The 72,089-nt window shown below is 37.3% G+C and overlaps 3 protein-coding genes, 1 long non-coding RNA gene and 1 pseudogene across 7 annotated transcripts; 4 read left to right on the plus strand and 1 right to left on the minus strand.

The window, feature by feature from the left end:
• The first annotated feature begins 33,402 nt into the window (after positions 1-33,402).
• Positions 33,403-35,460, plus strand: LOC145127187 (leucine-rich repeat receptor-like serine/threonine/tyrosine-protein kinase SOBIR1 pseudogene; annotated as a pseudogene).
• Positions 35,461-41,366: 5,906 nt separating this feature from the next.
• Positions 41,367-42,242, plus strand: LOC145113841 (putative ABC transporter B family member 8). The gene is made up of 3 exons (XM_079049891.1): positions 41,367-41,702; positions 41,783-41,837; positions 42,046-42,242. Exons 1-3 carry the CDS (start codon positions 41,442-41,444, stop codon positions 42,240-42,242), a joined length of 513 nt encoding a protein of 170 aa, XP_078906017.1. The 5' UTR covers positions 41,367-41,441.
• Positions 42,243-42,376: 134 nt separating this feature from the next.
• Positions 42,377-45,826, plus strand: LOC145127242 (putative multidrug resistance protein). The gene is made up of 3 exons (XM_079062485.1): positions 42,377-42,819; positions 42,897-43,437; positions 43,535-45,826. The coding sequence occupies exons 1-3, from the start codon at positions 42,389-42,391 to the stop codon at positions 45,746-45,748; spliced, it is 3,186 nt and encodes a 1,061-aa protein (XP_078918611.1). The 5' UTR covers positions 42,377-42,388; the 3' UTR covers positions 45,749-45,826.
• A 33-nt stretch (positions 45,827-45,859) lies between these two features.
• On the minus strand, positions 45,860-48,219 carry LOC145127303 (autophagy-related protein 16-like). The gene is made up of 5 exons (XM_079062543.1): positions 48,083-48,219; positions 47,806-47,932; positions 47,318-47,499; positions 47,058-47,253; positions 45,860-46,973 (listed from the first exon to the last, which is right to left on the minus strand). Coding segments are annotated over exons 1-5 (1,530 nt in total). The 5' UTR covers positions 48,085-48,219; the 3' UTR covers positions 45,860-45,950.
• Positions 48,220-48,987: 768 nt separating this feature from the next.
• LOC145104686 (uncharacterized) lies at positions 48,988-51,250 on the plus strand. Of its 4 annotated transcripts, none has more exons than XR_013707146.1 (5): positions 48,988-49,730; positions 49,860-49,890; positions 50,080-50,150; positions 50,244-50,848; positions 50,946-51,250. It is a non-coding gene; the product is annotated as an uncharacterized LOC145104686 (long non-coding RNA). The 4 variants fall into 4 exon arrangements; XR_013707144.1 differs by having other exon boundaries at positions 50,244-50,353; positions 50,628-51,250; XR_013707145.1 differs by having other exon boundaries at positions 48,988-49,537; positions 49,627-49,730; positions 50,244-51,250.
• Positions 51,251-72,089: the final 20,839 nt, after the last annotated feature.

Here is a 72,089-nt window from a genome sequence, read left to right on the forward strand (position 1 = left end):
TACCTAGATGAGCATTAGAGAAGCCTACTGAGGGAGTAGTTAGATACCTGCGAAAGGTAGGGTTGCTTGAGTTCGCTGATACCTTTTGAGTGTGAGTAGAGCAAATAGAGTTGTAACCTAGAGTGGTTTTACATGCTGGTGGAGATTATTCGATGCCCGAATGTTGCTTGCTTCGTTCTTTGTGGAACTCCTGATGATAGGAGTCAGCTACTAAGTGAATATGATGATATTCAGGAGGTAGATGGTTGGCATCATAAGGAGTTATTCAGTAGATGATGGCAGAGAAGTTTGAGAACCTAGGAAGATCGTAGGGAGTGATTTAGTCAGATGAGTACGCTGATAGAGGAGAGTATTCGCTGGGGAGCGACCAGGTTTATCAGGATTGGTGATCGAGAAGGTTGAGCAGCTACTTAGGAAATCCGGGACAATCAGTGTGGAAAGTATGGGTAGATGTGGCAGGTAGTATGGGCCCGTACTACTAAAAGCAGAGGACCCGTACTCGAAACAGGGAGAATTTTAGAGGTTCTAAGTAGCAGATGGAGAGGAGATAATATAGTTCGGGTACCATGATTCGTAGCAGATTGAGAGGAGATAACATGGTTCGGGTACCATGATTCGTAGCACATTGAGAGGAGATAACATGGTTCGGGTACCATGATTCGTAGCAGATTGAGAGGAGATAACATGGTTCTGATGGTTTTAGGTAAAACAAATAAACCAGAAAACAATTCCTAAGTTCACATGCAACCTACTTTGGATCTATGTTTTAACTATTGAACATACAACTTTGAATTGCAAAAACAAGAACCCTAGAGGAGAAAGGCTATTTTCGAAAATAACTAACTAGGGTTTAAGAGTTACATACCTTTCAATTGTTATAGCAAACAATTGATAATCCTCTTGATCTTGATCTTGATCTTCTTGGAAGCTTAGCACCACAAATGTAATGCCTAATGGTATCACACCCAAGTACTAGCAAGAAGGAAACTAGAAGGAGAGAGGGTAGAGAGAGTATGCAATTTCGGCCCTAGGGTTTCTTCAAAGAAGGAGTGACCGATTTTGAGAGCTGGGAGGCTCCTTATATAGCTGAGGGATCTAGGGTTTAGGGAAAAACCCTAATGCTCCTTTGCTTAGGGCCTAAGCAAACCCAAGGGCCTTATCCAAAGCCCCCTTGGACGAAATCCTTAGGGTTTCCCCTATATATTTCGTCCACCTCCTTCCAAGGAGGTTCTGGAGCCTTCCACTCAACTATCTGATAATTGCAAACTAGTCCCTGCACTTTATAATTAATACTTTTAACCCCAAAATTAATTCTGATTAATTTCTGGCTAACTATTAATTAAACATAATGATTTCTAATTAATATATTAATCTTTTAACATATTAATAAATCATTTATATTGATTTATTAATCTTATAAATTAATATCTCTCCTTTCATAATTTCCTTGTCCAGTTGCTAGGTTGAGGGCAACCCAAAAGGACTGTGCTGCTATCAATTCAAGTACATACCAATTATAGTTATGGGCTTAGACACCTAATCCAACAGTCTCCCACTTGGATAAGTCTGTAACTATAATTGCTAGTATACCTTCTAAATTTGACCAGCAAATTATAGCTTCCAAAAGCTGCTGCCGAACTCTGACCCAGTCAGTTACATGTCCCAAGATAAGTGATCATATAATCCTTCGTTCTGTAAGATATCCCCAGACATAAGACATGGAATGAAATCAATCTCTTTGTCCAGAATCTATGTTTCCCGATTTCTGATTTGTGATGATGTAGGACTTCTAATTGAACACATCAATTTAGTCATAGCTGGGCCCAGCACATAAGTCAACACCAAATCATCGAGGGGCCCACAGATATCGCTTTTCCGGTTAGGCCAAAAGGAACGAATAAACGTTGACTCATATGCTTGTATCTTTTACTTATCAAATTATACATGAAAATACGTTTTATAACACCAATTTACTGATGCGTTTTCGTATCACCAATGCATGACCGACTTGTAAATTACAACTCATATTTCTCTGCTTCAAGATTATAAGATATTATCGTCTCAGTATTACTCGTGATGAATTCCATGAAGTGATACTCTGAGCGAGGGTTTATCCAATACTCAAATCTCAATTTCTGAGTACTCATGAACATTGTAGCAATTCTATTGCCATGTCTATCCTTAGACAATCTACAATCCAGTTCATGACAGTCTTAATTCACTACTTACTTCCAAAAGTACGAGCGACCGTGGAGTTTGAATAATCTTATTATTCGGGAAGTAAAACATGCAAAATATGAAACACAATAATAACCAATCGACAAAAGGTAGTAACTAAACTTATAAATAATACTTTATTATTTAATCACCAAAAGTCAATTACATTTACTTTGTTACAAGTTTCAGAACAAAACTAATCTAACTACTAAAACTAATATCATCTTTCAATCCTATGCTCCGAGCATGCTGAATATGCTTAGCCCTACTCAGACCCTTTGTGAGGGGGTCTGTTGGGTTATCTTCAGATGACACCCTCTTTACTACAAGATGGCCTTCTTCTACTCTATGTCTGATAAAATGGTACTTTCTGTCGATATGTCTGGTTTTACCATGATCTCTTGGTTCCTTTGTCAAGGTAACCGCTCCTTCATTATCGCAGAACAGTTCCATAGGCTCCTGGATGGTTGGAACAACTCCGAGATCTCCGATGAAGTTCCTCAACCAAGCTGCTTCTTTCGACGCTTCACTCGCTGCTATGTACTCTGATTCACAAGTAGAATCAGCCACCGTATCTTGCTTGGAACTTTTCCAAGTAACTGCTCCTCCATTCAGTAAAAATACCCAGCCTGATTGAGAACGGAAGTTATCTCTATCCGTTTGAAAGTTGGCATCACTATAACCATCTACTCTCAAAGTATCATTGCCACCAAGCACAAGGACCCAGTCCTTTGTCCTTCGCAAATACTTGAGTATATTCTTAACGGCTATCAATTGAGCTCTACCCGGGTTTCCCTGATAGCGACTGACCATGCTCAAAGCAAATGCCACATCAGGACGAGTACATGTCATAGCGTACATGATCGATCCGACAGCGGAAGCATAAGGTACACGACTCATGTCATCTATTTCAACATCTGTACTCGGGCATTGAGTCTTACTCAATTTGGTATTGCTCTGGATAGGTAGCTCTCCCTTCTTGGAATTTTCCATACTAAACCTCTTTAGTACCTTATCCAAGTATGTGTTCTGACTAAGTCCAATTAGTCTCTTCTTTCTATCTCTCAATATTCTAATCCCAAGAATATAGGCAGCTTCTCCAAGGTCTTTCATGGCAAAACACTTTCCAAGCCAAAACTTAACATCTCTCAAGGTTGGAACGTCGTTACCAATGAGTAATATGTCATCGACATATAACACCAGAAAAGTTACTATACTCCCACTAGCCTTGATATATACACAAAATTCATCTTCACTTCTAGAAAAACCAAACTCTTTGACTTTCTCATGGAAGCAAAGATTCCAGCTGCGAGATGCTTGTTTCAATCCATAAATGGATTTCTCAAGCTTGCACACTCTATTGGGAAACTTTGCATCAACAAAACCCTCTGGCTGATTCATGTAAACATCCTCAGCCAACTTCCATTAAGGAAAGCAGTCTTGACATCCATCTGCCAGATTTCATAGTCATGAAAGGCAGCTATGGCGAGCAATATCTTAATAGATTTAATCTTAGCTACTGGCGAGAAGGTCTCATCATAGTCAACCCCTGGGGTTTGAGTGAAACCTTTTGCAACCAGTCGAGCCTTGAATGTGTGCACATTTCCATCCATGTCTGTCTTCTTCTTGAAGATCCATTTGCACCCAACTGTCTTACGCCCTGGTGCACTATCAACCAAATTCCAAACTTGGTTGTCATACATGGACCTAATCTCGCTGTCAATTGCCTCTTTCCACTTGGAAGCCTCTGGGCCTGCCATTGCTTCCTTATAAGTGACTGGTTCATCTAAATTTACCAGTGTCCTATCACTTATGAATGTGTCACCTTCTGAAGTAATATGAAAACCATACAACTCAGGTGGCACACTCACCCTAGTGGACCTTCGAAGAGGTAATGAGTTATCAACTGGTTCAACAGGAACTGTTTCCTCTGGTTGAGTGCTAGTGTCATCTAAGGTTCCTTCATTGGCTAACTCTTGAATTTCTTCAAGTTCAATGGTGCTCCCACTGTCCTCTTTGAATATGAGCTCTCTTTCTAGAAAGACTCCTCTTCGTGCTACAAAGACCACGTTTTCACTAGGTCTGTAGAACAAATATCCAAAAGACTGCTTTGGGTAACCAATGAAAACACATTTCTCACTTCTAGCTGCTAGCTTGTCGTGAGTCTCTCGTCTTACGAAAGCTTCACAACCCCAAACTTTAATATGTGCTAACGAGGGAACTTTCCCCGTCCACATTTCGTGAGGTGTTTTGGCAACCTTCTTTGTAGGGACAAGATTGAGGATGTGGGCGGTTGTCTCTAAGGCATACCCCCAGAAGTGAATAGGAAGCGAAGCACGACTCATCATAGAACGAACCATGTCTAACAAGGTTCGATTATGCCTCTCAGCTACACCATTTAACTGTGGTGTCCTAGGAGGAGTTAATTGTGAGACTATCCCACATTCTTTCAGATAGTCGTTGAACTCGATACTAAGATACTCCCCGCCTCTATCGGATCTAAGTATCTTTATCTTCCTGCCCAATTGATTTTCGACCTCATGCTTAAACTCTTTGAACTTTTCAAAGGCTTCTGACTTATGTTTGATTAAGTAGATATAACCATATCTGCTATAATCGTCAGTGAAAGTCACATAGAATCGATTAGCATCCCTTGTAGTTGATCTGAAGGGCCCACACACATCTGTGTGTATGAGATCCAACAGACCTTCACCTCTTTCACAAGACCCTGTGAATGGTGATTTTGTCATCTTTCCCAAAAGATAAGATTCACACATATCATCTGATTTTAGGTCAAATGATTCCAACACTCCATCCTTTTGGAGTTGGGCTATGCGTTTCTTGTTAATGTGTCCAAGACGACAATGCCACAAGCATGCCTTGTCTACACTATTAGACAAGTCAATATTAAATACACTATTTCCTAAGCTATCAACACAAGTCACTGTTTCATACACACCATCACAAGGCAAAGCTTCAAACACAAAAACACCATTCTTATAAACAGAAATTGAACCATTCAAATCATTAAAAGAATATTTAAAACCTTGTCTGAACAATGCATGAAATGAAATAATGTTTCTCGTCATCTCAGATGAATAGCAACAATTTAATAAATCTAATCTAACATCATTACTAAGCAAAAGTTGATAAACTCCGATCTTGGTCACTGGTGAAGACTTTCTGTTTCCCATGATCAAGTTTATCCTTCCTCGCTCTATCTCCTCACTTTCCTTTAGCCCCTGCAAATCAGAACAGATGTGAAAACCACATCCTGTATCAAGGACCCATGAACGAGAAGATAATGAGTTATTAGAAGAAATAGTGTAAATACCTGCCGAAGATGGCTTTACTTTGCCATCTTTGATATCTTGCAGATATTGTGGGCAAGATCTCTTCCAATGCCCCTTTGATTGCAATAAAAGCAAACAGCTTCTTTTGGATCAGAAACATGGGGAGTGGTAGCATTAGGCTTAGCCTTTGGGCCATTACTAGATGACCCAACTTGAGCCTTGCTCTTCCAGTTTTGCTTAGGAGGACCTTTCCTCTTTTTCTCCTTTCCCTGTCCAATAGCCAAGACATGGGCACTTGCAGGTGTGGAGGCTATACTTTTACCCTTCATCCCTGCTTCAGTTGTCTGCAACAAGTTGTGCAATTGGGCCAGAGTCTGCTCAGTGTTGTTCAAATGGTAAGTTAGAATAAACTAATCTAACATCATTACTAAGCAAAAGTTGATAAACTCCGATCTTGGTCACTGGTGAAGACTTTCTGTTTCCCATGATCAAGTTTATCCTTCCTCGCTCTATCTCCTCACTTTCCTTTAGCCCCTGCAAATCAGAACAGATGTGAAAACCACATCCTGTATCAAGGACCCATGAACGAGAAGATAATGAGTTATTAGAAGAAATAGTGTAAATACCTGCCGAAGATGGCTTTACTTTGCCATCTTTGATATCTTGCAGATATTGTGGGCAAGATCTCTTCCAATGCCCCTTTTGATTGCAATAAAAGCAAACGGCCTCTTTTGGATCAGAAACATGGGGAGTGGTAGCATTGGGCTTAGCCTTTGGGCCATTACTAGATGACCCAACTTGAGCCTTGCTCTTCCAGTTTTGCTTAGGAGGACCTTTCCTCTTTTTCCCCTTTCCCTGTCCAATAGCCAAGACATGGGCACTTGCAGGTGTGGAGGCTATACTTTTACCCTTCATCCCTGCTTCAGCTGTCTGCAACAAGTTGTGCAATTGGGCCAGAGTCTGCTCAGTGTTGTTCAAATGGTAAGTTAGAATAAACTGACCATAACAATCAGGCAGTGAGTTCAAGACCATATCAATGGCCAATTCCTCATCAAAGTGAATGTTGAGCTTGACCAAACGCTCTATGTAGCGTTGCATTCTTTGCACATGAGACACAACCGACTCCCCTTCTTTCATCTTGCAAGGCATGAGTGACTTGACTACTTCAAACTTTTCTTGACGAGCTCGCTTATGGTACTTTTCCATAAGGTCCTTGTTCATCTCAAAAGGCCAGTAGTCCTCATAGTACCTCTGCAGTTCTGGGGACATGGTTGCCACCATGATGCATGCCACTTTGGTAGCATCATCGTAATGTTTCTTGTGGGCAACATATTCTTCAGGAGTAGCTTTTGACTCATCAAGTTCTTTGAGCTCCTTTTCAAGGACATATTCTTTGTCCTCAAATCAAAGCGCCATCTTGATGTTTCGCATCCAATCGTTATAGTTAGAGCCATCCATAACGACTTTGGAGCAAATGTTGAGCAAAGAGAAGTTGTGGTTGGAGGAGGATGAAGCAGAAGTGTTTCCAGGAGTAGACATCTGAAAAGAAAGAAAGTTTTAGTTAGATTTCAAGATACCTCAATATAATAACCCAAAGATATAATATCAAGGTTAGGATCCAACTATGAAGATTCACAACTTAGAAATGGGATGCCGAGATCCAAGTGTAAATTTCATAAAGGTAGGTGAATGACGATTCACCAATTCCACCATTAGACGAGATAAATGAAGTGAAATTCCTAATTCTTTTGAGATACATTGAAACTATTCAATGGCATGTTTTAATCTCAGATTATGCTCTTCTATTTGTGACTGGGATGCCGAGGATCACAAACAAGATGTGAATAACCATGCAAATGTGCTTGGTAACCTCATTGTCTTTATCATTAACTATTGATGTGCTGGTAAACCACACACGCTCCATCAAAATGACAATTATGAGATACCCATTACTACTCTTTATCAGTACCTTTTAGTGTGTTGGTTAACCACACACGCTCCACTAACGACTAATAAAGCATAATGTGCAATTTCATGGATTAGCATACTTTTCACATTTTTCCTAAAGTAACTAGAGTTGGGATTTTGAAAAATAATGTTCTAGTACTTTCTTTAATAACATTATACTTTTAATGAGAAGTAGTTGTCCTATCAAACCCGTTCTGCTAACGACCCTCCACTAATCAAGGAAGCGGTGGGTGAGAGTGGACACCCATTCAACTACCATTTTATAGGCAGTTTCCTTATACCCCCCTTATAGACTAGCTTCGTGAATGAGGCATACTAACGATTTGACTGACCATATTCTTATACATATATAATATTTAACTTTTAATTATAATACATATATAAGGTGTGTTTTAAACTTTTTAAAACTTTAAGGTTTATATAAATTTCGAAATTTAAACTATTAATTTAAATTTAAATAAACCAAATAACTAGATTTAATATTTATCTATTAATTAACTTTTAATTAATTTATTAAATCTTGTAAGGATTATCTAATTAAATTAAACAATTAATTTAATCCTAATCCATATCCCTTCTAGATTTCGAAAATATGGGGATAGGATAATTTCCTTATTTATCTCAATTATCCAATAAGGCAACTATTATCCAAAACAAGGAAACCCAAAAAAAAAAACTAGCATATTTCGAAATTTAAGGGGAGGAGGCTAGGGTTTCCAAAACCCTAACCCTAATTTCGATTAGGGTTCTTGGAGGTTAGGGTTTTCGAAAACCCTTTGATCCAAAACCCTAAAATCGAAAATTTTGGCCTTTAGGGTTTAATGGCTATAAACCCTAATTTGCAATTCAACAATTATAGCAATTCAATTTAAAACAAACAATGGCTCTGATACCACTGATGGGTTTTAGGTAAAACAAATAAACCAGAAAACAATTCCTAAGTTCACATGCAACCTACTTTGGATCTATGTTTTAACTATTGAACATACAACTTTGAATTGCAAAAACAAGAACCCTAGAGGAGAAAGGCTATTTTCGAAAATAACTAACTAGGGCTTAAGAGTTACATACCTTTCAATTGTTATAGCAAACAATTGATAATCCTCTTGATCTTGATCTTGATCTTCTTGGAAGCTTAGCACTACAAATGTAATGCCTCTAATGGAATCACACCCAAGTACTAGCAAGAAGGAAACTAGAAGGAGAGAGGGTAGAGAGAGTATGCAATTTCGGCCCTAGGGTTTCTTCAAAGAAGGAGTGACCGATTTTGAGAGATGGGAGGCTCCTTATATAGCTGAGGGATCTAGGGTTTAGGGAAAAACCCTAATGCTCCTTTGCTTAGGGCCTAAGCAAACCCAAGGGCCTTATCCAAAGCCCCCTTGGACGAAATCCTTAGGGTTTCCCCTATAGATTTCGTCCACCTCCTTCCAAGGAGGTTCTGGAGCCTTCTACTCAACTATCTGATAATTGCAAACTAGTCCCTACACTTTATAATTAATACTTTTAACCCCAAAATTAATTCTGATTAATTTCTGGCTAACTATTAATTAAACATAATGATTTCTAATTAATATATTAATCTTTTAACATATTAATAAATCATTTATATTAATTTATTAATCTTATAAATTAATATCTCTCCTTTCATAATTTCCTTGTCCAGTTGCTAGGTTGAGGGCAACCCAAAAGGACTGTGCTGCTATCAATTCAAGTATATACCAATTATAGTTATGGGCTTAGACACCTAATCCAACAGGTTCGGGTAGCATGATTCGCAGCAGATCGAGAGGTGATCACATGGTTCGAGTACCATGATTTGTAGCGGTTAGTGCTTCTAGTTTTACCATTTATTCCGTTGTGATTGATTAGACTGGGATCAGATGTGATAGAGTGTGGGGACTGAGGGCCATGTTGAGCGAGTCTCAATAGAGCATACCTTGAGGGGGAAATCGAGTTAGTTTCCGAGAGATTTTTTGGTGAGATGCCAGTTGGAGTCGCAAGACTCAGGGTGAGTAGAGATGATGCTTATTGGAGGATCGTGGTCTGAGTTGAGCAATCGACTGAAAGATGAGGTGTCATCTTCTGTGGCAAGAGTTGCGTTGTCCACGTTTCCTGGGAGAAGCAAAAGAGATGACGAGCTTCCGGTTTTCAGAGTATAAGGATAAACCCCGTGGGGTAGCATAGGGTTGCAACCTTTTCACCAGAGTATTTGGGGCAGTATGTTTGTTGCAAGGTATTTCTTATACCATGAGAAAGTCATTTGTGGGTCTATGATGGAAGAGAATAGGGAGGTGCCTTTTTGGGAGGCATACTTTTAGCGGCAGTTTTAGGTGGTTAAGGGGAGTATATCGGGGCGGTGGCCCTCGTTATCTTCGTTGAGTATCGACTGTGAGAGTAGGGTCTCTTGCTTTTATGATGATTCCCGTGATGATAAACTGGTCGAGGAGTCAGAAGTGAAGTGTGTGATAGTGCATTATTTCCGGACCGAGAATCAGGACTAATTCAGAACAGTTGGGGTATCCGGCGGTATATCGGTGTGAGGCTTCGAGATGACTAGAGTCAGTCACGTTGGGAGGATTCTGAGATTCTTGTCTGAGTTACGGGATATTTGGAGTTGCTTGGTTCCAGCGGGAAGATCATTGAAGTGATTATATGGTACGTTCCAAGAGTCAAGTGTGATATACCTGGTGAAACATTCTATGGAGTAGATTGTTGGTAAGCCAATTGGTGATGGTTCGAACCCCGAGTGGGGGAGAACTGAGTATTCTATTGAGAGGATCAGCGATCCATTCAAAGTGTGGTTAGAGAACTAGTTATGGAGATCCGAGTGCAGACACATGAGACCTGGGTTATTGGTGGATAAGGCGAGGTGCAAGGTGGGATGATGTATGGGTATATGCTTAAGGAAGGATGAGTGAATCCACGGTAGGTGGCCGTTGGTCAGAGAATTTATTATCGCTAAGGATTTTTTTCGGGTTTGCAATTGTTGAGTTCGAAGCGGTTGGGTCGCTGAGTTCAGGGTGCAATAGCTGAGATTTGTGGGTATAGGTATAGATTGTGATCTATACTCCAGGAGGGGCAGCAGTTGATTTGTCAACCAATTTCAGAGTCAATGTGAGTAGTTCATACGGGCAGTGATCAGTAGAGGGTGGAACTTCGGATTTCGTTAACGTGTTTTCAGTCATTGGCGATTCCTCTGTGTTTCAATTTGTGATATGCGATATTCCGAAGTTACAAGTTGTGTGAGAGGAAGATTGGTTATGAGATTCTGAGAGGGTGCATTGCGGTATCTGAGTATGATGTCGTGATTATGAGATCAGTGGTTGAGGCAAGACATCGTGAGGGTCTGTGATGGTGTACCAAGGTATCCGAGTATGATGTTCTAAATTTCGGATTATTTTGAGTCTTGAGTTATGAGATGGCAAGTGGTGTATCAAGTATCTATGGTTCCAGTGGGAGCCCTTCGGCTAATTGACATCAAGCGAGATTATCTAAGAATGCGGATTGCAGCGAGAAAAGGAGTGTTGTCATGGCGGTTGCTGTCAGGAGTAGTGATGCTTATTTTGGATGGGTGGGTGCACCTATCTATGTTGGACCGCGGAGCATGAGTTAGTGAACGCAGTGTGGTGTCGACTCGAGGATGAGATCGTGGGGTGATAAGAGAAAGTGCTGGGAGACTACGGGGAGTTGTAGCATCCATGAGTTAGTGCGAGAGAGTGTGGTGATACTGCGGGGGGTCGTAGTATTCACCGGTCAGCGAGAGGGTGTGGTGATACTGCGGGGAGCCGTAGTATCCACCAAGCAACGAGTGAGCGTTGTGAAACTGCGGGGAGTCGTAGCTTTCACTAGTCAGAAGAAGAGCGTTGTGAAACTACGGGGAGCCGTAGCTTTCACTGGTCAGAGGGAGAGCGTTGTGAAACTACGGGGAGTCGTAGTTTTCACTGGTCAGCGGAAGAGTATTGTGGAACTGCGGGGGAGCCGTAGCTTTCACTAGCCAGCGAACAAGAGAGAAACGTTGTGAATCTACGGGGAGCTGTAGTATTCACTAAGTCAGAGTATGACACAGAGGAGTTCTTAGGCTTGGGTAGCCTTACCACTTGAGTGTTCTGGAACCTGGTTGCAGAACCAGGGGCGAGACTGGGGTCTCTGTGTCGGTCGAGGATTGTTGTATCCCGGGTTGAGGAGGGATTATCGTAATCAAAAGGAATTGGAGAGATGATGTGTGCAAATTCGCGAATCGCGGGTACGGGTTGAGTATCAGATTGGAGATGAGTGGTTCCAATTCTGCTGTGAAATCAGACTCTCGAGTTGAATTTGGGACAATTCGTGTATTGAGTAGGCGAGATGAGGTTCCGGATTCGCAGATGGGTTCCATTTTGAGGGGTATTGTGTGTCATCTGATGTCTTAGACCTGAGTGGGTCAGTTCGTTTGTATGGGAAGGACCGTGAGACGTATGGAACTAATAAGTAGTAGAAAACAGAGGTCGAGGGTAAGACGATTTCAGTTGGGGTTGTAGTATTCGCTTGGGGTAAAGCGAACCTCGTGACTTATGTGTCACACTGGGCCGAGATAGTTAATGTGAAAAGGAAGTCGGTGAGACGTTTTAGGGTATGCAATGGGTAACCTTTGGAGGTTCAACTGTTGGGTCGGGAGTTAACCTGGTGCTCAGTGTTGAAAGGGATATTTGAGAAGGGAGCTGGGGATTATGATTGTTAGATGTCAGAGGATACTTATGAGCAAGCATGATCATTTTCTTGTGTCTGAGGACAGGGTGTTGAGAGTTCATTGTTCAGATGGGTTTTGATTGCGGTACAGTGGATGGGTCCCTGGTGTGATGTGACCCTTTCGTTCCTTGGAGTATGATCTGGATCGTTTAGTATGTCTGGTATGAGTGATCGGTAGCCAATTTCTGGGCATTGACTTGTTTTTATCAGACACAACAAGAGAATAAGAGGGGCAGTAAGTTATCAGGGTCTGTTATTCGAGGGACAAATAACATGGTGATATGTTGAGAGGGCGATCTGGCAGTGAGGCAGGCCACTCGAGTCTCCAGGTTCTGGAGAGTCAGATCGGGTATCGTAGCGACATAGGGGTTTATCCTTTTCCGGGTTTGGGAGTTCCTGTTTGGATTTAGGTGTCCATGGAGGAAGATAGTTGTGTGGTATGAGATCCTTTCGATGGTGCTTTTTGGGTTATTGGGTTCGATCTGTGTGTTGTTGAGGAGCGATTTCGAGGGCGAAATCTAATTCAAGTGGAGGAGAATTGTAACATCCGGACTCCCAGGTATATTATTGTGTGTTTAATTTTTTGAGATTTATGGAGTGACTCGACGAGTTGTGAGTCCAACTCGTCGAGTAGAGTCGAGTTGACCGCGTGGGATTAATGAATGGACTCGACGAGTCAAAGAGCCGACTCGCCGAGTTGGTGCTGCGTTGTGAAACCCTAATTTCCCGGGGTTGGGGCCTATATAAGGGAACTTATTCCCCATTTCTGCCTCACCAGCTGCCTAACCTTCCAGTGTAAAACCCTAAATGTGTGTAGTGAGCTAAGAGAGTCTTAGAAGCTAAACTTGGAGTAACCTAGTGCATCTTTTGAGGAGAAGGGGAGATTATCAAACAAGGAAGCAAGAGAATCAGTTGGATCTAGAGTATCTTCATGCTAGGGCTTCAGTGGGAGGTAAAATCTTGCACCTTTCTCATTTATTTGCCTGGATCTCATTATTATGGAAGATTAGGGTTTCTTCCACCTTTTGTTGGGACTTCGAGCATATAGAGTTATCATAGGGTTTAAACCTCAGATCTGGACCTTATGGGGTCCCTAGAGTCCAAAGGTCCCAACTTTATTCATCCACATGAGGGTTATTGTGCATAAAACCTTGTGAGAGCATGTTTTGGTATTTTGGAGCAAAATTACCATACATGAACGTAAAGATCAAAGCTTTACGTGACAACTGAGTCTTGAGATGCTATATCTAGTATTTAGAGTGGTAGATCTGCCTTGAATCGTCTAAATAAGGAATGAGTTTGAATGGACTCGCCGAGTCGATGAGCCGACTCGACGAGTCGGTGAGGGTTTGTCCCGATGAGCTTGATCATGCGATAACTCGGCGAGTTGGGGGTCAACTCGACGAGCTGAGCTGGACCTTCATGAGAGTTTTGAGGAAACGAGTGGACTCGACGAGTCACATGGGTGCACTCGACGAGTCGGTTCAAACATGGACTGTTGACTCGATTTTTACTTATGTTGACTTTAGGGTTGGGTCAAACATGAGTAATGGAGACCATGGAGGGGTAAAATGGCCTTTTATCCACTTCAAGAGTTAGAGAGAGAAAGAATAGCCTTCGGGTATTAGAGTCGTGAAAAGAGTATTAATTAGAGATATTCATCCTTGTGTTAGGCGGAGGTTAGTTCGAGATTCGAGTACGAGGTTATTTGCTTGCTTGCTTGCGAGGTGAGTCTTTTCACTATACTTACCATGAGTGGTATCTTTGTGTGATTGAGATGTCTTATGTGCTTATATTGTGTATTGTGATATCCTATATTATTTCTTTGTGATTTATGTTGTGTATTATTCAGAGCTTGCAGAGTTAGGACCGGAGGGTCCATCAGAGTTGTGGGACCGGAGGGTCCCACTGAGACACATTGACCGGAGTGTCTTACTGTGTTATAGCCTCGAGTGGCTAATGAGATGTGTGTGGTATTTTGGGGAACTCACTAAGCTTCGTGCTTATCGTGTTATGTGTCATGTGTTTCAGGTTTTTCTCAGGATCACGGGAAGGAACCGGCTTGATTGTACACACCAGTGAAAGAGTCATGTTTTGAGGATCTTGGATTTTAATCAAACAATTATGGAGTTGCGATTTGTTGAATATATATTAACTTAGACTTGACTGGTCTATCCAGGCTTGACTAGAACATTTATTAGCAAGCAGACATTGATCTTAAGCATTCACTCAAAGTTTGAGTTTTCAAACCTTGTCCCTGCGCATCAGATCTATTTTGTTCTCTCAATTGGTATCAGAGCTTGAGTGGTTGTCCTTTGAATCCATAAGATCATATTATAGTTGGTTTGAAATTACCTTGGTATTTCAACCATTTTTGTGTTAAGGATAAAAGTTCTTCTATATACCACTTTTGCTTGAAGATATCTTAACTTCAATGGCTGCTTCTAATCCTCAGCAAATGATTTCAATGCAAATCGCAAATAGTGTGGGTGGCCCTACACGTGCCCCATTACTAGTTGTGGAAGAATATGATCACTGGAAAGTTAGAATGGAAAGATTTTTACTGGCCAAAGATAAAGGTGAAGAAATTTGGTGATCCGTCAAAAAAGGTGCTCATGTTCCTGTAAGAATAATTGTGAGAGATGTTGCTGCTCAGCTTATGGGTCAAGATGAAGCTCGTCCAGCTCCTCTAACTGCAGATTATATTGAGAAGCTGCATGCTGATCAAGTTGCTTTCTCAGAAAGGGTGTTTGGTGTTCCTCCTTCACTCTTTGAGCACATCAAGTTGTGCAAATCAGCCTAAGAGATTTGGGACACTCTTCAGGACCTGATTGAAGGTTCGGAAAATATGAAAGACAAGCGCCTCACCTCAGTTTTCAACGACTTCGATACCTTCACTACCACTCCTGGTGAATCAGTGGCCTCAGCCTCCAATCGTTTCCGAATCATGGTCAACAACATGACTGCTCATGGGATTGTCCGAACTCCTTTGGAGTACAATCTCAAATTCATAAACAGTCTCGGCAAAGGATGGGGCAATGTGAAATCTTGTCTCCAAAGTAATGGTTCTTTGAAAAAGTTAAAGCTCTATCAACTTTTTGATGAACTTCAAGGACACGAGTCTAATGTTGCTCAAACCATAAGGGAACTCTCTGGAGGCCCTCTTGCCCTTGTCAATTCTTTCGAACCAACCATTCCGAACTTGTCTACTTCGGACCCTTTCAAACCCATTGTTCTATCTGTTCAATCCTCCGCACCCATCTTACCCGCACAAAACTATCATGTTGATGATTCCGAAGCCATGGACTCTGAACTCTGTTTCCAACAGAAGTTTGCTCTACTCTCCATGAAATACAAACGTCATTTCAATCCCTCTTACAAACCATACCAAAACCGATTCCATGCTCCTCACCAAAACAATCCTCAACCATATTCAGCTCCGGAACCTAAACCAACTTCGGAAAATCCTCCGGCATACAAACCAAACATCACCAAGCCAAACTCTACTCCGGAACCTTCTCAGAATTCTAAATCGAACAAACCAAAAATTGTGTGCCATAAGAGTAGACATGAAAACCACTTTGCTAAAGATTGCCTGGCTGATTCTCCGCAGAAACCAAAGATCAAGGATTCTGCTTACTACGTCCGAAAAGCTCAAGAGATGGCTGAAAGTGAAAAAGCCTTTGTAACAACGGTATCAAGAGATGTTGAAGGATATTGGTCATCCGGGGATGATGATGACATGGTAACTGGAAGAAATATGTGTTTGATGGCAAGACAAACTGTTGAATGTGATGAAGGATATTGGTCATCTGGGTCAGAAGATGAAGATGATGTTGCTGAACCTCACTATTGCTACATGGCCACCAACGATCCACCTGGTCGAAGCATCGTTCAGCAGGTAAAATCTATGATTTCTTATAATAATTTTGATTTGTCTCTCTGTGAACCTTATCTAACCCAGATTCAAACAGATATGAGCACTATCTATAAAGCCTATGAGTCTGCCATATAAGCGAGTGAGAAGAAGGAGTGTGAATTAAATCGTCTTAGGTTACGTTTCGATGATAAAAAATTGAAAATCGAGTCTTTAGAGCATGAACTTGTAATGTCAAACGATGAATGTATCATTTTAAAAGACAAATGTGAAATCACCTATTCTGAACGAAATGTCTTGATTTCTGATAACAAACGTCTCAATTCTAAGATAGATGCTTTGCATAATTCTATAGACATGATTGAAGCGAACGAACGGATGGCTCATAATTTTCGTCATCCATGGTCTAAAGCACCTGGTCTCGGAAGCGAGTTTCCGAAACCAATTGCTCGTCCCTTGAAGGAATTGCAAATTTTGACATTCATGGGAGAGGTTCCGAATATCAAACATTCGGACACCCCTGTTTCTCCCTTGTCACCTCTTCATGAGACCACAAACCATTTTGAGTCCTTAATTCCTGAGTTCCAACCAATTGTTGTCAAGTGTCCCGATTCCACGCCTTTTCCGCCTCTGATAAACCTGGACTTGAATCGGACCACGGAATTTCATCACAGTGTTTCAATTTGCGTACATTACGTTCCTAGGCATAATCATCCGAACAACTGTGTTGTTGAAGAAATCATTACGGTGACAACTGAAACTGTTAGCTCTGAGTTTGTATGGGCATCCTTAGATGATAAAGTTGAAAATTCAAGTTGTGTCTCCTCTGATTCTTGCGAATCGGATTCCTTAGTCGTCTCAAAAACAAAATTGGTTCCCATTAACCCTGAGTTTAGTAATCCATCCATAGGACAAACTTCAAAATCCTCGTTTCACCCTAAGAGAAAACCAATGTTGAATAGGAAGGATATTGTAGATCCCAAAGTAGAAGCTCGAAATGCACATAAAAAAGAAGTTAAGACTAGAAAAAATTTCAGGTTCCTTGCAAACTCCACAAAGAGTGTATCTCGGACTTCTCATTCATCAACCCATAGTCAAAACTCCTTTACTCCCACTAAGATCCTCAAAAGACCTTCTGAATCTCTCAGTCCTATAGAACCCAAGAAAGTAGTCAGTTCTACTCAGCCTAAATCCCGTGTGAATGCCATGACTATCCAAAACACTTCTCCTCGGACTGTTTCATCTGTTTTTATTGCTAAATCTGATGGCATAATTTTTAAACCCAATCTTTCGAAAACCAATGTGTCACCAAGCAAATCCACAGCTGCAAAGAAAACAAATTTTTCAAAATCTTCAATAAACAATCTTATGTGGAAAGTCAAATCTTTCATTGATGAAACAACAATTCCGGAGGTTACAACTGTTTGCAACGCTCCGGAAGTCAAAGATCCGAAGAAGACTGTTCGCAACCCTCAAGTCATTGAATATGACTACTAGATAGATGAAAAAACATTGAACTTCTATCTGTTTCCAAAGAACTCAAAATGTACCACTAAGAAATACAAAGTTGTTCCTAAGTCACAATCAAAGTCCAAAGTTCGTGCCTATGTCCCAAAGTCTAATTCGGATCCTAAAAACTCCATCACTCACTAATTTTGCAGGCACTTTGTGCTTCAGAGCAAGAAACAATATGGTATATTGATAGTGCTTTCTCCATGCACATGACGGGGCAGAAAGACTTTCTACGAGATCTAAAGCTTTCTCCAAGTGCTGGTTACGTGAAATATGGCAACAACTCCAACTCTCAAATTCGTGGTTACGGAATTCTCACCAATGGAAACTTTTCTATCTCAAATGTGGCGAATGTAGCTGATCTGAAACATAATTTGATAAGTGTAGCTCAGCTCACTGATTCAAATCGACATGTGGAATTTTGCAAAAAGTACAACTATGTAATGACTGAAGACCGGGAAGAGTGTTTAATCAAGTCGCTTCACAACAAGAACATGTACCCGCTCGACATCAACATGATTATTGGCAAACCGCAACTCTGCCTTCTCTCCAAAGTTGTTCCTGACATCAGTTGGTTATGGCACCGAAGGCTCGCTCATCTGAACTTTAGGTACATGAATGATCTCGTATCCGGAGAAATGGTGAGAGGTTTACCTCTTCTCAAATTCGAAAATGATCATTTGTGTGCTGCTTGTGAGTGTGGTAAGCAATCGAAGAAGGGTCACCCTGTTATCATCGAAAAATCCATTTCGGAACCATTGGAGCTTCTACACATTGATCTTTGTGGACCATCCACTGTAGAAAGTCTTCATCATAAGAAATACATTCTTGTGATTGTTGATGACTTTACAAGGTTCACTTAGGTCTTCTTCCTAAGGCTGAAATCCGAAACAGCCTCAGAGCTCATCAATTTTATCAAAGGAATAGAAGTTCTTATCAAACTCCCAGTCAGGAGAATCCGAAGTGACAATGGATCGGAATTTACTAATTCCACCATTGAGAAATTCTTCATCGAGAAAGGAATTGACCACAACTTCTCAACTCCTTATACTCCACAACAGAACGGTGTAGTCGAAAGACGCAATAGAACTCTCGTTGAAGCTGCTCGATCCATGCTAAACTTCGCAAATCTACCACTCTACCTATGGGCTGAAGCCGTATCAACTGCCTGTTTCACTCAAAATCGGAGTATCATCAATCGGCGCCTCAACATGACACCGTACGAAGCAATGAATGGTCGGAAGCCAACAATCTCGTTTCTTCATGTTTTCGGATGCAGATGCTTCATCAAGAACAACCGTGATCAGCTTACCAAGTTCCAACCTAAAGCTGATGAAGCCATCTTCCTTGGGTACTCTTCAAAATCAAAAGCTTACAGAGTTCTTAACCGGAGAACTCGTGTTCTGGAAGAAAGCTTTGATGTTACTTTCGATGACAACTTCGTTCGGAATTCTGGCCCAACCTATATTACAACTCATATTATGGAGTCCGATACTCCACCGCCAGGATGTCCGAACCCGCAAACAATTCTTGAAGTTGATTTTGAAACTCTCTTTGGACCTTCCGAAACAGCCCTTGATTCAGAATCTCGAACAAGGCCAATCCCCATTCCTATCTGTCACACCCCGGAACCGTAATGGCGGAAACGTTCCGGGGCGGAGGACATCATGCGTAGTATCACAACAATTGTATCATAGCAAGCATAGTAAACACAACCAGACATTGAGTACATACATGAGAAAGGTTTACATTGTTTTAATACATAGTTTTGTTCATATCAAAAGCAAAATAGAAAGACGCGACTCTAACACTTCGACTTCTTCGAGCTCCTGGAAGTACCTGTCTACTAATTCCCTGAGAATACAAGCAGTTTTGAAATATATCAGCATAAAGCTGGTGAGTTCATAAGCATTTAGTTTTGGAGGAAAGATATTCTTTGATCCTTTTTGAAAGCGTTCTTTAAGAAAATCCTATATTTTCGTATAAAAAGCGTGTTTAAAACCCATTCCTTCCATGACTTCCAGATTCGTACCATAGATGTACAATCCTAGGTGTCGTGGAGGGAATATGAACATCTATTAATTACATGTTGAGCAATCTGATTTTTGAATAGCCGGGTTATCCCGGGAAAATCCTATATTTTCCCTTAAAGGTTGATAATTGATTATCCATACGCGAGTATCTACCATACTCAGACAGCAGTTTTCTTTTCGAAACTCTGGTTACACCCAGAAGAGTATATTAGCTGTATTATCGAAACTCTGGTTACACACAGAGGAGTATATTAGCCGTATTATCGAAACTCTGGTTACACCCAAAGGAGTATATTAGCCGTATTATCGAAACTCTGGTTACACCCAGAGGAGTATATTAGCCATATTACATAAATGAAAACTAATAAAATAGGAAGTGAACTAGAACCTAAGGGCATTACTGATGCCCTCTAGTAATCGAATCAGTTATTACTTTGAGGTTAGTTCACTTGTTTCATTATTACATAAGTAAAATCTCGCTACCTAAGTTGTGAGTGTCATAACCGTACTTAGACTGGATAAGGCACGTAACGGGGGCCAGTATCTTTTATGACTTTGTCACCCCTGAACCTAACGGTTCCGCTGTAGCTAGCAGCGAGGGTGCGGGATAGTCAGTCCCATATAGATCTATACACAATAGTCATGCTCTCCCTCCAAGAGATTCTGGTTATAAGTCGTAGTCCTCCACTCACGAATCTGATGGAGTGTTACCAAGGACATGTCTCAAACTTAGCCTAACAAATTTACAAGTAATAGTACGAAAATCCTGCTTATGATTTACATGAATCCTTTATAAGATAATACATTTTATAACATGATTCAGAAGTTTCTTGCTTTAGATTTGAAAACTGTTTCTACGAGTTGATTTCTTAATCGGTTGGTAAAACGGTTTTCTGAGTTAAAAGTGTACTGAACATAAAATCATTCTATGCAAAATGAGATAATTTGAGCACAAGTTTCCTTGTACTTTTGCTTGTATTCCCCCCCCCCCTGAAAACATGAAAAACTCGGAAAAAGCATAGGGGTATGAACTCACCGTTTGACGTAGGATCTGGGTGAATGATCGGTTACGAATGCTGAGTGCTAACCGGTGTTTCGTACGCAAGTGGATCCTATTAACATGTGATGACACATATATGTATTAGAATTAGAGTGTTTCATGACTAAACATGACGGGAAACCACCCTAAGGGCTTGGAAATGCTTGTCGGGACCCTATATGACCAAACAAGGGAGGTGTACGGCCAAAAGAGTGTGTGTGCGGCCAGGGTGTGCGGTCAGGATGTGTGTACGGTTGCACATAGGAGTGTGCGGCCGTACAGTGTGTGTGTGCGGCCGTACACAGGGGTGTGCGGCCGTACACTCTTCATTCATGCTCAAAATGTCGATTTTTAGGTGTTTCAAGGCCAATACCAAGTCCAACTAGCAAATGAAGGCCAAACTCTCACCTTGGAGAGTGTTTAAGGTGTGTACGGCCACCTTATGAAGGTGTGCGGCCGTACACCTTCAAGTGATGAAGAACACGAAGAACATTATGAGTTTTAGGCTTGGATTCAAGTGTCTTACCAATAGAACAAGCTGAAGGATGAAGTAGTTCGCATTTTTGAGGCCTTTAGAGTGTTCTTGGACGAAGTTTTTAGAGAGAGAAAGTAGTGAGAGAAAGTAGAGTGCATCCAAAAGGAAAGGAATGAGTGAAGGGGTCCCCCTTATATATATAAGGGTGAGTGTGCGGCTGGAGGGTGGGTGTGCGGCTGCACACCCATGTGTACGGCCGTACACACCTCCCAAGAGGGTGTATGGCCCGGTTTAGCCTCTATACGACTTGTTGGCTCATCCCTACTCTCGTTCCCAGCTGTACTTAAGCTTAGAACACTTAAATGAACCCTCAAACAGTGCCAGAAGTCAACAAAACATGTTTAACTTTGATTGAATTGAGTAAGTGGGCAAGATAAAAGTTCCGGGTTGTCACACTATCTCTCCTTCGAAAGCTCCTGTCTTGCAAAACGTATCCGGTCCGATCCCAAGCCTCCCTCCATTTGATTCCGAATCGTTTCAACCTTCTCAGGTTGAGGGGAGGAATGCTCATCCCTCTCTTGAATCAAATATGGATGGCTTCCAAGATGCAGCTGCTGATTTCGATGACTCCAATCCTATCAACATTGATGATAGTGAAAATTTCTTTGAGTTCCCTTCTGATGATGATGTCGACCTCTCTGGTTCAGAAGTTCAGGGGGAGCATCATCCTCACATTCAAACCATTCAGGGGGAGCAAATCAATCCCATTGTTGATATTGTATCGAATGCTGCACAAGAACTCCCAAGGTTACACGTCTGGACAAAGGATCATTCTCCGAACCAAGTAATCGGAAACCCTAATACTGGTGTGCAGACTCGTTCTGCTACAAATATCCAAAATGAATGCCATTTCTCGGCATATATCCATGGTTGAACCCAAATCCATCAAGGAAGCATTAGAGCATGCTGACTGGATTACAGTCATACAAGAAGAATTGGCAGGATTTGACCGAAATGAAGTATGGACTCTCGTGCCTCCTCCTCAGAATCATCCCATTGTCGGTACGATATGGGTATTTCGCAACAAGATAGATGACGCATGAGTTATTATTCAAAATAAAGCAAGATTTGTGGCAAAAGGATTTACACAGATTGAAGGGCTCGACTACGATGAGACCTTTGCTCCTGTTGCACGTCTTGAAGTAATCAGAATCTTTTTTGCTTATGCTGCTCACAAAGGCTTCAAAGTTTACCAAATGGATGTTAAGAGTGCTTTTCTTAATGGTGAACTCGACACTAAAGTATATCTTCAACAGCCCCCCGGTTTTGTTAATCTCTCCTTTCCAAAGTACCGTTACAAACTCCGGAAGGCAGTCTACGACCTCAGGCAGGCTCCTCGGGCATGGTACAAGACTCTCACTGATTTTCTCAAGCGCTCCGGTTTCCAAAAAGGAATTCTAGATCCTACCATGTTCTGAAGATCAAATGGAAAGCATCTCATGCTGGTTCAAATTTATGTGGATGACATCATTTTTGGATCTACGGATTCATCTATGGTTGTTGACTTTGCTAAACTAATGATCAATCGATTCCTAATGAGCATGAATCGGGAGTTAAGCTTCTTTCTTGGCCTCCAAGTCAAACAGACTAACAGAGGAATCTTCATTCACCAAGAGAAGTACATTTCAGAACTCCTCAAGAAATACTCAATGGACACCTGTGCCTCAGCCAAGGTACCAATGGGCTTCGGACACAAGATCTTTGCCGACCCTTCAGGTGTTTCAGTTGATGAAAAGAAGTACCGAGAAATGATTGGATCTTTGCTCTATCTCACAACAAGTCGTCCGGATATCATGTTTTCCACATGTTTGTGTGCCAGATTTCAAGTCAACCCAAAGATGTCTCGTCTCTTGGCTGTGAAACAAAATTTCCGATACCTCAAAGGTACAAAGAGTCACGTAATCTGGTACCCAGCAAACAAGAGCTTCCTACTTCAATCCTATTCAAATTCAAACTATGGTGGTATTCAACTTGATAGAAAAAGCACTTCAGGTGGATGTTAGTTCTTAGGTGGTCGTTTGGTCAGTTGGTCATCCAAGAAACAGAACTGCATTGCACTCTCTACAGCCGAAGCTGAATACATTGCTGCTGCCAGCTGTACATCTCAGGTTCTGTGGATGAAATCTCAACTCTTGGATTATGGTTACCGCTTTCAATGCATTCCTATCTATTGTGATTCTCAAAGTGCCATTGCGATTTCTCACAATCCAATTCAACACTCAATGACTAAGCACATTGATATAAGGTACCATTTTATAAAAGATCATGTTCTAAATGGTAACAATGAACTCATTTTTGTTCCATCTGACGATGAGATTGTTGATGTCTTTACTAAGGCATTAGTGAAACCAAATTCAATGGTTTTCTGAACAAGATGGGTATGATGATGACAGATCCTCAGTTCTTTCAAGAGACTTGTTCTCTTTGATAGAAGTATTCGAAAGAAAATTAGTTCCGATCTTAAAAACCTTTTTTCATCTCGGAATACATAGGATCATTTTACTTGTCTTTATTTTTGACCATCACTTGAGTTTTAAGCTGTACAGTTCATCCCTGATTATTTGTTGTTCAAAGTCCACATAGTCATAGTGCTCAAATTTTCATCTCGGAATATACTTCATAATGGCATCCCGGAATTCCACTCCGGAAAGGTATTGCATTCTGCACTTCGGAATTTCAAAATTCACTCCGGAAGTTTTCTCAAATCTTACTCCGGAATGCTTTACAAATCATGTTCCGGAAACTTTTTCAAATCCCTTCCGGAAATTCTTGAAAATCATCATTTCAGAATTTTTGCTCCGGAATCATAAACTTTTTCTGGAATCGCAATTAATTTTTGACTTTGGAATCGAATCTTCTTTAACTGAAACTCTCTCCGGACTATTTCCCTTCCGGACCATTTTTCAAAACGCCCATGTTCCGGAGCACAACTCTTTATCCTCCGGATCTTACACTGTCCGGAACTGCTCATCCTGAATTCCAAAGGCTTATAAGACGAAACGTTTTATGTTGCAACGGTTACTTTGTAAGGATCCTTATCCAATCTTACTTGATTTTCGTGCCACGACTGCACGTCTTCAAAAGTAACCATCCAATCGCAGTTTGGGTTTTCTATTTCTAGCTTAAAATAACCCTAACTTTTCCTTCCCAAGTCAAATCAACCCCCAAAAAGCCGTTCTTCATTTAATGCAACCCGGTTCGAATTCGGACCCTCATCATTATCATTCTTAACCCGACCCATTTCCCTTACCTATATATACCCATCGAAACCCCCTTTTACCTCTTTACACGCCCAAACCTTCAAAAACCTCGATTTCTCTCTGTGTTCATCTTGTTCTTCAAGCGCTCATCCTTCTGCAACAATGGCTTCCCAATCTTCTCCACAGAAAAAGGCACCAACTTCCTCCACTCCCAAGAAGTCGATTGCAAAGAAGAAACCCTCGAAGGGATCATCATCTTCAACATCGCCTGAACCCTTTCTCAGGGATACCACACAGTTATTTTCACTAAACCTTATGGATTACGATGAATCCATTAGAGTTATGATCGAGTTCATAGCCAACCATCCCATCTCCATCCCTATCACTAAAGTCCCTGAACCACCTCTTCCACTTCATCATCTCCACAGGGCTTTCACAAGAATCAAAGAAGAAGACGGTGTACTGGAAACCAAAATCATTGGCGATAGAATTGTTCCAATATACAAATCAACTTTTTTAAAGGAGATCGGTGTTAAAGAAAACCCCACTGGCTTTACAGTTCAAGAACCAACTGCAGAGGAATTCCAATTGTTCTTGAATCACATTGGGTACAACCAGGACTACAAGGCAAAAGACTTCAAGAAATCAGCCGTTTCCGGACTCTGGACCGTGCTGATGCATCTGATCATTCGAGGACTATCCGGAAAGCACGGAGGTACGAATACTCTTAGCAAGGACTGGCTGTATGTGGTTTACAACATCTATTCCGGATGTGATAATGCGGTTGACCTTCCAGAGGTACTATGGCAAGACTTCTGCAAGTTTGCCATCAAAAGAAAGGATAATGAGATCTCAAGCCCTAGGTTCTGGGCTCTGACTCTTCAGCAACTCTTCAAAGAGCTTTCCGAACCTCTCCCTTGTGTTGCGATTCCTCCGGAGGTATGCATTTCCTTCAAGACTGTTAAATCCTATAGAATTCCAGACCAATCTTCTTTTGGTCATGTCCGGAGGTTACCCTAACATATGTTGGACATTATTCATTCTGATTCTCTTCACTTGAAAAAACATTTTGAGACTTCGACTGTGTTCGACCCAACACAGTCTGCCCAAGTCCCCATTGAGCCCATTTCGGAAGTGGCCAAGCCAACATCTTCTGGACCAAGGAAGTCGAAGAAGTCCGCCAAGCGGAAAACTTCCCCTACTAAGTTAAAGCCACAAAAGAGAACCAAAGTTGGCTCTTCCTCTCCACAGGAAGATGCTCATGACATTCACGCTGACTCTGGCCGTCCGAACACCCCTCCTGCCTACTCATCTGAGGTACCCCTCAATGTTTCAATATCACAAGCACACACACACGGGGAGTCTCCACATAATCCACCGTCACCTTCTCAAAAAGGTGATGCCGGTGTTGACCATAATTCCTTGCACCCCTCTGGAACACACCCACATGTCACTTTTGATATCCCACTTGTTTCTACACGCACACACTCCGGAACCCATGTTCCAGACCCTAAGCATTCCGAAGCTGGAGTAGTCCCTCCGACTTCGGATGCCTCAACTGGACTGATACCCGGAAAGGGTACAGGACGACCAGGAGTTAATGATTCTTTGTGGGAAGATTATGTGAACAGGGCACACTCCAGGCATCCGGAGCTCACCAGATCACAAGTGGAATCAACTCTCATTTCCATGAAGAAGAGAGCCATGCAAAGCAACCTGCCCTACGTCTCTCCTACTGATGAGCTGGTTGATCTCGAGTTTACATCCGGAGAAACTCCAAAGCCTCCTCCTCAAGCTTCCAATCCTCCAGCTTCGGACGATGAGATTTCAGAAGAAGTGCTGCTGACCGCCGATGCTGCTAATGTTGCTGATGCCCCCATGGTTTCTTTAGTTCAACTCCACTTGAAGCCATCCTCTTCAAAGTCAACATTTGATTTCGGATCCTCCTCCTCTACTCAGCATGAATCCGAATCAACTCACAAGCTTCATGATGATGTTTCCACTCATCCCGATCCTTCTACGAATCCCAAGCCTCACAAGGAAAAGCCTCTGCATTCAAATTCTGACACCGGATCCTCAGCCGGTGATTATATCGATCCATTTGCTCTCCTTGAGATTCAAACAAATGTGTCCGATACCATGAAGAAAGTCTCTTCAATCGAATCTTCCGTAAAAGAGCTCAACACTAAATTGGACCAAAAGGTTTCCAGACTGGATTCCAAGCTCGATGCTATCCTTCAGTCCTTATCCAATCAGTCCGGACCTTCAATTGCGGAACGAGAAGCTCAGTTAGATCAACTCATTTCTCTCCGGCTCAACCACTCCATCGAAGAAGTCGAGGCCAAGTATGATGCCTCCGTTGAACACGACCTGGAAACGATCACCACCATGCTAAAGGTCCATGATGACTTGGTGTCTGCTACCAACGATCTTATTAACCAGACCCATGTTCGTCATGAGAAGCAAATTCAAAGGCTGGAGAGGAAATCAAGAGGAAGGACGAGATGAATCTCATAATTCAACAAGTCCTCATCAAGCAACTTCGATCCACTTGGAACATCGTTGATGTTCCGAATCGAAAGTTTGATGAGATGTTAGCCATTCTTGGCCATCTATTCGATCATCTCGCTGCTCAGGCTCCCACTTCCGAAGCATACGATGCACTCACTCGTCAACTCAATACGGGCCTTCATAAGGTATTCTCCAAGTTTGAAGATTTGAAGGACTCTTTATTACTTGCACCGGTTCCGAAAACCACCGATGCAAGAGGGGGAGAAGGTCCCAGCCAACCATGGAAGCATGCCTCGGTTTTTCAGCTCCGAGATGAAGATCTGGATTCTGATGATGAAGTCCACGTTGTTTCTGGACTTCTAAGAAACAACTATGATGATGAAGAAGACAATGATGAAGAGAAGTATGTCACAAAAGGAGTTCTTGGTCTCGAGGCTTCGAAGAATCTTTTTCCAAAGGTGATGACAGAGGAAGAAAAGAGGATATGGTCCGCAGTCTCTTGGCCATCCTCTTTACCTGACGTTCTACAAAGGGCTATTCAAATGGACAAAGCAAAATCACTCCTCACAGATCAAGTCTTCCGAGCCACTCCTTCAATGCTTCTACCTATTCCGGCCCCAAAGATTGCGGCTATAGACCAGGGTTCTCCATTCTGGATCCCTGATGACATTCCGAAATATCCTCTTCCGAAACCTACTCCGGAATATGTTGTGGATGAGAATATGCAGTTCATCATGGCTGCATTAAAAAGAGACAAAGGCAAAATGCCAATGACAGCCGAACAACAAGCCTTCCACTCCGGACATCCTCTAAAGCAAAAACAAGGATGGTCTCAGGAGGAAATAAACAAGGCACTAGAGGACAGCATCCGGATCCAAGCTCTCAAGGATAATCCTGATCTGATGCGTGGAATATCTCCTCTATGTCGTGAAGGCATTCTTCGTGATCATGAAATCGTTCCCTTCATGTACTACGATGTTCCCACCAATGACTCTGAACAGCTCGATCTTCCTCTCTCTCCATACAGAAAATACTACATCAAGTTTGCTCCTCTTCACCCCAATGACGATCCGGAAGTGATTCTCCGGACTGAACGTGAAAGGCTTGAAACATTTTACTCCAAGAATGCATAACCTCTGAAGGAAGTATGGAAGAGGAAAAGAATTACCAAAGTCCATGGATTTGCAAGGAAAATCCTAGTAAAGTTCGAACTCAACTGCCCACTATTTCGATTTCACGTCTTCGTGAACAAACCAACTTACCGGATCATCACTGTTTAACGTGTCAAAGCTAACAAATAAAGGGGTAAAAATAACTCCTTAAACACTACTACTTTGTACTAAAAATGTAATACAAGGTAAGTAGGGTCGATACTCAGAGACACGAGATAAGTGCTTATACCCTTTTTGTGTAAGGTACAAATGAGATCACAAAAGAGGGGGGGGGGGGTTAGATACAATGATTCAAATAAAGGATTGAAGTAATAAATAACAATTGATTAAGTAAAATAAATTCAAGATTTGTAAGTACTCCAACTCTATGCAGGACTAATTAGAAATGTGATTCAAAATATGAAATGATATTTGTTTAATTCCATCTAAGTTGGTATTAGAAATGCTAATAAGCTCTAGCAATTCACATTCACCATTTTAATTAATTAAAATAAGCTCTTTAATTAATTCTAATCTAACTAACCTAATCTAAACAAGTTCTTAAAATAGGTGAAAGATTGCATTATGCTTTATGTGAATTTTACCAACAACATTCAATACTCCTCATAAGCTTGGGAGTGTTAGAATGTGTGAATTTGATTTGTACTAGAATCATTGCAAGCAGTATGATTTAATACTTGTTACTTTTTCTATTTTACAAAACAATTACGGATTTTGTATAATAGATAACATGAGTGATTTAACTCTAACTCAATTGGCCAAAAAGAACTAGAATTGAAATCAAACCTTCAATTAAAACAAAATCAAATTCACTAGATAGCATTTAAAACAAACACCAAGTCAAATGATTGAATTCGCACACACAATTGTCAATACATGAAGTTGGAGAGTTAGGTTTCTAGCCACTTATGACTAGAACAAGCACAAACCTAGAAATTGAAGTTAAAGTCTTACAAATTAAAATCCAAGTGAAATCCAAATGTTTTCAAGCAACAATTGTCTTCAAAAATGATCCCAAAATCGCCTCCTATTTACACGGCCGTGTAAACACAAAAAGTATATTTCTCAATTTGGCCAGGTCTTCGAAGTACACTGCTCATGAGTATGCGTTTACACGGCCCGTGTAAACACAAGGCTTGCATTTACACAGCCGTGTAAATCTCGGTAAAGCTAAAATCTTCATTTTCTTGATATCTTCCTCCTCGATGCTCCACAAGTCCCGAAACTTCATCCATATCTCTTATTCATCACCTCAACTAAGATCCTACCTCCAAAAGTCCCTGAAATATCAGAAAAGCGTGTGAATGGAATTGCATCATGAAAAATCCCGAAAAATATGCAACATGCATGAGTTTAAACCTAAATTCAATGCACTTTTATGGAGTAAAACTACAAAATGGATGCATGAAATGCATCTAACAATCACTGATGCGGATTTCCCCTCGATGAATCCGAATGACATTCTTACTTTGGCTGCTCACTTCCGAGGAATGCAAAACAATGATATCATCATGGGTGCTTTCCATGTTGCTCTAAGCTTCCTCAAGGACTTTGTCGCGGAGTTTTGCAGATGCGACTATGAGCTGGCCCACCTATACGGAACTGAAGACTTTGTTGCGAAAATCAACTTTGTTCTCCTGGAAGCTGAATTGCTTAAAGATGGTCCAATCGATAACCCGGTTCTAGGGTTTGTCTACACAACCAGGAAGACAAACAATAAGGACTTTTTCCGTGTCCTTGAAAAACACCTAGTTCCGACCAAAGCCCTTCGGAAGTTCATTTCTCGTGCATCCAAGTCTAAAGCTTCGGAACAGGTCAAAGCAAAGTTTGTAAGTCAACTGGCCTGGTACATTGAAGTCAGAGAATGGTTGTTCAGAGCCTACACCTTCATCAAAGAAGAAGCTATATAACTGAATGGATTGCTAAGTTCACTTAGGGGGAGATTGTTGGAACCTGAAAGTGAACCTCTAGCAATCCTAAGTCCAAGTGATAATTCTGAAGTCAGCATCAGTTCCGAAGTGAAGAGTAGTCCGGAAGTTGTCCAGACTTGGAGAGAAGATGATAAGAAGTTCAGGAGTGAAGACATTCCAGAATGGACATTATGTCCGGAATGTGTGTTGATCCGTAGAATCTGTTTTGTCTCTTTATGTATTAATTACTTTTGTCTCTTTGCATGATTAGACATTTCATAGGACTTAGTATGTTTGTCAACTTGGACAATCAGAATGTAAGAATTATTCCTTTTATCTGGTCCTATGTATGTTTATTGGTTTGTACCATGTTTCACTCACTCCTATTTAAAGGAGCTTTCAATGCAATCTTAAGAGACGGATCATTCATCCACTTTTAGCATTTACTAAGTTATTTCAACTCTCTTTCAAACATTCTTCTTGTTCTTCATTTATTAGCTTTACTTTGATCATTTATTCTCATTCCTCATTTATTACTTGATTATTTGTTGAATACATATTAACTTAGACTTGATTGGTCTATCCAGGCTTGACTAGAACATTTATTAGCAAGCAGACATTGATCTTAAGCATTCACTCAAGGTTTGAGTTTTCAAACCTTGTCCCTGCGCATCAGATCTATTTTGTTCTCTCATTCTCCCATGAACAGTACCAGCAGAAATGACATCTTTTTTGTTGTTCTCCCCCTCTAGGCTCGATCTCGCTATTTATCAATCACTATCTCTATTTCTCAGTTCTGGTTCCGAAGATATTCACATAAATTTGATTTTTTGGTTCTTTTCAAGTAATAGAACACCCATCAGATGTAGAGATGATTGTTCTTTGAATTGATTGTTGGAATCGATAGAGTGGATGAACAAAAAAAATGCTCTAGAATAAAAGAACGGAAGGACGGGGATGGTTGTGGTCGTCGGCAATAAAGATGATGGTGGTGGTCAGTAGCCGATTGGATGGTTGGCGTGAAGGAGTCTTCAACCAGTGATGAAGATTGATCCTACACCGGTGATGAAGATTGATCCTACATCAGTCGTAGGTCGTATATAAAAGGGGGGAAATTAGGTTAAAATCAATGTAACTAGCAAAATTATAGGGAGTATTTGTGGAAGTTATTTATCAAATGACCTAATTACCCTTATTTATTTATTTAATTATTGTTTTTTCTATTAAATTTTGATTGGTCCACAACCAACCATACATTCATACAATACTTAGTTAGAATACATGAACCTATCTTTCTCTCTCTCTCTCTCTCTCTATAAATATATATATATATATATATATATATATATATATATATATATATATTACCAAAAATATTAAGGCGGTTCATTTATATTTTTTAAGATGGTTCACAATATTTTATTATATATAACTTATTAAAAAAAAGTGGGCACCATAAGTGCATATAAACAATAAACTTGTCATTGTGTTTAATTCATCTCTATTGAGTATCCATACACGATCGGTGTTGTTTTGTTTCCACACCTCATAAGTCATTTCAATCCATAAAATCATTTACACAACAAAACATATGCATATACATGTTAAGGTTTAACCCATAAATCGTTTCAACATCCTAAAATATCGAGCTCCAAACATTTTATCTTTAAAAAACTCATATTCAGTTAAGCGTGTAGAAAATAGAGGTTTAAAGATGGTTTTATACCAATTTAAAATGGTTTGAAGACAATTTCCCAAAAAACCCATATTTGATAATTGATTTTTGTTGTACTGAGGAACTATGTATGTATGTATGTATGACTATGTATGTACATTCAATTAAGGTGTATGGGGGGTTAGGAGTTTAGGGGTCCTTGCAACGTAGGAGTTTAATCACCGTTGAACCACATCAAATATGTTCCATAAATCAAATCACATCAAGAACTCATTTTTCCTATACCAACAACATATTCAAACACATAAATTTTGGGCTAAATAAATAAATAGAAACCCACATTTAAAGGATCTGAGAAATGAGTGCCAAATAAATTGAAAACAATATGCATAGTAGAATTGAACAACATCATATTTGGTTGTTCATATCAATATGAAAATCAAACCATATGCAAATGGTGACAAATGAGGTGGAATATGTGGTTCTAAGTTCCGACCTTTTAGGTTTTCATTCTTGATCTAGGTTTGTGTTTGGGTTTTTGTGCAATCTTTTCAAGATTAGGTTTTTTCCTATCAAGAATCAATAAAAAAAGAATTAAAATGATAAAAATATCATTTTATATAGATTAGGAACCAACTATACAAGAAATTTCTGACTGACCCATTGGAAGGAAGATCAACACTTAGACCAGCTGATGTTTTAATATTTGGATGGACTGGAGGAAAACATGCATGCGTGGATCTAACAGGGGTTTCCCTTCTTGTGGGCTTGGGGAGTTGAGTTTTCACTGTGGGGCAAGCTGCTTTAAAAGCTGCATCAAGCAAAGTGGCAAAACATGAGAAAGCGTACATGGAAAATCAACACACGTTTATACCCTTTGCATTTGATATTTTCGGTTTCCTTGCGCCAGAAGCTGTGGAGCTATTCAATAGAGTCCAACGGATCATGCATAGTAATGTTATGACTCCAATATCTATAGGTGTTGTTTTTAAAAGAACTAGTTTTGTCATCCAAAAAGGGGTTGCGGCACAACTTGTTGCTCGTTTACCTGCTACGTCTATGTAAATCTTTCTTATGAAAAAAAAAATTTATGGACAATAAATTAAATCATTAAAACCACTAACTATCTTAATACAAAAAATTAGGAACTGAATTTTATTTTTTGTTAAGGACATGAACTATTTATCTATTTATGTAGATTTGTCTAAAATTTATATACAAAAGTCAATGAACTAAAGTTCAAAATACATTATTTGTCTCGCATAAATTGCACATAAAATAGTATATTTTTATTCGGTTTTTATTTAAATCAAATATTTTGAAAAGCAACGTTTGAAGAGATATATTATATGTTATATGTCAACAGTTTAATAAATTTCCCTTAAAAACGACACGATTATTCAGAATAGGAAATAAATATTGTTGATAATTGATGTTTGTTTATTTAGTTATTAATTTAAAACATATCTTTGAATGTTAATTTTGAAATGTATTCGCTAAAAAAATGATTTAGAGTGTTTATTTACGTATAAAATTGAAGTTAATAAATTCCATTTTTAGTTCATGATTATTACTTTTATAACTGAAAATAATGTACAACTCTTAAAAATATTGTATATTAATGCAATCATTTTGAGGGAAGGGTAAATTTGGAAACTCGATTACAAGTTTGACCGGAAATGTTGAATTCTAAAATTTTCCACACGCCTATTTGATACATTGTATTTTAAAGCTTTCCATGCCTCCCTATAAAAATGCAACCGCCGTAGCTTTTACATGCCGGAATCCGCCCGATAAACACCGCCGATGGCCACCATCAGCCACCTCTCACTATTCCTTTTCTTCACTCTAACCCTCTCCGTTCACGCCAAACTGACTCTTAACGCCGCCGACAGCCATGCCCTCATCACAATTCTGGAAGACTTAGGTGTCTCAGGCGAGCTCCATCGACCGGAAAATCTCTGCTACACCGACGGAATATTCTGTGAGCGGAGGATTTTAAACGAATCTTACGTCCATAGAGTGACTGGGATTGTGCTCAAAGCTCAAAATCTGAAAGGGTTTATCTCGCCGGCGATTGGGCAGTTATCGGAGCTCAAAGAACTGTCTTTCCCTGACAATTACCTTGTTGATGGTATCCCACCTCAAATCGCCAACTGCCGGAAACTTGAAGTTCTGAAAGTCCCCAATAATAAACTTTCCGGCCAAGTCCCAGGTGAATTATCTTCTCTACTCCGCCTCCGTATCCTCGATCTTTCTTCCAATAAGTTTTCCGGCAACTTGGGTTTCTTGAAATATTATCCAAACCTCGAAAAACTCTCCCTTGATGATAACATGTTCACCGGAAAAGTACCGATTTCATTGCGTTCATTCCGAAACCTCCGGTTCTTCAACATCTCCGGCAATAGTTTTTTGGAAGGCCCGTTACCGGCGTTGAACAAGGTGGAATCTCCATCGCCGGATCTGAAGAAGACTAACTACAAACGTGTTCCAAAACGTTATATCTTTGCCGAATCAACAAATTCAACTGGAAACAGAAGTTCCGATTCAAACAATCTCCAAGCTCCGGCTCCGGCTCCATCTCCGATGCAAACACCAAAGAAACATAACAAAAACAGAAAGAAAACAATGGGTGTGATCCTTGGGTTTTTTGTTGGATCAGTTGCAGGAATCATTTCCGCGATTATCATGTCAGTGATATTCAAACTGGTTGTAATCCTGATCAAAACTAGAGGGAAAGAATCCGGTCCGGCGATTTTCAGTCAATCGATCAAGGCGGAGGAGCTGGCGTTTCTAAATGACGACGAAGCAGTAGCAGCACTGCAAGTCATCGGAAGAGGCGGATGTGGAGAAGTATACAAAACAGATATCCCAGAAGGAAAAATCAAAACAATCGCCATAAAAAAAGTCATACAAGCTCCAAAAGACGCAGCAGAGCTCACCGAAGAAGACACAAAACTTCTCAACAAAAAAATGCGCCAAATCCGATCCGAAATCCAAACCGTCGGCCAAATCCGCCACCGGAATCTTCTCCCATTACTGGCTCACCTTTCCCGACCAACCTGCCATTACTTAGTCTACGAGTTCATGAAAAACGGCAGCTTACAAGACATCATACAGGAGGCTAACAATGGAACACGAGAGTTCGACTGGCCCACAAGGCATAGAATCGCCATTGGTGTTGCATCTGGGCTTGAATATCTCCACTTGAGCCACACCCCTCGTATAGTCCACCGTGACCTAAAACCTGCAAATGTTCTCCTTGATGACGACATGGAAGCTCGAATTGCTGATTTTGGGCTTGCAAAATCAATACCTGAAGCCCAAACACACATGACAAGTTCGAATGTTGCAGGGACTTTAGGGTACATAGCACCGGAATATCATCAAACGATGAAGTTTACAGATAAATGTGATATTTACAGTTTCGGTGTGTTGCTGGGAGTTCTGGTGATCGGAAAGCTTCCATCTGATGATTTTTTTCAGCACACATCGGAAGTTAGTTTGGTGAAATGGATGAGGAAGGTGATGACTTCGGATAATCCGAAAGAAGCGATTGATCCAAGCCTTTTGGAAAATGGATACGAGGAACAAATGCTTCTTGTTCTTAAGATTGCGTGTTTCTGTACATTGGATAATCCAAAAGAGAGGCCGAATAGTAAGGATTGTAGGGTTATGTTGGCTCAGATCGATACTCCTAATTTAGTTTCACAAAATGTTAATTAATTTATGTGAATTTCCATTTCTAAATTGTATTATATTATATTTCAATGAAATATATCGTTTTTTTTAACTCTGAACCAAAAGGGTATTGCATTTATACTTTTATAATAATTTTATAATAATTTTACAAGTCAAATAACGTGTTTATGAATATTCCCAACCATTAAATGAATCAAAAGACTTTTTGCGTATAGACGATTAATCATAATCGATTTTGAGCATGACATCAAACTAAAACGACTACAAATAATAATTAAAAAACAAATCTATTAATAGTTATAAACATGTCCATCTTCAGGTTGGTTAAATTTACCACCACCTTCCTACAAAACAACTTAAATAAAAAAAGATTTTCTTTTTAGTTGTGTATTTTAATTTATATTTTATTTATTATGATATACAAAATAGAGGAGACTTGATGAAGTCGTCCAAGTCACCGACTACGACCCTAACGACAAGGCATCAATATCATTGGGGTTCATATCATAGTAGTGCCTTATTTCTTATTTTTCTAATAATTATTAATTATCTAACATAATGATAGATTCGTGATTTCTAATCAATATGTGATACAAATACCATTTATCAGGTTAATCTGGATATTTTATATTTACGTATTTCATTAATTTGATTAATAAACTATTCCCTTTTCAGTTTATTTAAGCAGAGAAAATTGCAAAAAAAAAAAAAAAAAAAAAAGTCCTTTGATTTTTTCTTTTTTTTTGTCTTTTTCTTTTTCAGGCCACGCGATTTCAAAATTGCAAGCATCGTTCCTTATCTTTTCCCTTCCCAACGGTATCTATTCACCGAAGGCCACAGTAACCACACCCACTTCCATCCCTTTTCTCTCCATTTTATTTATTTAGTAAGTTAAAGGTTTTAAATAAATAAAATATATATATTATTTGTAAGCTTAGGGTTGAATTATGCAATGACCGTAATTATGGAAGTGGTCTTTGCCTTAAGAAATTGTTTTTACTTTTTACAATGACCTAAGTACTATATTAACGTTGATTAGTCATTCAATTTTGGTTTGTAATGGATATGCAATTGTAATGTTTTTGGTAATGAATTTGGTTTGTTGATCATCAACTTTTTTGGTTTGTTGATCGTCAATTTTTTTGTTTATTGACACAATTGACCATCTGTAATTTTGGTTCTACAAAAAAACTTGTACACACAAATCCCATGGAAAATAAGAAATAATTCTATTAAGCAAAAACTGAAAGCAAAACATGAGATATTGGTATGAGAACTTTTTAGACAAAAATTGCCATGATTAGGCATATTGCTATTAAGCCAACAATGAAACTAAAAATGACATAAATAGGTACTAAACTTAACAACATTAAGAGCAAAGAAAATCATTAAGTCAAAATGACAATAAGCCATAACGTGAGGCAAAACATGTCATGAGTAATATATTAAAGAAATAATGACATAAAAACCCTTAAGTTTTGCAGAAGTGTACGTATTTACCCTTTTGTGGATTTTAGATTCACTAATACCGGGTACTTGCACTAGTCCTTACGTTTTTTCCTTAAACTAGAACTACTCCCACTTACAAATGTACCATGCTTTCCCTTACAAGTTAATTATAATCTAAATTGTTACATTTTTTTAGCATTTTACTACATACCTTGTCTTAATAACTTGAAATTTTCACCATATCCTCACCATCATAGTTTCTAATAGCTTTCTAAACTCCCTACTATCTCGTCCTTTTAAGCTTTCCAACATGTTTGCAGTGATAAGGTGGGATCAAAATGGTTGGGCATAATGGCTTGGTCCACTTAATTACTCCTGCCATTTATTGGGTGTACCTTGAAATGATACATATGCCTCCAAGTGTCCAACCAATAAATTGGATGTGTCCATCTTTCAGGTTTACTATCACATGCTTTGTTCCTCCCCAAATCCCATATTATGGTCACTTCATGTTTGCATGGCATCCCAGTTACTACTTCCCACCTTCTGAAAGAGGAAGACCTTTCCTTCATCTCAACCACAAATTGATCATGCAAATGAAATGTGACTTGGAAGTACTTTTACCCATGAATAAATACAACATTGTACTTTGGAAAGTTCTATTTTGATGACCATGAGCTTTGTACCATATGGTGTTAGTGGTCCCTTCCACTTCATTATAACCTTTTCCATATTTGCAATTTTTTTCATCAAGTACTCACGGATAAACTTTAGTGCAATGATGATGGGTTTGTCTCTTCCATCATCTAGTTCACTCTTCAGCACCTCACACATAGTATTTAGTTGCACATCATAATATGATACGCCAAAACATGTATTATAATATTAGTGTAATTCTAAATGGTCTAATACTTGAACCTAATTTATATGCATACTAACAAAATAAACAATACATGAGAAATGTGAGTGCTAGGAAGATTTATTTCAACCATTCATATGCATCATTGTTTAACCTTTTCAGATCCTTTTTACCATTAAAATGTTACATATAGCATGTTGTAGCCTACTGCCACAGTAGTTCCTTATACACATTGTCTTTTCCAGTTGACCTTATTCTTATGAATATGTCATAAGTAAAACATGTAATTTGCACATGGAAAGGGTTTGTAATTACTAAGATTACTCCATAAAATAATAAAATAGTTAGAAATAATTTCATTTATAATTAACAAGAGTAATATTTACATATATTTAAAACAATTATGCATTTTAACTATCATAAACAAAAGTGAAGTTTGATATTATTAACCTAAGCATAACAAAAATCGTGTCCACAAATTTGTATTTTCCACCTTAACTATGGCATAGACCATGGGGTAGATACAATTATTTGGGTCAACACTATGAAATATATTGCTTAGTAAGTGGGTTACTCATGACTAGGAACTACAAAGATCAAATAAATAAAAATTAATGCAAAACGTACAACTACAATTAGATTTGGCCTGGGTAAGAGCCCTTCATAAAAGCTTCGTCTAATCTAAAACTCCATTTTGCATGTCTTAAATCCCTTCTTCAAACTACCAACATGATGACTGAATATATCGTCATCATCATCCTCAGTTTCTGCAAATGCATCGTTGTCTTCTACTTCATTGATTACATGAATTTCATCTTCTTCTTTTGATATGTTAGGATGGTACAATCGTCTTCAATTTCCTTAACGAAAAATTTTAGTACCTTGTCCGTCCCCGCTCCGTTACCCAATCAAGACAGGGAATCCCCGCCCCGTTAGGTTCGGGTCCCCACGGGTAACCGAATCCACGGGTCCAATTTGCATCCCTAATTTTGAATATGACATCAAACCAAAAAAGATTACGATTAATAATTATTTAATAAATCTAATAGTAATAGTTACAAGCATGTCCATTTTCAATTATGTTGGTTAGATTTGCCACCACCTGCCTACAGAAGAATCTAAATAAAAAAAACGTAATTTTCTTTTAAAACTATATTTTATTTATTATGATATACAAAATAGAGAAGACTTGATGAAGTCGTCAAGGTCACCGATTACGACCCCACCAAATCACCAATTGTCCAATTCCGTTGGGAGTTGGTTTAATTCACATTTATAATTTTGCGTTGGAAGATTAATATCATATATACATTTTTTTTTCAAAGAATAATTTCCAATCATCCGAGATCCGATAAACATTGATTTTGACGTAGTAGCGTATTTCTTGATTTTTTTTTTTTAATATTTTTCAATTATTAATCATAAGGTTGGAGACCAGATGCCAGTTAAAAAAAAAAGGTTGGAGACCGAAGGTGTTGTGATACCTTTACCATTTTTTTATTCCATATGATGACACATTTACTATATTTTTTCCATTCCATATAAGCATCACCTTATTGTCTTTTTTTTATGGCTTCTTGTCTCACATAAGGAGTGGTGACCATGATATTATTATTTTTTTCAACAATTTAAACAAGAAACTTCAATTTCGTTAATCTAAATTAGAAACAACTTCAAATAAAAACTTAAAAAATATAAAATAAAAAGCATAACATGAAATAAAAAAAATAAAAAAAACCTAAAAACTTAAAAATACATAAAATATAAAAACATTTTTAAAAATAAATATTGGCAAGTCAGAATACATCAACTCGTACACAATCCATATAATTATTCGTGTGACGGGTTGGCGGATTGGAAACATCAACCCGCACACGACCCGTCTAACCCGTTTAGTTATATGGGTTCGTGGGTCAGATTCGGGTCGGTGAGTTTGCGAATTGACCCGTGAACCCAAATATTATTTGTGTAATAGTAAGGATTAGTTTGATTTAGGGCATGCAACACGTACACGTAGGCTGATAGGCATAGTCACATAACTTAAAAAAAAGTCATTTGAGAATATGAAAAGACAAAGAAGTTTCAAATCAATGTGGTGCTTAGAAAAATGTTTCTATTATAAGATATTTAGATAGATATAAATATAATATATTATACTGTGAATTTTTCACAAGGAGGTCTTGGGTTCAAATCTACTCAAGACTCATTCCAGGGTGGCCAAGAGGGGGTTATGTAGCAACGCTTGCAAATGCAAAGACAAAACGTGTCCATGTCTTTACCAAATAGTGAACCACCTCCGGGGGAGTCTATTCTAAAACGGTAATATCCTTTAAAAAAAATTAACGTTGACCCGCAAACCCAAATACCAACATGACCCATTTATCTGGCTGGTTAACGAGTTGACGAGTCAGAAATCTCAACTCAAACATGTTTATTTTCGTGTCGGGTTCGTGTTGAGAATTGTCACCCATAATAAAACCATATTTCATATTCACAGTACACATAATGATAAAAAAATTTATTACTATTAATAATTTATAAAAAAAATGTATATTATTTCAACTATTACTAATAATTTATTATTGTTCCTTTTCATAAACATTGTCAAGATACATGGATTGTTCTCACATTAACCGAATATTTAATTTACTTTAATTGCTTCAACTTTAGCATGAAATAGTTTGTCTTTTAACAATAAAAAGTATATTAAACGCCTGAAATTGAGAATTACAAAGATGAAAATTGAAAATTACTCGAACAAGAATGTGTCATCAATGGGAATTATTTGATGGTACTTGTAACATCTTCAGTGGTAACTAAATATTAATAGCAATGGGATTGATTTTTAAACATAACTTCAATATCAGAGAAACAGAGAGAACGACACAAATATTTTATAAAAGGACAAATGTCTTGAAGGGAATCTTTGGCCAAAAAGCAAGACATGGTATACCAGCCAAATAGATACAAGTTAAAAATAAACCAATAGATGCCAAACAGATATTGTATCCTTCTATCTAGAGGGGATCATATGAAATATATGGAAACAAGGTGCTAAATTTTAACATTTCGAATCACAGGAATAAGATTCGTGTAAAATGCAAAAGAAAATGTTGTGTCCATACCCCTTTTTCGGGGCACTAAAATAACACCCAACAAGAAAACATGTGATATATCATAATAGGATGACCTTGTAATGTTTTTGACTTGCATTAGACTGGCATGAGATTGAGACAGAAAGTTGCAACTTTTTATCCCACCGAAATAGAGAATCAAGGTGGAACATGGACTCTCTTAATCTCTTGTCTATTTGTCTATGCAAAAGACATTCATTAGAAATAATCCTCAAAAGCTTGTCTAGTTAAGTCCACACATGTCCAATCCAATCACGCTTTAGTGTAACAAACACAGCCTAAAATAGCATTGTCATCATCATTTAAGATTCATACATAACACAAGATGTAGACACAAGCTAGGTGCCAAGCAACAAGCAACAATAATTTTGGAAAGAGATTTTAACCACAGAATAAAGCCAAAAAGATGATTACTAATCAACAATGTTGATCAACCCAAAGTGTAATAATATTATGTATATTGATAGATACTTCTAATAGCGAAATCATCGTCTGTTAGCATAAATCATCTTACGGCTGACCACCTTTTAAAATTAAAATCCAGGTCATAAACTTTTGTCCTAAACACATTTAAGCTATAAAATATGCATAAAAACAAGCTATGATTCACGGCATGCATCAGACCAAAAGATGGACAAATTTGATCAAGAAATGAAGGAGATTAATGGATCATCAGGCAAACCTGAGAGCGATGAGAAAGAGAAGGTGTCACGTGGATTATTAGGGATGTTATTTGAACATGCCGACTGGAGTGACATGGTTCTAATGGCATTGGGAACATGTGGGTGCTTTGTAGATGGATTAAGTGTGTCTATAATGATGTTGGTTTTCAGTCATTTGATGAATGTTTATGCTTCGGTTTCTTCTTTAACACCCGCAGATGTAAATAAGGTTAGTTGTCCATGTCAGCAAATTAACTATACACGATGTAGAATGCTATTAGCTAACCACCACATCCATCGGTTTTGCAGTACGCTCTTGCGTTTATCTACATCGCTATTGTTGTGGGTGCAGGTGCTTTTCTAGGTAAGGTGGGCCCGTTTGATACACAGTCTAGGACATAACAGGTTGTACTGTGTTTAGACCAAGACTGAGTCGGTTGTCAATGGGACGATACTGTTATTTTTTGTCCCACCCAAAAGGGTGGGATAAATAATTGCTCGTTTGTGCAAAAGACGTGAATGCCCTCCTCGTCATCAAAAATAGACATTTAACATGGATTGACATTAAACAGAGGGATTTTGTTGGGGTCGAACAGCAGAGAGGCAATCATCCCGTATACGCACCAGATATTTAAAAGCTATTTTACGCCAACAAGTAGGATACTTTGACACAACACTTGAAGCATCACGTGTAACTACAAGTATTTCAACCGATATGATAAATCTACACGGAGTCGTTAGTGAAAAGGTGATCGATCCATTTCTCTAAGATTTCAACATGTTCTTTAGCGTTATATACTTTTAGTTTAAGGGCACATGTGGGTTTCTTTTCCAATAAGATGACATTTATCCTTAATTTAATACAATTTGATGACATTTTTTTAACAGATTCCAAATTTTATCACAAATATATGGATGTTTATAGCGGCTGAGATAACGGGTATGTATTTGTGTTGGAGATTGGCGATTGTGGCGGTCCCCGCGATGTTTTTGTTGATTCTTCCAGGGTCAATTTATGGAAAGCGGTTATCAAGCAATGAAGAGAAGCTACAAGAAGCTTATGCGGTTGCTGGTGGGGTTGCAGAGCAGGCTTTTTCATCAATAAAGACAGTTCATTCGTATGTTGGAGAGGAAAAAATGGTGAACCGGTTTTCAACCGCGTTAGGACCCACTTTGAGTCTTGGGATTGAACAAGGTTTACTGAAAGGGATAGTGTTTGGAAGTGTTGGAGTTATATACGCAATTTGGGCGCTTTTAAGCTGGTACGGGGGCGTTTTGGTCATTGACAAGGGGTTGAAAGGTGGTGATATTCTTAGCGCGGGAGTTTGTGTTATCTATGGAGGATTGTAAGTATAAGACCATTTTGGTTTTTTTAAATTTTGCCATTTTAGTATAATATAATGGTTTGATCACTAATTTGCAGTGGATTGGGAAGTTCTTTCATGAACATCAAGTACTTTGCAGAAGCAAGTATTTCAGCAGCCGTGATTAGTGAAATGATTGAAAGAATCCCAACCATAGATTCTGAAGATCAACAGGGGACAACCATAGATACAATCAAAGGTGAATTGGAGTTCAAAGATGTGTATTTTGCATACCCATCAAGACCTGAAAGCTTGGTTTTAAAGAAATTCAACTTAAAGGTGAAGCCCTGTCAAACTGTTGGATTGGTTGGTAGCAGTGGGTCAGGTAAGTCAACAGTGATAAATCTGATTGAAAGATTCTATGATCCTCTTGAGGGAGAGATTCTGTTAGATGACATCAGCATAAAGTCGCTCAAGTTAAATTGGTTACGTAGACAAATCGGGTTAGTGAGCCAGGATCCTATACTTTTCGCCACATCAATCAGAGAAAATATTCTATTCGGGAAAGAAGATGCCACAAGTGAAGAGATTGTAGAAGCAGCTAAAAGAGCAAATGCTCATGAATTCATCACGCAACTACCCAAAGGTTATGACACACAGGTAAGTGAGCACTGAGCCACTGAGCACTTATCACCTTCTTATAACTTTCTTTAAGTTTGATTGTGTGTTTAGTTTATCTTCTGATTTGTTTTCTTAGGTGGGAGAATTAGGAACTCAAATGTCGGGAGGGCAGAAGCAACGGATTTCAATTGCGCGGGTCCTACTTCGAGATCCAAAAATCTTGCTTTTAGATGAGGCCACAAGTTCATTAGATTCACATTCTGAAAAAGCTGTACAACAGGCTTTAACTCAAGCTTCAATTGGAAGAACAACACTAATCATTGCACATCGTTTATCTACCCTCGATAATGCAGATGTAATTTTCGTAATGCAATCAGGTGAAGTAATCGAGTCCGGATCACATAACCAACTTGTTTCGAACACTCATGGACCATATTCAACCATGGTCCAACTACAGAACACATTGTCGGTCAATGGTCAGACTGTATCACCATCTCAAGAAACCAAAATTAAGACATTAGATGATGATAATGATGATGATGATGGTTTATCAATGAGAAGAGAGAAAACGAGACTGATAGTAGATAGTTCTTATCTTGAAAAAGATAGGAATCTATCATGGAAAGAATTGATTCGGATGAATGTTCCTGAATGGAAATCGGCTCTAATTGGTTGTATAGGTGCTTTACTTAACGGATTAATTCAACCATTACTCGCGTTTTTTCAGGGTGCAATGCTTTCCATCTTCTTTCTAAACAACCATGATGAAATCCGGTCTCAAACAACAACATTATGCTACATTTTTCTAGCCATTGCTGGATCTTCTTTCATCATCGGTGTGATCCAGCATTACTATTTTGGAATCATGGGTGAGAATTTAACGAAACGTGTCCGAGAGTCGATGTTTTCAAAGATCATGAGTTTTGAAATCGAGTGGTTTTATCAAGAAAACAACAACACGGGAGCATTATGTTCGAGACTTGCTACAGACACAATCATGGTACGAAACCTCGTAGCAGATCGATTGGCGTTTTTTGCACAAGCAATCTCGGCTTCCATTTCAGCTGTTATTTTGAGTATGATTTTGTCTTGGAAACTTGCTCTTGTTGCTGTTTCCTTACAGCTAGTCATCATCGTGTGTTTTTACCTAAAAGCCCTTGTGACAACGGAAACCGAGAACAAGAGCAGTGAAATAGCAAGTGAAGCGGTTAACAACCATAGAGTTATCACCGCGTATCATTCGCAAGAGCAGGTTATGAGGCTGTTTGAAGAGACACAGAAAGGTCGAAAAATGGAGAGTGATAAGAAGAATTGGTATCAAGGAATGGCTTTGTTTGCTAGACCATTTTTAACTAATATCAATATTGCCATTTTATATTGGTATGGAGGAAGGCTTCTTTATGAGGGAGATATAACATTCAAACACCTTTTTCAGACATTCTACATTGTGGTGTCAGCAGGGATGATAATAGCAGAAACCGGGAGTATGACTGGGGATTTGTCATTGGGAAAAAACGCTTTAGAATCCTTGTTTATGATTCTAAAAAGAGAAGGCAAAATGCAGACTCCAAAACAAGACATGATAATGCCTGAAAGGGTAGAAGGGCGTATAGAACTGAAAGAAGTGGATTTTTTTTATTTAAGCAGACCCACAAAGATGGCACTTAAAGGTCTAAGTTTAAAGATCAATGGTGGTGAAGTTGTTGCACTTGTTGGAACAAGTGGATCTGGAAAGTCAACAATTATAGGGTTGATCCAGCGATTTTTTGACCCGTGTAAAGGGTCTGTGGAAGTTGATGGAGTGGATATTATCCGCTACAATCTGAGGGCGTTAAGGTCATTTATAGCATGGGTTAGTCAGGAGCCTACTTTGTTTGCAGAAACAATAAAAAAAAACATTGCTTATGGGAAAGAGAATGCAACAGAAGCCGAGATAATCCAAGCAGCAAATCTAGCAAATATCCATGAATTTATAAGTTCAATGAAAGATGGGTATGAGACTTACTGTGGTGAAAGAGGGGTGCAGTTATCAGGTGGACAGAAGCAAAGAATCGTTATTGCTCGAGCAATTTTGAAAAATCCAGCTATTTTACTTCTTGATGAGGCCACAAGTGCTTTGGATTTGAGATCAGAGGCACTTGTTCAAGATGCTCTTGAGAAAACCATGGTTGGTAGGACATGTGTGATTGTAGCTCATCGATTGTCTACAATTCAAAGATCGAATAAAATATCAGTGATTGATAATGGAAAAGTTGTAGAAGAAGGTTCTCATGATGATCTGTTAGCTAAAGGTAAAGAAGGTGCTTACTTTTCTCTTTTCAGTCTTCAACAACAAAACTCCCATAAGTAGTAGAAATTGAAGTGAGCCTGTAATAAACTTCCATTACCTGCTATAAAGTTTTATATGGTAGCTATTTTGTAATCAAAGATGCAGTTTTTTGTAATCAAATCTTGTTTAAACTTGAATGATAAATCCATCAACTTGTTCATATAACAAATGTACGAATGAAAATAACAGAACCATATATGTACAAACAAAAGTGATTCCGTTCTTATGCCCACAAACAAACGATTCCATTCCTGTCCGATGTAGCCAACGGTTTCCCAATTCCACTCCAAGAACAACACAAAACGGAACCCGTATGTTCCTTAAGTGTACTGACAATATTACCCTTGGCAATCGACCAAACATGAACAACACCATCAACAGATCCAGCAGCAACATAATTATCATCAGCACTAATACAAGATCGACTCCAATTAGAAGCAACTCTATTCCCATTCGCCCTCAATGTCCCCATTACTTCAAGAGTCCTCGTATCAAACAAATTATGCAAATTATCCCTCCCACTTGTCAACACTGTATTCCCATTTCTAGAAAGAGAAATAGAGGTCACAGCAAGAGAATGAGCCGCAACCTCACTCAATAATTTCCCACTCTTCATGTCCCACAACCTTAAATGCCCATCCATGTGTCCCGAACAAATCGTCTGTCCATCTGGCGTGAAAGACAAAGTATTACAATTACTCGGGAAGATAATCGTGTTGACACAATACCCTTTGTTAAGATCCCATATCTTGATTGTCCGGTCATACGCTGAGCTGGCGACATGGCGATTAGAGAATCTGCTGACATCAACAGCGCATACTTTATCTTTATGACCTGTGAGGGTGTGGCGAACACGACCCGTATTTGTGTCCCATGCGTATAAGTTGTTGGAGCTGCTTGCTGCTATTAGACACGTGTTGTCATTTGTAAGGGTGAGATCAAGGATGGATCCTATGCAACCGTGGTAGGTTTTAGTGAGTTGACCGGTTGTTGTGTCCCACATTTTAACAGTTTGGTCTTGTCCTCCGGTGAGTAATTTCCCGGAAGTGTTTTCGAAGAGGATTGAAGCACAACCGCCTTCGTGGGCGGGGATCCGGTGGTTGCAGGTGTTTGGTATGGTGGACTCCACGTAGTATTCGGCTCCTTCTTCACTTTGGCGGACTACGCCATCTATTTGTTGTCTTGCTAGTTGTTCGAGTCCACTGGCTTTGAGCTTACCTAGCATGTCTTCATATAAAGCATTCGCCTGAAAATATAAATTTAAATATAAATATGAATGAAGAGTCTGAAGCAAATTAAGTAAAAAAGAAACAAGAACTAAAGCATATACCTCGTTAAGGCGTTCAGCATCCTGCATTTTCTGCAACATCCACCGATCAATCAATGTCTTGTTTTCAGTCTCTGCATTGATAGCTCTAGCTCTCATCTCTTCATATTGAGATTTCAGTTCCTTATTCTCACCCATAAGCAATTCTAGGCCTTTAGTCTTTTCCTCTAGAAGTGCAGCCAAGCGAGAACATTCATCCCTGCATAACAGTCATCAAGATAATATTATTGTGAATTAAACCACACAGAAGGAAAGGGGAGAACCTTGCTTGAGAAAGGTCATTTTCAAGATTAGGAATTAAGGCTTCTTTCTCCTGGACTAAAGATTTTGCAGCCCTAGATTCGGCCACTTCCACCACAAGCTGCTCAGATAATCGAGATTGAGCTTTGTAACATTGCTGAAGTTCCAATTCAAGAGTTTCTGCTTTATCCTTCCATTCTGAACCCTTCATGTTGCATATATAAAGAAAATCAGTTATATCAGATTGGCATACCAAGACACTTTAACTTTCCACAAACCTTTTTGACACCTTATTGTCTGCTTTCCTTCCAAATAAATTTAAAGCATGTAAATATTATATATGAACAATTGCTATAGCCATAACGTTCTTGATAAAATTCACATTAACTCCTTGAATGTTTACAAAACTGTCAGACAATTAAAATGCATCTGAACACAAACAAGTTGTGAAAAGGAAAAAAAAAAATCCAAGATTGCAGTATATGTGTGCATTTGAGTACAGAAAGGGAACCTGAGAAGCAATAGGTTTAGAAAGAGCTATAATAGCAGGTCCGTGAGCTCCCTCCTCCAGCAGATGCCGCTTCCGAAGAGCCTTCAAAGCATGCTTTATTGCTTCTATCGCAATTTCGTCTTCTGACCTAAAAAACGAACTCGATCAATCAATCAATCAATATTCAATCAGAAACAGTGTAAGCAGATTCAGTATATGAAATTTGTCGATTCTCAGTTGTACAAGTGATTCATAGAATAGTTGATGTTCATCGAAGCCTGGCGAAACGATTACTTACATGATGATGATTAGGTTACAATCCTGATTGGAGTAATCGATTTAAATTGAGGTTTTAGGGCTTTTGTGTTAAAAGGGTTTTCTTGAGGGAACGAAATTATTTGTAGATGAAAGTTAGGATGAAGTGTCTGAATTTTTAAAAGAGTGGATTACAAGATTCCTCCCTCGCGCAAAAAATAATAATAATTATTATATATATATATATATATATATATATATATATATATATATATATATATATATATATATATATATATATATATATATATATATATATATATATATATATATATATATAGGGAAGGGTTATTTGGAAAACAAAAAAACCCTAAAAAAACCTTAAAAATCATAAAAATGCATAAAAAATACTTAGAGATCACAAAACTTTTTATTGAATTTTTTTATGAAAAAATCGCAACTTTTTTAGTAAAATCGCTGAAAAAAAAATAAAAAATCAATTTTTTTTTATAAAAAAAAAAGAGGTTTTTTTTCAAAAAAAATTTCAGCGATTTTGTATTAAAAGCAGCGATTTTTTCATAAAAAAATTCAAAAAAAAGTTTTGTGATCTCTAAGTATCTTTTTTATGCATTTTTATGATTTTTAGGGTTTTTTGTTTTCCATAGAACTTAAACCTCTATATATATATATATATATATATATATATATATATATATATATATATATATATTTTAAGACGTACAAACCATTAAACAGATAGTACAAATAATCATCAATAAAATAATATTAAATTTGAAATCGTCCAAACCTTTAAGTTGAATATACAACCTGCAAATGCAACATATTTGATTTTTGATGAGTCTTGATTTTGACTTCACTTTTTTTCGTTTGAATTCCTATTTTATCGGAATGATTTGTAGTTTGAAACCCATCAAACACCGTAGAATGTTGTGATCATTGAATCCCCAAAACTGAATATATTCATGCTCTCAAACACGGTTTCAAATTTGATATTTTGAAATCAGATTTCAAATCATCCTCTGTTCATTTAACTTGGGAATTACAAATTTGAATCGACAATAACCTTTTACCCACCTGCTTCATGCTTTTTCTCCTCCCCCAAATGCTCATTCTGCTCTCTAGAATAACCCTAAGGATCATCAGCCACCACCATACCTCATCTCCTTCACCACCACCATTGTCCTACCTCCGACGAAAATTTTGACCCAACTTTTTCGAATCCCTAAAATGCAGGCAAAGATCTTTCATGTTGATCCTCCTTCCTCGTATCTGGCATGTTTCAGTTGTTTTTAACTATACATTACGTCATCCTATTTCCCAGATAGTCTTTGTTTGTGTTAGGGCTGAACAAAAAACAGGAAAGAAAAGAAATATCAAGCAAAAAAAGAGAGAAAAGAGAACGGGGCTGATGAGAGGATGCAGCAGAGATGTGTTTGGATCTAAAGGGAACCAACCTAGAAATTTTGAACGATATCCGGTAAGATTCAATTTCATGATGTAGTTTAATGTATTCTTTTTTTGTTCGTGTGTTTTTTTCTCCATATATGTTTCTTATCATCGTACCAGGTTATATACTTATATGTTATATAGACTTATATCTGATTTTTGGTCTCCACTCGTTGCTGTTACTCAAGCTTCACAATGATAATAACCCTAAACCCACGATCTAGGTATATTAATTTGTTATTCTTTCTCAGAAATACTTCATTTATGTTGGGCATTATAACAATCTTTTGGTGATTTGGCTTCCTGAAGACAATAAAATTGAAGTTTTTTGTTGTTGGGTTTGGTTTTTGCAGGGATAGGTGATAATCATCTAAACTAGCAAAGGTAACTATCTGTACAACTTTGATTGTGCTTCCTATTTAATCTTCATAAACATTGTTTGATTGTGGGATATTTGCAAGTATTATCTAAAAAATGAAAGTGACCATTATCATAGGGTTCTTCATAAACATTTTTTATTGTGCTTCATTTTCAATCTTCACATTTTTAGAGTACATTTTTGACTTTTTTTAGATTTCCCCACATTTTCTTTTGAGATTTTTGCGGAAACATGTCTGATGAAGGTTTGATTTGACAACTCCAAGGTACAAGGTTCTTTTTTTTCTGCATTTTATATGTTTTCCTGCTTATATGTCGGATTCTTACTACATTTTATCTTTTTGAGATAATCCAAACAGAAAAATGAGGAAGAAGAATGAAGTGGCTTACAAAGTCAAACATAATCTATAAATGGTCTTTATGCCTTACATCTGTTCAACATACTAAGTTTCTTCAATCTCTTAGAAAGGTAATATTTTTTTTCACTTCATTTAGTTTTTAGTTCGATATTGCCATTTTGGGGTGGATGGATCTTAAGGAATCCCCCAATTTGTAGAAAGGTTCAACCCATGAGGTTTGATAATATAATACTTGATTTCTTTTTTATATTTTGGTAAAGAGAATGCTTATAAGGATTCAGAACCTCATCACTATTTAATGTTTCTCTTAGTTGTCTATTTTTTATATTAGTTTTAAGAGAATTAATTTATATTAATTAGTTGATGATAATTTGTTTTTCTCAGTTCATATTTTGCAGGATTGAAGAAGCTTTTTCAGAATGGCTTCAAAGGTAAGGAGAAAAGAGAATATTGCTCCTTATTTGTGTATTACTATGTAATTTTTACCAAAAATGTCATAAAAATGTTTCATTCAGCCTAATAACTATACATATATTTAATAATTGTCAACCATGTTTCTTTAAATGGTTTGAACTAAGCAGAAGAGGAAGAAGGGAGTGATGGAGGTATGATCTTGAAATTGTTTTTTTTTTTGGTTATTTTTCATATTTGGTAATGGCAATGTGTTAATATGAGTGGTAACATTTTGCCCGAGACTTGCAGTAGGAAGTATTATCCAGGCTTCAACAGTTTATCAAACTCTATATCCACCCTTGTATCCTTTGATGTTATTTTTGTTGTTATTGATGTTCAGTTACTTGTTGTTTTTAACTTTTATCTCTAATACATCTCCCTTCCTTCTTGTGTGTGTTGTTTTTACTTATTCCATCTTTACATATTTTGCCTTTGCTTCTTGTGGGGTTGAACAAATTCTATTTTTTTGGCCTTTGCAAGTAAAAATGGATTGATTTATGTTGCAAGAAATATATTACATGCAACAGCCGCATGGATGACTTTGTTTTGATAATATAGAAGAATTTTTATGTTGATGAGTTTTGTATTTATTTAAAAGACTTGTGTATTTATTTAAAAGATTTATGTTGCAAGAAATATATTACATGCACACACGTCACAAGGGAAAGTGGAACCATATGAATATATGATTTATTATATATAAAAATGCAATATGGTTATCTTGCTTAAAAGAAAACAATTTTGACAACTAATCTATTTATTTTATAATTGAATATGAAGAACGAGAGTATATTCTACTAGAATACACTCTCATTCTGCTGGAATACACTCTCATTCTTCTAGATATGAATTCATTCTGAAAGAATATTATTGTTGACATTAATAACGATTTTAATTAGTTTCCATAAAAATGAGTTATAAATATGGATAACATTTAATATACATATAATTATTACTAAATTCTTATTGGTGCATTCTAGCACACAATAGATGTGAGAAACATTTGAACCTATCTCTCTCTCTCTCTCTCTCTATATATATATATATATATATATATATATATATATATATATATATATATATATATATATATATATATATATATATATATATATATAAAGAGAGAGAGAGAGAGCTAGGTTCAAATGTTTCTAACAACTATTGTGTGTATGTATGCACTAATGAGAATTGAGGAAATAATAAATCATTAAATAAATTAAAAAATGGTATAATGGTAATTAGTATATCTAATTATGGTAAAAAAATAATTCATTTAATCTCTCCTTAATTAGTTAAACTCTACAAACCCAACATCCCTAACCCTAAAACCCCTCATTCCGTCGACTAAACCACCCATAAAATTTACCCACGACCAATTCATTAACCCACCAAAGAGGGCATAAAATCCTAATGAAGACCTGATGCTTCTTTCACCGTCGCTTGTGCCTCCAACAGTGCACGACTGCTGCTTCTTCCATCACATGTGCAAATATACCGATAGGTATCTCACTTTCTCAATTGGGTTTACACCTTCGTGTTTTCAGTCATCATCATCTATCATTAGTTGCCATCGACGACCAATTAACCATAGTTGCAAATATGTTTTTCTTCTGTTCTGATTTTTGTTTGATGCCAATCGATTCCAATTTTCAATCACGCCTCCATCATTGACTACCAACCTTTTCTCTCCAACACCACCAGACAACACATTATTATTAGTACTGTCAGGCGAACCAACGAGGGTATCCCCGACTAATTGCCACCGCCAACCTCAGTTTGCCTCCTTAAAGCACTTTTGTCGATTCTAATCATATTTATGTTGAGGTTTGTTTTATTTTCTTTCCATTAATTTCTATAGAGGGTTGTATATAAAATAGTAATCGATTTTTGTATAAATTGCAGCTTTTCTTACAAATTCATGTTCGTTGTGCAGTTACAATTCTAATCTATTAAACTCAAAATTCGATTTTTTTGTCAATAAATTAATTTTCTGTGTTGTGCTTACGCAAAACTACAAAAGAGTACAACAGGGGTTGTTCGGGCCAAATTTTCAGCCCAATTTGTTATTTCTTATTTTCTGATGGCGGATATGATTGTTCAAACATTCAAGAATGCCTAGAATTTGATTTCATCGCAGAATTCTCACATATTGTAAATGCCTAGAATTTGATTTCATGACATTCTCATAGAATATAATTTTTATCAAAGATACATTTTAATGGTTGTAGATAGGAAATCATTTTACTAAAATTCACATGGTTCTAAATTTCACATGGATTTTGGCAAAGTGGATTTTGATTGCAAAAAAATGTTATTTAAGTGCATTATGTTAATGTATTCTGTCAGAATTTATTTATATAAATACATTCTGTTAGAATATCTTTTGAGAATGTTTGAATGTATTTAAGTGCATTCTCTAATGTATTATGTCAGAATTTATTTATATAAATGCATTCCGTTAGAATGTCTTTTGAGAATATTTGTTAACAACAAGTATATTTGTTTAACGGGTAATACTAAGTAATACTAATGAGTAATGTATCTTATTCTTTCAGAATTGCATGGAGAAGAAATTCAATATTGATCATACAAGAGAAATATTTGGAATCGAGTTCAACAACAAGTATATATGCGAAGATCAAGTGGATATTCTGTTAGAATATGTTAGAATATGTATAACTATATTAAAATGTATAAGGATATTAGTATGTAAGAATATGTATGAATTTGTATTTTATTTCAGATGTGTATTAATAATAAAATCATAGACCCAACTTGGATGTATATGAATAACATCTAGAATTCTTAAATCAGGTTAATTATAAAAAATATCTGCATTGGAAATATATTCTGCAAGAATAAAATCGAAAATATATTTACTAGTTTATGGTTGGCATTCTGTCATTCTGACAGAATAAAACCAGATTTTTAATTTTGAATTAATTTAAAATATTCAGATTTTTAAATATAATGGAATTAATTATCCCTAAAAACCCAAAAATTTCCTTTTTTAATATAGGTTAATTGACTAAAATGCCCTTATGCTGAAATTTGTATGATTATATGGTACATGTTACCCTATTGTAATATCATAGACCCTCAGATCATGACATTTGATTCTATTCCATCCGGTGGTCCAGATCTGTGCATTCTGGCACACAATAATTAGTAAAAACAAAATAACATAAGCCTATATATATATATATATATATATATATATATATATATATATATATATATATATATATATATAAGAGGTACAACCATTTAAGAACCATGTACAATGTAAAATGCTTCAAGAAAGCCGTATTGAAATTTATATGGTAATAATATCTGCCATCAATATCAGTCCACTCTTCCCTAATTTATCTCCCGTGACCCACCGCTCCATCTTCTCTGCTTCTCTACCCTATATCAGTCCAATCTTCATGCTTTCTCTTCATTCCTTCTTGGAATACCACAATCGCCTACGACAACGAAGACACCATGCCCACCCACTAATCATGGTTCAAGGTGATCACCAAAAAGCTAATCTTTATCATCTTAGGGCCCTTGTTTGACCGATTTTTTATTTAGGTTTTCACGGTATAAAGATTTTCTTCACCAGCTTCACGACTTTATCTCTTACTTCCTCCTTGGTTGAGAGCTACAAGGTATGTTTTTCTTCTAGCTTAGCCATTTCCCACTTTAATTTACATGATTGGCTTCTTTCAACTTTTAGTTTATGATGGTCCATTCTCCCATAACCGTCACCCTCCCCTTTTTTGACCCAAATATTCAAAAAGTCTCATCTCTACATAATCGTACCCTTGCTTTTCCTTCTCCACCACTAACCGATGTTAAGTCATCCATGTCCACCCTTTTCCCAAACCATAAATTGTATACTCAGTTAGGGTTTGGCAGAAGGATTACAAAAAAGTGGTGGTGAAGCAACAGTTGTGTGGGTGGTTGAAGGTAGAAGGAGTATACAATTTATTTTAGTGATTATTTTACGTTCTTACTTTCATTTTCAGTTTTTTAATATATTTTTCTTTGGAAGTCTCTTTTAATTGGACTTCCAGGTAAGATCCAAATTATACAATAAAGAAACAGATTATGGAGACCTAGCAAAAGGGGAAGATGATATTAAAGGTTGCGATTGTCTATATATGCCTTACTGTATGTGGTAAATCCATCTCCCTATACAGGTTTCAATTATAAGAAGTAGTTTCATCTTATAAAGGATATTCGTTTGTTCTTCTTTTGCTATTTTGTTGTGTGATTTATTTTACACAAAATGAAGGTTCACTAAGTTTGGAGGCATAGTTCCTTCTAGAACAACTAAATTTTTTGGAAAATGGTGGATCTTTTGTCAATTACAACAATATCATACAAAACTTTTTCTTTTTTCTTGTTTTTTTTACAGTTTTAGCATTACATAGGAACAAATTTTGATTGGACTACATGTGGCCTGTTTATTGCAACAAGCTACGAGTATGATGCCCCTCTTACTGAATTTGGTATGTTAATTATAAAGTTACATTATATTAAAGTCATCTTATGTTGTATATTCCATAAACTAAAACTTAACCTTGGTGTTGGAGAATATCATACAAAAAAACTTTAGCCTTGAGTTGAGAGGTAATTAGGAGGGATTATGACCAAGTAATTGGGAAAATCGCGTTCTCTTAAAACCCCTTTATTATTTGTTATCTACAGTCTACATGTGCTCTTAAAACTACTATATCTGACAAAAAGTAGGTGTATAATCTTAGATAACTATGGTATGCTCTTAGAATCTGTTTCTTTTTTGAACAACTAGAAAGCCCTATTATTTTAAGTTTTAGAAATGGAAAAAATTCATTTTTTTATTAAGGTATCATTTTTTTCTTATATTGGGCTTTCTTACATGCAACTTTTGATGATTTATGTAAAATACGATTATCTTTTTGTTTTTTTATCTCTATCAATCTTATATGTACTTGTAATTTAGATTAATTTCTTTGTAAATTTTATTTGAATTGCATTTCACAAAGATTATGTAAAGGTTTATATATTCAACACATCCTGGAAGAGCCAAATATGTTAGCCTTTAAATTTGCTTGAGATGTTGTAGATTTTTATCAAAGTAAATGATCTAGGGAGGTTTGTGTAGAAAAGTACGAGCCATAATGGATCAGATGTGCTATTATTTCTTGTTTCTTTATACAATTATAAATGGTCCCACACATGCAAATAATTTTGTTTTTTTAATAGGCAGTCTGAATTGTCTTTATTAATCATGGTTTTTTCTTGCTGGGGTTTTGATATATGATCAAGTTAGGTGGAGTGAGGGTTCAGATTACAAGTATGAAGGAGTACTAGAATATATGAAGCTTATTCATGTTCTTATTGAAAGCAACTTATTGATAGACCCTGGTACATCCTTGAACTGATAATCCAACTATGATAATATTAAGATAGTAATATCATTCATTCGACAGGAATGGACTCTCGAAAGAAGAACAAATTTCTTTACAATTCAATTCTTAGCTGCCTCGGTCATTCTACTAACTACAATATATATACTACTACTAAATAAAAAGACAAAAGGGAATAACAGTTTGGCAAGGTGGTATCCCCACTACATTGTCCCACCACTAACTCCAGCCTGCAAAATAAGTAAAGACTAAATTGCCCCCCATACATCATTTTAGGAAGCAGGCTGCTCACAGTAACTAGAAGTCCATGGTGCTTATCACTTATCTAACTAACGCAATGAATTTACAGGTCTAGATCACAATCAAACTCACCAATGCAATCCATAACACTGGCTCTATGCAGAGAGGGGAGAACCTTCCTTTAAAATGTGATCATAATGTTGCTTTTTTTGTGTAGGTACTTGCAAGTGATTGTAAATAAAATATATTTCATGCTTTTAGTTAAATTTATTTTAATAACTCTTTATCTAATTATGTACGACGATGCTAGGAGGGTCTTCAACAAAAGTGGCACCAACGCTCCTGTTGTAATATATATAGTAAACTTGACATGTTAATATTGTACACTTAGCAGTATAACTTAAAGTTAATAGGCGTACCTAAATTTGAAAATTTATAGTACCATTGGTTTCTAACCGGTGTCTCATACATACATTTTGATCATTTTTTTATGTTTTTATGGTCTACATACATTTTGATCATTATTTACAATTTTTAATGGTTCGACATTCACCGGTTCATCATTGTACCTTTGTGTTGTAATTAATGCATATGAAGAATATGTGTTTGGGTTAAAGATCATATTTTTGATACCAGGTGTTAGTTGTTGGGAATTTTCGGTTGGAAGTTTGGTTTTGGATCATATTTTTATTGAATTTTAAAGGGAATTTTTAATACCAGTTGCATTGCTTTCACATTTTTAATTTCATGTTTACATGGTTTGTTGGAAACTATTTTATTGTGAACACGTCGTTGTAATTGGGTAGATTTCTCGACCCTTCAAACAGATAATGTAACGGTTGTAATTTTTATTTATCTAATTAAAGAGTTGAGTTGGAAATACGCCCTTTATTGTAAGAAGTGAATACTAAAGGTGACAAATTTGACAATTTTATTATAACTAATAAAGTTAGAAACCATTTCATGAAAATATAACCATGACGAGGCCTACACATCAATCGTTATAATCTAACAAGGATTAAAACTAATCATTGAAAGAATTATTCATCGGAAGGAAATATTTTCTAAAATAAAACTATTTGTCACCCGCCGCATTGCGCGGGCATACACCTACTATATATATATATATATATATATATATATATATATATATATATATATATATATATATATATTAAAGCGCATGGGAACTTTCAACAGTAAAGTTTAGACTTTTAGATTTCTGCCACCACTCTTTGGGGGCTTCACAGTTTAATCCATTTAGTTTTTAGGGTTATTGTCACTGTAGCCCAACAAAGTTACGTATAATGGTTTAAATGGTTCCTCGTGACTATTTGTTGCATTTTAAGGGCATGAACTTGTTATTTCTTGTTTTAAAAGGGCACTCTTGGAAAAATGAAGGGGTCACCCAGTGACCCCATCCTACCTAGCAATTTTTTATTTCCCCCTCATATCTAAATAGATTAATTTAGTCCACGTCATTGCCACGTGTGCATAGGAGTTAATGAGAGATACTGTACGTTTAAACCCACTCAACTGTCCATTTCTAAATCTTTCTTTTTTAACTTCCCCGCATCGAAATTTGTTGTTGATCTGTTCTTCGGTCCTATCCTTTTCTTCAAGTGTTAGTCACTCAAATCGGGGAACTTTGTTGTTGCTATGGCCGTTTTCGTGAAGATTGATCTACATTTTGCTGGAATTTTTACCAGGTACCCCTCTATTACTTACGCAGATGGAGCAGAGCAAAGGTTTGATGATGTTGATTTTGCTGGAATGGACAAGAAGGAATTTGTCGAGTTCCTTGAAAGATTCGCATGTGAGATATGTGTGAAAGTGTACTTTTGCATGCCCGATATTGGTTTTCCTGATGGATTAAGGTTAATCGCGAATGGCATGGATTACATGGAACTAATCGAAGTAGGGTATGCTTCTGATTGTGTAATCGATGTATATATGGACCATCTTGGTGTTAATGTACATCAATGGATTCTTGAAGAGCAAGCAGAAGTTGGCAGTTCTTTAGACCAATTATCTGGTGCAAATGAAGATCATGAAGAAGTTCACAGTCGTATGGATATGGATGATGGAATCGACATGCAAGATTTACATGGTGGTATGGATGATATCCTAGGTCCAAACGAGGATTTGCAAGGTGAGAAAGATGATGGCATTCACATGGAAGTGGACAGTGAACCTGATGAGTGCATTCCTATGAACAAGACAAAGGATGATGAGTTTATGAGTAAGTTGTGCCCAAATGAGCAAGTCACCCCCCACAGTCCACCTCGTGAAGATACATATGATCCACCACAAGAAGATGAGGTAATTTCTACTGACCAGGCTATTTACAATGAGAATGTTCCTTGGAAAAAGCAAAAACCTGTATTAGGTATGAGATTTATGAGTCCTAAACAACTGAAACATATGATGTGTAACTATGCTGTAGCAAATGGTTATCAGTTATGTTACAAAAAAAATGATAGTAGGAGACTATTAGTGAAATGTTGTTCTGGGCAGTGCAAGTTTAGGATGTGGGCTTCTTGGATGAGCGAGGAAAAGTCTTTCCAGATAAAGAGTCTCATAACTGAGCATAATTGTGCAAGAAACTTCAAGTTAGGTTCAATTGTGAATTATTCATGGATAGGTACCCATTACACAACATAATTCTTACAAAAACAAAAGGTTGGTGTGTGGCTACTTAGGGAGGAGGTTAAAGAGAAATTTGGTATAGATGTGAGTATGGGACAGTGTAGAAGAGCAAAGAAGTATGCAATTGAACTGATTGAAGGAACACTACTGGAGCACTATGCAAAGTTATGGTCGTATGGTGAGGAGATTAGAAGATCAAATCCAGGATCAACAGTTAAAATTGATGTAAATTCTATGCAAGATGGTAAGAATTATTTTAGCAAAATGTACTTGTGTTTTGATGGGTTTAAGCAAGGGTGGAGAGGGAGTTGCAGAAGGGTTATAAATTTAGATGGATGTTTCTCAAAGGGCTTATGTAGTGGAGAGCTAATATGTGTTGTAGGAAGAGATGCCAATAATCACATATTTCCAATTGCATGGGCAGTTGACTGTGTAGAGAACAAAGAAAATTGGAAATGGTTTTTGGAAAACCTTAGAGATGACCTTCAACTGGATAATGGTTTTGGTATAACATTAATGTCAGATCAGCATAAGGTAAGTTGTTTTACTTCCTAATTTAATAAATTTTAGTCTCATTTTATATAACATGTTATCATTGTTACACAGGGGCTGTTAGAGGCTGTGAAGGAAATATTGCCTACTGCTGAACATAAGCAGTGTGCAAGGCATATTGTTGCCAACTTGAGGAAAAGATTCAGTGGTGTGCATTATGAAACCATGTTTTGGAAGGCAAGCAAGGCATCCACTGAGCCTTTATTCAATGCTGCCATGAAGGAGATTGAAGTGCTTAACCCTGCAGCCTTTGCTTATCTTATGGAAACAAACCCCAAATCTTGGAGTAGAGCATTTTTTCAAGAGTGAAAGATGTGTGATGCAGTGGAGAATGGCTTATCTGAGAGCTTCAACAGTGTGATAAGGGATGCTAGGAAAAAGCCAATCATCACCATGTTAGAGGAGATTAGATTGTATGTTATGGAGAGAATATACAATTTAAAGATTAAAGGTAGTTCATGGCCTGATTACAAGCCTTGCCCAACAATTACACTCCTACTGAATCAACTAAAAAAAGCTCAAAGGTACTTTCTAATCTTATACTCATAATTGTATGTAATTACTTATGTTATGTCTACATTAGGTATTGGCAGGTTTTACTAAGTGGTCTAAACCAATTTGAAACAAGAAACATGGCTGAGTCCTATGTTGTTGACCTGGACAAGAAGACTTGCACTTGTAGAGTGTGGCAACTTAATGGGTATGGATGTATGCATTCAGTTGCAACTATATCATTTCTCAATAGAGATGTTGGTGGTTATGTTGATACAATGTTCTATGGAGCAGTCTACAAGAACACCTATAAGTATCTAATTCAGGGGAAGAATGATAGCAATATGTGGCCACCTACTGACTTCATACCACCTCTTCCACCAATGAAGAGAAGAATGCCAGGTATACCAAAGGTTAACAGAAGAAGAGATGCATCAGAGAAGCTACCAAGGCACACTGTGTCTAAGGCAGGGAAAAAATATCATGCAGTGTGTGTAAAAATGTGGGGCATAACAAGGTCACATGTCCTCAAGCTGAAAGACCTCAAGTGCAAAAACCTGAAGTTGGTAGGAGGCCCAAACTAAATGTTAAAAAAAGGAAAACAAGTGTCAATGAAAAAGGTGAAGGAGCAGGAGGTGTCAATGAACAAGGTGAAGGAGCAGGGGGTGTCAATGAAAAAAGTGAAGGAGCAGGAGGTGTCAATGAAAAAGGTGAAGAGCAGGAGGTGTCAATGAAGGGCAAAAGGGTCAAGGAGCAAAATCAGTGCATGAAGGGAAAAAGGGTCAAGGAGTAGAAGGTGTTGCTGCTGGAAGGAGATGTAAAAGAAAGAAATCAGAGAAAATCATAAAGATGAAACTTGCTAAGAGGGTGAAGGGCAAAGATGGGAAAGGAGATACCAGTGCAAACCCATTGGAGCTTAATGGTTAGGATGTTATTTCGTTTAAGTTGTTATCTTTTTACTTGGTTGTGTTTGGTTGGATTTAAGTGTTAAGTTTGGAATTGGATTGTAGTAGGTTATTAAGTTTGGAATTGGACAAGTTGTTATGTTTTAACTTGGTTGTGTTGTAACTGAATTTCTTTAATTTGCTTGTTCATATTTCGTGCATAGAAAACACATCAAAGCTAAAAGATAACAACTTAAACAAAATAAAGTACATTACAAGTTAGATAACAACTTAAACGAAATAAAGTACATTACAAGTTACATAACAACTTAAACGAAATAAAGTACATTACAAGTTTCAAAACACATCAAAGTGCATTACAAGTTACATAACAAGTGGTCCAATTGACCTTCATTACAACTTGTACATGATTAAACAGAAAAAAAACCCAACTACATATTAGGTATACCTTCAACTTAAAGACCTCAGCTTGAAGCTTTTTGTTCGACTTAAACAACCCATTTATGATCACACCGTCATTGTTGCACTGCATTTCATCAACCCAAACTATAAAACCTGAACGAGCATCCTGATTCCAACTATTTGCTTGAATTAATACATCTTAAAAAAAGTAGGGTTAACATCAGAGTTTGAATAAATGGTAAATTACCTTTTTCGGGCATGCATAAAAGGGCCTTCCTGGGTTATTGGTAGTACGAGATGTTCTTATTATAGCCTCGGCTCCACATCCACATTCCATGTTCTTCATTATGTACCTTCAAAGTGGAGAGTATTTGAAAAAGAAAACAATGTTCTAGAATGAAACTACTTGGTATACATATGAAAGGGTAGTACGTGTAAAAGACTATATTACCCCCACTGTGAAAGGCAAGTGGGGTCCCTAACATCCCCGCTTTTTCCTTCTTCCTAATTCTATTACACTTTCAACGGATTATTCAATGAAAATTAACAACTAATTAAGATAAAAAACAATCAACAAAGAACATCACCCAACTTTACAAAATGCCTATCATTTAGATAGGTCTTTCATTAATCATTGGATTTCACTTATAAAATGTCTGTCATTTAGAGAGGTCTTTTACATATTTCGGCAAAAAAACACAAATACAAAAAAAAAACACACAAACACTACATACTAATAACCTTCTTAACCATGAATCGCCTTAGCTGCATATCAACCCATCACCCAAGCTTAACAAGGAAATGGAGCACAACCACCATCAACAAGAGCATCCCCACCATCATGCCACCCATAGCAACACCAACGACTTTAAACTTATGATCATGGTCATCCAGCTTGTGCTGGAGACTGATGTGGTCGATCCTGCAAACGATATACTCCTGTCCAAGCTGCTCCTTCAATCTTTTCATTTCAGTTTGGTTTTCTGTAATCTTCGGACCACAATCACAGAAGATTGAGTGGAGCACATTGTAGTTGATGTCTTCACCAGAATTTAAAGAGTCGGGTGAAGGTGGTGGAGCCGACATTGTTGCTTTTTAAGGGTTCTTCCAGAGGATTGTTTGCTCGAATATGGTAAACAAGTTTCAGATTTGTTTTACTTCAAACCCCACATGCATATGTCCCCTTATAATTCGAGACTTGTGCTTGGGACTCAATCGAATCGACAGTGTAAGGTTGTTGGGGTGTTGGTGGAAATTAAAGACGGTAATTACTCTTTGCATGTGTCAGCTTCTGTGTCATCGAGTCAACTCGGTATTGAATCACTGGGTTACCTCATATGTATACATGGCAAGTGACGAGGCAGGTTAACCTGCTAAAATGGGTAAGATGACTTTCCCAATCGGTAAATAACAAGTTTATGCCCTTAAAATGCAAAAAATAGTCACGAGGGACCATTTAAACCATTATACGTAACTTTGTTGGGCTAAAGTGACAATAACCCTTAGTTTTTAAAACTACAATCTCCACCCACAAAAGTATGTTCAATTGTCAATTTGGTCCTTACTTTTCCAACATTGTTATATTTCGATACTTTTTTTGCACATACTTTTTCCGTTATTACACATTTGGCCCTTCCTTGGTCAATGGGTAGTCAATCCTACTATACACTCTTGGATTTCGTCGTTACATAATTTTTGGAAACTGTCACTTTTGTGTCATTTTTTTTAAGAAAACTTTAAATTATTTCCAACCATTTTTTTAGGAAACTTTAAATTATTTTCAACAATGCGAAGCATGTGCTCTTTCCTAGCAGTAATAAAAAAATAAATAAAAAATTCATCTTTATTTGCAAAAATTAACTCGGATAGTCCATCGTTTATTTGAATTTTGTATGTTTCATCCCTAATATCGTTTTCCTTACATAAAAGGATGATTTTGCCCTTATCTATTTCTTTTTGATTTATTTTTATTTGTTAGTTATATTTAATTAATTACATATTTATTTCTTTATCTCTTTCTTCATCTAAACAGAAGTCAGAGCATCACCGGCTACCACTAGCCAACTATCTCCGACCTACACTCTTCGGCCATCCACTAGCCACCATCTCCGACCACCTAGGACCAACTACCATCGCGTGGGTCCACTGATACTCTCACTCTCACCCCTCACAACCGGAAATCTGAAAATCCAGAAAACACCCACTAATCCCATAAAAAACCCAAAAACACTCACCATGGTTATAAAGTTGAAACCCTATAATGCAGAACCACAAGACCATCGTCATTGAAGAGAGAGGGATATACATGAGGTTGTCATCATCGGGCTCCCCACAGATACGATTCCCACTTCCCCTCCATCCCCTTCATTGGACACTTTTTTCAGACATCACCCACCAACAAACATCATAGAAAATGAAGTGTTCCAACCATCAGCATCGCCATTCACCTCCAGCAACCCTTCAAAGTCTAGATCTGAGAACAAAGCAAAGAGATGAGTAGTTTTCCCGAGTTTGGATCTGAAAACCCTAAATGGTTAGTGACGGCGGTGCACATGTGCGATAATCGAACGAAGAAGACAAAGTTGATGCCGGAGACGGTGGTAAGCGAGCCTGCAAATTGGGAAATGATCCAGTGGGGATATTGCGGAGATGGCTCGAAGACAGCAACGCACAAGTGGTGACGTCGGTGATATTGATTTCTCTCTTAGTAACTTCGACGATGGTGGCCTTCCCTCTTGGTATCTCCGTCGATGTTCTTCCCTCTCTCTGTAGATCATCAACATAAAAGACAAACTGATGGAGATGAAGAGTGTATATGGGGCTAAGGTAGAGGATTTGTGGTGGTGGGCCTCATTTTTGTTTTTTCTTTTAAATTATTAATAATAAACAAATTAAAAAGTAAATCAAAAAGGGTAACATAGTCATTTTATGTCCATCAGGGACAGTCGGAGTGAGAAAAAAATATTAGAGGGATGGTCCGAGTTAATTTTTAAAAACATGGACTAAACGCATAATTGCGACCTTCACGAGGGACAAATTGTGTAATTTACTATTTTTAAAATCTGAATTTTTAAGATGTCTGAATTTTTAAGAGGTTTTGAATTTTTAAGATCTGAATTTTAACATGTTGTTTGGTTTGAACCTTTGAATTGTTGTGTTGAATTATAAAAATGAATATTTTACCCTTCTGTCTTATTTTTCTTTGAATTTAGTGTTTCTGTTTATAAAATAACCGAACCAAACTCCTTAATAAATTATATATATATATATATATATATATATATATATATATATATAAACACCATACAAAATATTATGCTCTAACAGGAAGAGGTGAAAGTATGATACTATAATAAAGAAATGTATAAAAGTACATTGCTATTTCGTGCCTTCACCCTTACAAAAACAAGCTTACAATAGGCTATGAAAACAAATTGAAATGTATGTTTATATGGATCACATTACATGTATACAACTTGATTCATTTACACATCACGACAAGAACAAACAGTTTAAAAAAAACCTTAATAGTTACTCTAAACGCTTTCTTGAAAAAAACATTTTTTATGTAAAATTCCAAAAGAAGACCAAAATACCCCTTAAAAAATTTCTTGCACCAAACCTTTAAACCATCAACCAACTCCTTCTTTCTTCCGGTCATCCAAAGTCTCGATGCTTCAAGCAATCTAGAATAACCTAATCCACTTGATAATAACAAGGAAAAGACCATTTGCCCTTTATTTTTATTTTTGCATAAGGTTATTCAATATTTTTTATCTTCAATTCAGAAACATTAATACCCATCAAACTGCAACCAAGGTTATGATTACAGAATATACAATCTAAAGTGATTACAGTATTCAAATTGTGCTATAACCATCTAGTCAAATTAGAGTTTTATCTTTTATGTGATAGGTTGGATTACCAAACATCTATATCTCTCTGTGTCTTCCTCATTAGCTAAAGTGGTAGTTTTCCTTGGAAATACTAGTGGTATAAAGTACACAACTTTGTGATTTGATTAAAAAGCCATTGTGTAAAACATATATTGATAGAGCCTCACAAGACTTTTCACAAACAGTTGGTGTGCTTAAGAGTTTCAATGAGTGAACTCTTTATACCCACAAACATAAACCTGAATTTATGACTAGAAACATAACCCTAATTATGTATTTACAAACATAAACCTGCATTTATGACTAGAAAACATCTAAATTAGGTTTCCTAAGAAGTTGACTGTGTATTTCCAAAATTGATTGAATGGAACATTGGATTATATACTCTAGAATAAAAGATGCAAATAAAAATGAGGGGGAATGAAAAGTCATATAGAGACGGTTGAGGAAAGTGTGTCGAGTTTGGTTTCTATTCATAGCCAAGTGAGGAAGATAAAACGAGAGCTGGAGAAAATGAATCATCCGACATTAATCGAGCAGTTGGAGATGAGATCGGTATTGCGAGAATTTTCGAAATCGCAGGATCATTTTCGCTCGCCTTTAGGGATTTCCGACAGGCCTATCTTGATCGACGGCGATGGCGGTGCGGGAAGAGGCAATGGTCAGTTGGTAGTGGAGGGGATATCATGTAACACCCGCAAATTCGGGCTAATCAATTAAGATATAATAAGCGTTAAAAATGATATTTTTGATAGAAGATTATCCAAGATAAATAATCTTAACCAAAGTAATAGTTAGGGTCAACAATTGTAACGTATTTGACATAATAAAGAAGAATTATATGAATATTATGTGTTTCATGATTATTATAATATAATAAAAAAGGAAAATCAGCCGAATCGTCCGTAAATCGTAAAAATAAGTGTGCCAAAACATATATATTATTATATATTTAGAAAGTACACGTCTTCCCGATCCCGAAAATATAAATTCCGTAGAATTCCAACTTCGAACGCCTGATTTGGTGTATAGATCGACATGGTGAGAACTCGAAGCGGATTGGGAAACAGTAACCAACAGCCTGAGCCACGAGTGATTGAGCGTGCACCAAAGGTAGCAGCTGCACCCGAGCCAATCACGATGGCAGGAGTCCAGGCAATGATTCGGGCTATGATGGCCGAACAAGGGAGGAGATGAGGCAAATGTTGTTTAATAGGGATGAACCTACTGTGCCAATTGTGCAACCTGAACTGAATGAGGGACAATCAGAAGAAGGAAACTATAGTAGAACTGTTAGCCAAGTTGAACCGCCAGTAGTTAGAAAAAATAACCAAGATGAAGGGATTGAAAGGAATGGATGCAAGTATAAAGACTTCACCACTTGCAAACCATCAACATTTACTGGGAAAGAAGATTCAATCAGAGTTATGGATTGGATCTTTGAGATGGATCTAGCTTTCATAACATGTGGTTGCAAGGGCAAGCTACAAACCACTTATGTTGTGCATCAGTTTAGGGGTGGAGCTATTCGTTGGTGGAACACTTTGGGAAAGATCATGAGCCCCAATGAGCCACTAAGCTTTGTGCTTACGGTTTAAGTTTATGTTTCAGGTACCTCCGTTTTGAAAGGGAAGGGCTCGACCTGATCGCAGGGCATCCACCCGTGTCCAATATTTTATGATTTTGGGATTGTACTCTGATAACTATTTTGACATTGACATACTTATGATGGGTTGATATGAATATTTTATGATTTTGGCTGACTTAAAAATGAAATTTTTACTTATGATTTTTGGGATGTTTCATCTATTTAGGCAATACTATCCTAATTCAACGTATTTATTTAACACAGAGTATGTAGGTATTAATATACTTTTATCTTTCTATTTAATAATACTTCTATTATTATTATTTTATCATGTAATAGTATATATATATATATATATATATATATATATATATATATATATATATATATATTTATAATTATATATTAATACATATAGAACCATATCTGGTTCGCATATCATATATCATCAAGTATATCTCTAACACATAATCCAGGCAATAAGCATATAGCTCACATATAAACTTTTCGATAAATATTTAATATTTTAATTAATACTTGTATTAATATCATGTTCATGAAAATGGACTATGCACTTACTTGCTAAAAGTGGATGACTGGTAATTTCGGCATCGCTCAGCCTAACACCTTGACTTTTCCTTTGATGTGACCTATGTATGATTAATACTGAGTCTTATTCTAATGTCTTTGGTGACCAATGATAGTTTAGATTCCTCACTAATCCCAATGTCCACATCAAGATCTATCAAGTAAGGAACAACCAGGTAGGATCATATCGGGGGTAGGGTCCATTTGGTATACAAAGTATATTGTTTGGAAATCTTATTTTAAACACCTCACTAAATCCAACTTAGACATCATTCTCGTAAGTAGATAAATCAGTATAATGACTTAGAATCACTGATAAATCTTATTTATAGGTTCATAATAACGATTATGAATATAAATATAACTTAAACCTGAAATAAAGCAAGTGCAACTTAACTTACAAGAATTTTAGCAAAAACCGGGAAATTATGTAGGCAGAACTCCAACCCGAACACCTATTTTCGCCGGGATCCTAGAGCTCTAGAGTTTTGGTAAAAATATCCAAGATACGCCAAAAATTCGGACTCAAGACAGAGTAGTACCTCAGAGAGAAAGAGATTGGAATCTGTGTGGAAAGAATATTAGTTCTTTTTGATCACTTAATTAATTCTAAATTAATTCTTGATCAATACTAATTAAATAATATGATTCCATATTAATATATTAGAGCTTATAATATATTAATATAAATCATAAATATACTATTCTCAAAAGACTATCCATATAAATTGTGCCGGTGAAGTGCAACCCAAATGGACCATGCCGGGTCGGGTCAAGTACATACTAAATATAGTTATGGACTTAGACTATAATCCAACAGTCTCCCACTTGGATAAGTCTAAAACTATTATTGAGTATGACTTCAAAACCTAACTGGCAATCGTAGCTCTTAAAGCCGCTGTCGAACTCTGACCTTGTCAATGACTTGTCCATTAGATAAGGGATCATATATTCCTCCATTCTAGATATCATATGGACGGAGACATGGATTATAATCATTCTCTCTGTCCATTTGTTGTTTCCCGATTTTCGATTTAGGATGACTGACTGATTGAACAAATCAAATCAGTCCTGGCTTGGCCAAGCACTCACATGTGTCATCGCTAAATCATCGAGGGGCCCACAGATATCGCTTTTATCCCGAAGGTAAAAGGAATGGATAAACTTCGACTCATATGGCTTGTTCTACTACTTGTTGAATCATACACAAAGGCACGTTTTATAACATCGAGTTACCAAATGCGTTTTCATGCAATCAATGTATAACCAACTCATAGTAACAACTCATATCTCTAGGTTTGAAGAATATAAGATATTATCGTCTCATGATCACTCGTGATAAAATCCATGAAGTGATTCAAATGAGCGCGGGTTGAATCCAATACTCAGAACTTATGAGCACTCATGAGTGTTGTAGCACCACTTTGTCCACCAACTTGTACCTCTACAAACCAACCCATGACAGTCTTGATTCATATCTACTTCCAACATATGACCGAATGTGGATGGTTTGAATAACTTAATCATTCAGGAAGAGCGACTTAGTTATTCTGGAAGTCAAAACATGCAAAGTGAAACACAAGAATAAATGAATCAAATATGGTATCAAACCCTATGAATATAAATAAACACTTTTATTTATCACCATACTGATTACTCATTATTCATTGTTTCGGTTTTATCAACTTTATACTTGAATTAAAAACACTAGTTGTCCCATGCTCCAAGCATGTACACTATGTTTTTCTTAAACAATAGCTTTGCCATACACCAAGTATGCACTCTATGTTTGTCTATGATCCTTACTTTGTGAAATAAACCAATTGAACATAATTTCAATGATTCTAATTTCACACTCCCAAATCCTTATCGAAAAATGTGAGAATTTCAAATTCCTATCATTTATCGAAATCTGTTTAGATTTTAAACTTATATGCACTGACCCTCCTGTAATGAATATGTACAAAGTCACAAAGACTTGTCAACAGTCATTATAAGGTATTCCAATGGAGATCAACTCCATGGAAACTAAGTCTCATATTCAAAGTACATTGCTTTGGACACGCTTCTTGCATTAAGTTTTCTAATCTTACACAGATAACTTCCACCTATGGAGACAACTCCATATTCTCATTTTGACTATCACTTCTGAATAAGAGATTCCTCTTTTCAGAATATGTCAATATGGTCCTTCCAAAATTAGCACTATACTTCCAACTGTCCCTGAGCAACCAATCTTTGGTAAACCTCAGATTGTCCTCGACAATTGCTTAATCATTTTAGTCATATCCAATTCTAGACCTTTTCCCTTCTTAATGCCTCTGGGCATTTGGAAAAATTTAGAAATGACAAATATTATAGCACATGCAATCGATCCTGTACCCAAAGCAAATGGTACACGATTCATGATGTCTCACATAAAGACATGATTCTAGACCAGTCTTTTGCTACAATATTTTTATTTGCCATGTTTTCAAAATTTGACTATGAAGAGGGATGCCGTAATCATAATCGAATTTTGAGAACGCAATATATAGAATTTCCTTAAGTTGAACCAATCCAACATGAAATTCATATATATATTCTTGACTAAAGATGATTAAGGTCTCAATCTAAGCCTTTAGAAATGAAATGAAGTATATCCTCTCCCTTAATTATAGCAAAACAACTTTTTCAATCCCTGCAGCCTCACGAATTGAAACTTTTGTTTTCTATAATTAACATTGCTAACTTGCAACACTAACAATAATTATCATGCCCCCACTAACATGATGATTATTAGCATAACACTTATGCTCCCACTAGCTTTGACATGTACTCAGAAATCAGCTGGACTTCTAGAAATCAATACTTTATTGACTTTCTTACCAAAGTTCAGATTTCTGATACGAGATGCTTTGATAAAACTTTATCAAAATCATACACCTTTCCTTAGATAGCATGCATGTGTGTCTAAACAATTTCAGAACTATGAAAAGGGATGCCGTAATCATAGTCTCAATTGTTTAGACCTTTTGCCATTTGCTTCAAATCTATTTGGTGGAAGTGTTTCTTCACCATCATTTTCATGAATCGGAGAGAAACCTTATGACCCTTAGATTTTATGGTGTATGTGTTCTTATCCATGTGAATCGTCAAAACCATAGTCACAAGACAAGGATAATGACAAATCCAAACTCATATGGACTGAACTTATGCAATCTTAACTTCTTGCCACCTGGCAGTACAGGGCCTGCCATTGCTTCCAAGTTGTTATGCAACCAATTGAGAACTTTCAGAACTCCTATGCAAAGCCAACTTTAACTGGAATGGGCACAGAATATGTCAACACGATAGGTTATAAACCTCAAGTCGTGTGCTAGTGAAGAACCTCAGGTTTTATTCTTGATTAGTTCTTGAAATTCTTTTTAGGATCTTTAAGACTCCCACTATCCTCTTGACATATAAGACTATCTTGCCAAATATTCAAGAGATAGTGCAGATTCTTTATCAAGACAAACACTTCACACAATTGGCCTTAGTTGGTCTTTGTTTTATCCAAAACATCACAACTTACCAATTTCAAATGCACAAGAGTAGGACACTTTTACTCTTACATTTGACAAGTGTTTTAAACCTTTCTTTAAGATATGTCACTCAAGTTACAATCTTGGAGTATGACTCTGAGAATTGTTTTGGAACGAAGTATGACTCATCTTCCTGATCTAACCATTTCAACAATTCATGACTCCTCTTCTTAGTCATAAGAATGCACTAAGATGACCTTTAGAGGACTAATTGTGATATGATTTCTAAATCATTAAGATGATCACAAACATGATACTAAAGTACTCTCCCATCTTTTCAGATTTGAGAAACTTTTATCTTTCTGCCTAATTTGATTTTTCCCATTCGTTCTGCCATACATTAAGACTTTTCCAATGTTTCAGAATTATACTTAAACTTGTAAGTATAACCATATTTACTAAACTTTAGTAAATCAAATAGTCTTAACGAGCTTTGTGGTGGACATGACCAGTGCACAAGAATGTGTACTCGATCCCTTTAGTCCTTCACTTGACTCACACATCCATGTGAACAAGTAATTAGTCTTGATTTTCCAATGCTTGAAAGTTCTCATTCATCATACTATTCAACTTGCATGATTCCAAGTTTCGGTCCAATTGAAACTTTGGTGATGAGGAACTTTCCTGATTTGGTAAATTTAGACACTACCACAAATGAAAGAATCAAATCCATTTTCCAATATTGCTGTCAGTGGAATCATATAAGCAACAATTTTCCACAAATGCCATTGTAAGGATACTTCAAATAAATAAAATTAAACAATTTTTCTTTTATTTTAAAACTTTGCGGAAAAACTTATCCTTACAATCCACATGGAAAATTGTTGTTATCTATTCCTTAGCAATATATCATAACTTCTTAAGCAACTGCTCAAAATTCTGATGCGATCGAAATCCACCTTCGCGATCAGAATCAACATATACTTCCTTTAAGATTTCTCTCTATTCTTTGATTCTTAAAACATCAACATGTGACCCAGTCACATCATGTAATGAGGATCTCAGAATAGAACTTAACATAGTTAGATAATGGGCTCTACCTGATGTAGAGTCAAACTTATTGACTTTAACATCCTTAGGTAAATTTGGCAGCTTTGCAATCAACGCCCCTTCCTT

This window comes from Lactuca virosa, chromosome 1 (assembly GCF_052849685.1).
Source record: "Lactuca virosa cultivar CGN04683 chromosome 1, Lactuca_virosa_CGN04683_v6, whole genome shotgun sequence".
Classification (NCBI taxonomy): domain Eukaryota; kingdom Viridiplantae; phylum Streptophyta; class Magnoliopsida; order Asterales; family Asteraceae; genus Lactuca; species Lactuca virosa.

Coding starts and splice junctions, on each gene's coding strand:
- LOC145113841 (XM_079049891.1), top strand. CDS start 41,442: ATGGACAAATTTGATCAAGAAATGAAGGAGATTAATGGATCATCAGGC. Junction 41,703..41,782: donor CACCCGCAGATGTAAATAAG/GTTAGTTGTCCA, acceptor TCGGTTTTGCAG/TACGCTCTTGCGTTTATCTA. Junction 41,838..42,045: donor GGGTGCAGGTGCTTTTCTAG/GTAAGGTGGGCC, acceptor GACATTAAACAG/AGGGATTTTGTTGGGGTCGA.
- LOC145127242 (XM_079062485.1), top strand. CDS start 42,389: ATGTTTATAGCGGCTGAGATAACGGGTATGTATTTGTGTTGGAGATTG. Junction 42,820..42,896: donor TGTGTTATCTATGGAGGATT/GTAAGTATAAGA, acceptor ACTAATTTGCAG/TGGATTGGGAAGTTCTTTCA. Junction 43,438..43,534: donor CCAAAGGTTATGACACACAG/GTAAGTGAGCAC, acceptor TTGTTTTCTTAG/GTGGGAGAATTAGGAACTCA.
- LOC145127303 (XM_079062543.1), bottom strand. Junction 47,500..47,805: donor CTAAACCTATTGCTTCTCAG/GTTCCCTTTCTG, acceptor TGCAACATGAAG/GGTTCAGAATGGAAGGATAA. Junction 47,254..47,317: donor AATGACCTTTCTCAAGCAAG/GTTCTCCCCTTT, acceptor ACTGTTATGCAG/GGATGAATGTTCTCGCTTGG.